General features: G+C 35.1%; 1 protein-coding gene and 1 pseudogene across 4 annotated transcripts; both read right to left on the bottom strand.

The window, feature by feature from the left end:
- Positions 1–25276: 25276 nt before the first annotated feature.
- On the bottom strand, positions 25277–28949 carry LOC149529333 (ricin B-like lectin R40G2). Of its 3 annotated transcripts, none has more exons than XR_016358919.1 (7): positions 28542–28949; positions 28345–28461; positions 27999–28227; positions 27763–27875; positions 27555–27677; positions 25793–25960; positions 25277–25469 (listed from the first exon to the last, which is right to left on the bottom strand). XR_016358919.1 is itself a non-coding variant. In XM_089810707.1 (7 exons), coding segments are annotated over exons 1-7 (1155 nt in total). In that variant the 5' UTR covers positions 28881–28949; the 3' UTR covers positions 25277–25467. The 3 variants fall into 3 exon arrangements, 2 of the variants coding, with proteins under 2 accessions (XP_089666833.1, XP_089666832.1); XM_089810707.1 differs by having other exon boundaries at positions 25793–26024; XM_089810706.1 differs by lacking the exon at positions 25277–25469 and having other exon boundaries at positions 25785–26024.
- Positions 28950–46225: 17276 nt separating this feature from the next.
- Positions 46226–49668, bottom strand: LOC149529332 (pentatricopeptide repeat-containing protein At1g11290, chloroplastic pseudogene; annotated as a pseudogene). Its single transcript, XR_016358984.1, has one exon. The product of XR_016358984.1 is annotated as a pentatricopeptide repeat-containing protein At1g11290, chloroplastic pseudogene (transcript).
- Positions 49669–51267: the final 1599 nt, after the last annotated feature.

Genomic DNA, 51267 nt, shown 5'->3' with positions numbered 1-51267 from the left:
TAAAAATTTTAGAAAATTTTACCCAATTTCAAAAAAGATTGCACCTAATTTGGAATTTGGATGTGCGAGTTATGGCCTCTTGAAGTCGGACTGCAAAAACCAAAATCAATTTGGTGAGGGGTTGCACCATCAAAAGATGGGGTTCAATTTGACAGTCATACGGTTGTTGCAGCTATTTAGATTTGGCCAGTTTTGACATCTAGATGGCCATCAAATTTATGCCAATCAAATGATAATGTCAGCAAATATTTCGGCCATTGATGATGTGGAAGTCGACGTGGCATTCTATACTGTACAGAATTGTACAAATGCAATCACATGGATGCCACTATGCAGCTTGCGTGTCAGACAACTATATGCTGATGTGTCATCTGCATGGATGATGATTCACCACTGACAGGGATTAGCGATCCAGCGGACGTGGTTGCGGAGGCAAATAAAAGTTCACCACTTGCAAATTAGGTGGGGTCTGCGTTGCTATTTGCTGCGGACACCGAAAATTGCCGTAGAGCTGTCGGTGATTGAGTTTGGCAGGAAATTGCAGTGTTAGTCCCACATTCGTGGGATCAGCGCTTTGAGCGCTGTATATAATGAAACTACCGTGGAAGGTTTACTAAAGCATGTGATGTCGGCAAGTTAGAAAGCTACTAGATCTCTTGCGCTTGGTGGATGGTTGGGCAAGGTACGTCGAATAGTTTGCTACTGTTATTTATGGATTCAGCGGATCTTGCAGAGAATCTAATTGTACAGACACGGGTTGTATGCCCGAAATTTAAATAAAGAACCCTGCAAAAATGATAAAAATTCCACCAAATTTGCAGGTCGGGGGTTGATAGCCCGGTTTTGCCAAAAAAATTCTCCGACCAGGCAAGTAAATTCGAAAAATAATTTCAAAAATCAGGGAATTAATTCTGAAAAAATATCTGATACAAAAATAAATGTAGAGATTAAATTAATCAGATCTAAAAATTAATGATTAGATCAAATAAACAATCATACCCAAATGCAAATCGGTGCTTTCAGGTGCCGGTTTGCAAATTGTTTTTGCCTCACGATCAACTTTCACCCAAGATAGGCAAATTTATAGTCGATCTTCACCGAATCGATGCTTCAGACGCAACAGTGAGGTCAGATTTGGCTCTAGACGCTCCTAATTTTTGCGGATCCTCCGGATTGAATCGACGTGCTGAAGCTTGAACGGTATTGAATGGCTATGTGATGAGAATCTTCCTCAGCTCTGATACCATGTAAGAATTTGGCTTAGGCCAGAATTCACCCAAGAACTAAAGAACTCAACACAAGCACACAATAGACCAAAATAGATAGAGTATGATCAGAATGACGATATTCATTCAATATTTTGATTCAAGAGTACACTAGGAGTGCCTGAATATAAAGGCCTTAGGAGAGCTTCTAGAATGCATAGAAGTCAGCATCATGATATGTCATACAACCAGGCACATGTCCACTAGATATGGATTATCCTCCATTAAGTACGAGATTAAGTGCGATGATGTGGGGATAAGCCTACAATGGTGTAGCATGCAATTCAGTGGAGTAGACAACATGTACTAAATGAGGAGTGCAGATAACTGTGTTGTCATCATGACAACTCAATGAATGATGCATACTCTTGTGTTGTAGACACCATGTGCATAATTAGAGTTGCATAACTCAATGAGAGTACACAAACTCCTAAGTCTCTCACCTAAAATAATAATAAAATAATGCAAAATAATTAAATAATGCATTAACCTAAGTAAAACTTAAGTAAGTATAATTAGTAAATACTTATTTACACCAACAAAAAGTATAGCTTATAGATGTTATAATTAGAGAATTAAGACTATTTTTGAGAGCACAAATGTTAGAGTTGATGAGAAGTTTGGAATTCAAGATATAATACTTGACTATGATTTTGATAAGGAAACTGAACCAAAGGCTAACCAAGAGAATGTTGATTTTTTTTATGAAATTGGCAGAGATTTTTAGAATGATATATAGATTGTGGAATAGAGAGAAGAACAAAGGAGTGAACCTAGAGCTAAAGAAATAATTGAAGAAGTGACACCTAATAAGAACTTGATAAAGAATGATCCTACTGATTAGAATATTTGTAGCAATGATAAAGATGTGATGACAAGGAATAAGGTACAAAGAGAAGAACTATGTTTGATTTCTGAAGTAGATCCTAAAAGTGTAGATGAAGCTAGTAAAGATAACTTTTTGATTTAAGCTATGAGAGAGGAATTAGATCATATTGAGAAGAATGATACACGAGAAGTAGTTCCTAGACCCAAGGATAAGAATGTTATAGGAACTAGGTGGGTTTTTAGAAATAAGATGAATGAACAAGGTGAGCTTGTGAGAAATAAAAAAAAGATTGGTTTGTAAAGGTTATTCACAACAAGAAGGCATTAATTATGAAGAAATATTTGCAGCAATTTCTGGAGTAGAAGAAAACAAAATATTGTTGGCTTATGCAGCTAACAAGAAATTCAAAGTGTATCAGATGGATGTATAGTCAACATTTTTGAATGGAGAACTTGAAGAAGAAGTTTACATTAAGAAGCATGAAGGATTTCCTTTGACAAAAGAATTAGATATGGTCTAAAAATTTAAGAATGCATTGTATGGTTTGAAGCAAGCACCTAGATCTTGGTACACAAGGTTTGACAAATATTTGGCAAAAGTCGGATTATCTATAAGAACTATAGATAGTAACTTGTATTTGATGGAAATTATGAATGGTTTGCTAAATATTGAAGTATTTGTGGATGATATAAACTTTGGAGGAGATGACAAAGCAAGTGAAGCATTTTCTAGTGAAATGAAGGAGTTTGAGATAAGCATGATTGGTGAGATGAAGTATTTCCATGGTTTGAAAATTGTGCAGAGCAGTGAAGGTATTTTCTTATCATAGACTAAGTACTTGAAGAACTTATTGAAAAGACCTGGTTTAGAAATTTGTAAATCTGTTGGTACACCTATGGTAACTAGTAATAATTTATCTAGTGAAGATGAGCCACCTACTAATGAGAAGAAGAAGTAAAGATCCATGATTGGGGGCTTGCCATACTTGACACATACAAGCTTAGATATAGCTAATGTAGTTAGAATTGTTATGAGATTTCAAGATGATCCTAAAGAAGAACATCATGCAATATTAAAGAGGATTTTTAGATATTTGAAGGGTACACTTGATTTTGGGTTATGGAATGACAGATTAAATGACTTTACCTATGTGTATATAATAATGTAGATTGGGAAGGCAATATGGATGACATAAAGAGTACAAGTGGTAGAGCATTTTTCTTAGGAGGAAGACTAGTTTCTTGGCTAAGCAAGAAACAAGATTACATTTTACAAAGCACAATAGGAGCAAAGTATGTAGCAACAAAAAATAATTGCAATTAGATTATATGGATGAAGCATATGTTGAAGGATATTGGAGTTGAGTTTACAGATCCTGTTGTCATACATTGTGAAAATACAAGTACATTGACTATGTCTAATAATCATGTCTTACATTCTAAGACAGAGCACATATCTATTAAGTATCATGTTTTGAGTGAGAAAGTTGTAGAGAAATAAATTAGACTAGAGTATATTAGTATAAAGAAGTAGATAACAGACATATTTAATAAGCCTTTTTTGAAGGATACATTTGAGTATTTGAGAGATATACTTGGGGTTATGCCCCTACCTACTTCGAAGTAGATGATTTAAAGATTGCATTAGTCTAGTGTTATAGAGAACTATTGTTTATTTGGATCTTGATGCTTCCTCTATGGGGGAGTCTCTGTGTTTTAGTTGAATCATAAAGGACTCTTGGTAGCTAGTATTTAATAGTGTCTTTGGACACTTGAGCTTGATAAAGACATTTTTACACTAGATTGACACAATGATGCCTTTGTCATTGATTTCAATGGGGGGGGGAGAAGTACATGAATAAAATCTTCTAGATATAAGGGAGAAGTTGTTTCTATTATTGAAGATAATTGTACTTAAAGATTGATGAATATTGATCGAAGTATATCAATGGGGGAGAGATATTTCTATGAGATTCAAATTTGATTGATGAAGAGGATTTGAAAAGAAGATGACTACACAAGTGAATATGTTGCAGCATAGTGGTATGTTTGGTATTCTTGGAACTTATATGTTTTTAATCTATATTGCCATGAATGCCAAAGGGGGAGATTGTTAGTGTGAATGCTAGTGATATTCCTATGGGGGAGTATCCTAGCATTTTTAGAGCATGTGGGAGATTCTTATCATGATCATATGATACATTCATGGCAGTATTTGGCATTGATGTCAACATAATGGTTACTTTATAAAGACTAATAGAGAAGCAAATAGTGTTTGAGGTCATATGATTAATAGAGTGAAGATGAGGTCAAGAAAATTTGAGGACATGTTCCAAAAAGTGTCCTAATTTCATGGTTAAGAAAGTTGAAGATTTTTTACAGTTATTCGAGATTTATAGAAGACAGTATACAAATAGAGTTCCTGAGAAGTGGTTTCTGGTAATAATATCATATCTCCTAACAGGGATAGAAATTGGTTGAGTTTAGTTAGACATAGGTAGAAGACATGATGATGATGATGTTAGTGTGTATGCAAAGTTCGAGGTTGCATGTGTGAAGATTTTTGAAGCTTGTGAGCCAACGATGTTATGTAATTATGGAAAGATAAAATGTAATATGTATTGTTTTATCTAAATGAGGTCTTATTGAAATTTAAATTGGGAAATCCTCAAGGAAAACTTAGTGAATTAATTTAAGAACTTGGTATAAAGGAAAAAAGATTACCTTGTAAAAGTAAGAATTAAAAAAAAGGTCAGAAAGAAAATTATAAGTGTGAATTACATGTGAGTAAGCAATCTAAGGGATTTGTGTGATGCAAGTTTGCAGATCTAATATGGAGATCAAAGAATTATTTAGTGCAATAGAGACACAATGAATGAGCATAATGAATTTATTTAGCAAAGAGTATTAATGGATAGTTGGTCATTTTGGTATTGTTTTGAAAGGAATAATTCGAGGCTAGTTGGACAGTGAGTTTGGTGGTCTTTCCCTTGAAGTTGTTTGGATAGTGGGTCCTTCTACCTTCCACAACTCCTAATAGGGTTAGAATCTCTTGACAAAGATTCAAAGTCTCCTAATAAGGATTGATTTGTACTTAATGTATTTCATTTACTCCTAATAGGGTCTATCCTCTTTCAAGAAATTTATATATTAGTACATTATTTTGTGGTTACCATCCCCACCGGGGTTTTCTCTATGATCAAGGGTTTCCCTAGTTAACAAATATGGTGTTATTGTGTATGGTTATCTTCTTGTGGTTATTTCTCTTGATGATTACATGTTTCAGATTTAATAATGATAAAAAAGTTGTTTTGATTGCATAACTGATTCACCCCCCCACCCCCTCAGTTATCTTGGTGGACTTTATGTTCTAATAGGTTGGTGCTTGGTAGCTCTATGTTGTTGCTCAGGCACTATAGTAGGTGCATCTTTGTATACATAGATAATTTATTTGTAATCATCAAGTTCCTTTTTTCTTTCCTCATTATTCTTGTCTACAAACTCATCAATTCTCACATTTTCACTTTAATTCATTGTGTTAGCATCCTTGTTCAAGCATTTATAGGCTTTTCTCTTAGAAAAATAACCCAAGAAAATAACTTCATCACCTATGTGATCAAATTTATCATTTCTTGCACTTTTATGAATGTAACATCTACTTCCTATTATCTTGAAATAAATCACAATAAGCATATGGCCATACTAGATTTTGTAAGGTTTTTTGCTTGTTCCTTTCTCTAGTTGAACTTGGTTGAGAGTGTAGACTACAATTCTAATGATTTCTCTCCAAAATATTTGAGAAATTCCTTTTTCAATTAGTAATGTTCTTGCACAATTCAAAATTGATCTATTCCTTCTCCTAGTAATTCCATTTCATTGTGGTGTCCTCGGTACTGATAATTATCTCTTAATTACATGTTCAACACAAAAGTTAGTGAATTCAATAGACATAAAGTCACCACCTCTTTCAAATTTTAAACATTTTTAACTGTTTATTGGTTTCTTTTTCAACTCTAACTTTGTACCATTTAAATATATCATAAACATGTGAATTTAACTTCATAAACATGACTGTCATCATCAAAGGATAATCATCAACAAATAGTATGAAATATCTTTCACCATAATAACTTTCTTCTATCATTGGTCCACATAAATATGTATGCACTAGTTCCAAAATATCATTAGAAGTATGTGTTTTTCTTGAAAAACTTGACTTGGTCATCTTACCTAGCTGACATTATTTGCATATAGTATTATCATGTTTATACAAATTTGGTAAGCCTCTAACTCTTTTCTTTCAACTGAGCTTGATCGTATTCTCAAAATTGACATGGCATAGCCTCTTATGCCACAACCATACATATTCAACTTTTGCAAACAAACATGTATCAATTGTAGTATCAAGATAAACTATATTACCTTTTGTTTTCTCTCCAATGTCGATTGAATTTCCATCATCATCATAGATCTTGACTTTCTTGTTCAAAAACTCTAGCTTGTGAATTGTATTATTCAACTAAGAAACACTCAACAAATTATATTTTATTCCTTGCACCCAATATGCATCATCACATCTAATTTTACCATTAAACATCAATGAACCTCTACCTTTCACTAGACATGGAACATCATTCCCTAATTTAACATATACACCATCATACTCCTTAAGTTTATCAAAATTACTAATGTCTCTAGTCATGTGATGTGAACATCCACTATCAATGATCTATGTATCATTCTTACTAACATGATAAATAAGATATTTTTCATCCTTATACGTTTTCTCATTAGGGTCTTCTTTCACAAAAACATACACCACTTCTACTTCTTTTTCATTTTTAGTATCTGACTCAATGTGTTCCTCTTCACCAATATAGCATGATTTCTTTCTTTTTTCCGTGTAGTCTTTGTTCTTTCTATATTTTTGATCCTTCTTATCATTTCTATCATGCCTTCTCTAGTTAGGAAATCTTGAAGCAATATGACCTACTTCGTTGCATTTGAAACATATCAGAGGTAATTTACCCTTACCTCTTAGTAAACTCCTTACAAGAAATGCTTTAGTTTCAATTATATCATCTTCTGATTGTGATTCACTTTCATCTTTACTACTCATTTCTTTATTTTAAGTAACAATAACTAGTGAAGTCTTGAAATCATTCCCTATTGTATGCACACCATTATCAAATTTAGTTAATTCAAATGTAGTCAAATGACTGACATAACTATCAAGAGTAAAATCCTTACAAAGCATAGCTCTGACTTCCTTAATTGTAAATACTTTTATAGCATATGTAGGTAATAGAATTAGTATAGCTTTTCTTAAAACTTTAGTATCACTAATGACTCCTAAAACTTTGATAGCACTCACAACTTCCTTGATTCGGTTCACATAATGCACAACATTTTCATCTTCTTACATCCTCATGTCATCATAGTTGCCTCTGTGACTTTCTGCTCTTTCTCTCTATAAATTCTCATCTCCACCATGTATAAGTGCCGACTTGTCTCACATTTCTTTAGCATTATTACAATTCTTGGCATTGTCAAAATTAACATTATTTAGGGAAGATGCAATCTCAATCATTAGGCTATTATGTTCTCTCTTCTGACTAATCACTTCCACAGTCATAAGAGGGATGTGAGAAACATACTAATGGTCTATCCAATGTGTAAAATTGTCTCTGATACTAGATAAAAGTAGCACTATCCTATTTTTCCATGAGGATAAATTCTCATTATTCAGATTTGGTAGTTTTCTCTTATACGTATTTGGTTCTTTAGCTCAAGTCCTTTTAGACTTCTTCCTTTGAGCACTCAACTTTGATACTAATTGTTAGATAACTAGTGAGTCAATTATAACCATCTATCCTACAAGTCTTAAAACACTTAATTATGAATTCGACCTTCATAAAATTTCAAAGCAATAACTTGGTAATCATGTTCAACATTTCAAATTAGACTTATAACATCTTTACTTCAAACTATTATCTCATTGTTTCTTACTTACACTAAGTATCAAATAAATCACTTGGCATATGACAAGCTACAACATTATCTAATTAATCATGAAAGTAAAATTGTAACACAATAGTAATTACACATTTGACATAGATATATAATATGGAAACCCTGTAAAGGAAAAAAAAAACACCTGGGAACTAGCAACCCAAATAATTCCACTCTTTTGAAGTAATCTATGTTAGGATTTAACCTTGTGAAAGGTTATATGCACATTTTTAGTGTGACCTAGTTAAAGGATTTTAGCCAAAAATCATCTAGACCTTATCACTCCTTGACATTTCTAAAGAGTAGTCTTCTTTAAAGGACTTACAAATATCACTAATGGATGCTATCATATAGGATGATAAAGACTTGTTAGGTCCACTCCATTAAGAGATTTTATCTACTACAACGGTAAGAAAGTAATAATGAAGTGATCTATTAGGTTTAGCACTACCTTTCTTTTTCAAATCTCTAGTTTTCTCTATATCTTCCTTTTGATCTCTTACTGGCTAATTTACACGCTCACACTTTAACCTAGCACTTCCTCTACTTGATCTTCTCAATTATGTTATGCTTTGTTCACTTTTTTTCTTCCTTTACATTTAACAACTTGATCACAAACACCAATATCAAAAATAATCAGCAACAAAAACAATCTTGTTCCTCCCCTTAAATAGAAAAATTTGTTGTTCTAGAATCTTCTAGATTTTACCTCTTAATCATGATTGTAGATCTCAGATACAATGAGTCTAGATGCTTGACACATACATTCTCTCCTTGAAGTTTGTGCTCAAATTCATTCTATTAGATCTCATTCATCAAATCTTCATTATATTTCTCAAGTTGTATGTCTCATAACTAACTTTGACCTTATTATTCAAACTTATATATCACTCTCTATTTTCATCAAATTTTGGCCTTAGATTAATATTTTCTAAACTTTTTCTTCTTTTTCATTCTTTGATCAACATTATAACTTGACTTATGTAATACATCACTTGGTTAACACTAAACTTCATCTCTTCTTTGCTAGATGCTCAATGACAATTGTAGTAGCACGATTACTATTGTATTCCTTCATTCAATGATCAAATTGTCTTGCATATACATGATCCTCATCACTTAATCATAACATTACATGATTGTAAAACTGTCAAATCGAGATTATATTGTCATAGTCCAACTCATTCTAGTTCCAATTGAATACCATACACTTATCAAATCTTTCATCATCATACTTTCTTCAAGTCCTCTTCAATAATCAAATCCTCTTCATCGATCAAATGATACAGAACTATACTGAATTATCATTGTATTGACATCAATGACAAAAAAACAACTGATAAGACTCTCACAAGTATATTAACAACATTATTGGTTGGGGCTAATAGGGAATAGAATCCTTAAAAAATCTTCATACTCCTTTCAATGTCATAATTTATACCATGAATCATGGCTAAATATATAGTAGTCAATTTAATACTATCATCATCAAATAATTATTCATATTGTTAACCTTAAAGTTATATTCATACTAGGTATGACTCTACACATAAAAAACACATTCCATGGTGAAGTTTCAATCCATGTCCACTATGCCAATTTTGTAGAGCATGCAATATCTTTCTTCTTAGTTTTTCTTAGATCTCTTCAACCTACTTCTCTTATAAATGAGATGATGTAACTCATCCTCAACTGCTCAAATAATAACCTTTATTTTCTTATAATATTTTCCCTTAAATATATTAAAATTTTTACATGTGTAGAAGTTTGACTAAACTCTTTGAACTAATATTTTTTTATTTCCCCATATGGGAATCCTAAATGTTTTTGTTACTATTTTTTATATCCTCATTCATGTAGCTTAATATTACACTTTCTCATTTTAATGTGAATCTCTTTAACTATTGTAGATAACCATGGAAAACAAAGCACAACTCCAATAATTCTACTATGAAGTGTATCACATTCTCATTGTCATGTTGTGAAGTTCTTATCCAAGATTGATCACAACCATGTACTAAAAACAATGATTTTATCGCCCCTTTGCATCACTACTAAAATGTAGAGATTGATGATTAGATATTGTTACATTAAAATCTCCCATTAACATTTCTTCTCCTAAAGTCCTTAAAAAAGAGAGATTATTTCTTAAAGAGACATTTACTTTTTCACTGTCTACATTTATTCTCTTATAGAAGTTTCAAATTTTCGGAGTGAAGTAGGAAGTAGCCAACCTAAAAATTATCATATTCACTATTATAAATATTATTTATTTGGGTCCTCTTTTCATATTTTATGATTTTATACCACTTCTCATTTGTTAACATCATAAATCCACTATGTCCTTTATTTTTCACATTCTTTGTTCCAAAGTTGTAAAAATTTCTTGTAACCTTCAAATTTTAGTATTTTGGAGCCATTGTGTCTCACCAAGACCGATAATATGTTCTCCCATTATTGCGAGCCTTACTCAAGGAACTCTTTTGTATGGATATCCATTGCAATTTTAAATCATGCTATATTTCATTTATTTGAAGTCCATATATTCTATTCCCTATTTGAGGATATCTCATTAATTTGATCATTCTCATTCTTTAACCATGTCCAAAGAAAAAGTCAAGTGTTCATCTAGATAAAAGTGTGTACCTTGAATTATCCATCTACATACAAGGATACTAGTCTTGTCCTCTAAATGTTTCAAGGTAACTATTACATCACGATCTCTTCCTTCATCTATCATCTTACCAATCTCATTAGTTTGTCAAATAATGCTTGCCCACTTTAGCTCATCTCTAGGAAAATCCCTTGCTAAAATATTAGTTCTTTTTCACTAAAGTCTAAAAAACCTTTAAGAAGGTTATTATTTTTTCTATCCTTGCTTATAATTTCCTTCTCTTATTCTATTTTTGATTTTTGTTTTGTTTTGTTTGTTGATCCATTTACGACATTGACCATTATTTAGCTTCTTCTAGTTCTCTTAATTATTTTCCCTTAGATTCTATATTAGCTAATGATAATTAACTCTCGTTTATTTGTATTGAGTCCTTTTGTTTTAACATTTTTAATTTCTTATTCTTGATGACTCTTATTTGTTCTAATTCTTGTTTAATAGTAACCAATTCTTGTTGTCTTCTTTCCATGTTTATCTTCATATTTGAAATTTATTCTTTAAGAGTTTTAGCTTCTCTTTCTATGTACTCTGTGGCTTCATGTATTTTGTTGTCTTTATCCCTTTTCTTTGATTTTAAGATCTCAAGTCTCTCTTTTATGTTCATAAACTTCTCCACATATAAGTTAGATGACTATAATAATGGTGTTGATGTTAGGATAAAAACATATTTATTGTCATATTTATCTTTTATTTTTGGATTGTAATCCAAATAGAATAGAAGGATATTATAAATATAGAAAAGAAAATATCAACCTAGTAAAAAAATGGTGATGCTCTCATGGATGAGAAATGGGAGTGACTTTGGAATGAAGAGTATGACCCACTTGCTTCTTCTAAAGTCATCAATCGAATCCTGATGAAAGAAATAGAGAATAAGGTGAAGGAAAGACCATTAATCCCTCCACCAAAGAAATCTCGAGAAGTAAATATCAAATATATTTGGATTGGAGATTTCCATTCCTTTTATGTCAAATAGTCAACTATGAGAGAAACCCTCTCATTCAACAAATTAACCTTGAGTTGAGTGAAATAGGTTCAAGGTAGTGGAAATATAAGTTAGGCAAGGTTACTAAGAGGGGAGGGGTGAATCAGGAACCAATAAAACTTTATCTTACTTCACCAATTAATCCTTCATATAATATTCTGATCCAATTGCATGCATGAAAGAATGAAAGCATTAAAACATTCATAACACTTTAACACAAGATATGGTGACCCAAAAACCTTCCAATTAGAAAGTAAAACTAGGGTGGGTATGACACCCACAAGCTTTAGTCATGTAGTATAAAGTTAACCTATTAAGGCTTACAATTGACCACTTCTGATGATTTGCCCTATTAGGAGTAGTAAGGACTGTGAGGTCCACCTTGTTAAAGGATTTGCAAATATACAATGAAGTATGCACTCGGTTAAGAGGTTTAGAAAAAGAATGTTAAGTCTACCATGTTAAAGGACTTGACTGATGCACCTATTATGGTGAACCTGTGGATGATCTTTGATCTACAACTCTAATTTGTTGGTTGAGATTCTTTGTATTACAATGATCACCTGACTGTGATAGATAAATCTATGTTGTCCTTTATACTGCTTGTAGCCTTATTTAATTCGCATTTATGCACTTCATATTTGTCTTCAATTATATATTTGGATATGATACAATGCATTACATATATACCAATCCAATTAAAAACTTACTGAAGTCGGCTACAGTACCAAATTCATCATAATTCATAAAGTTGGCTCGACTCTTGTAACTCGGGTGTAGAAGACAAACTTGGTGATGTTCTGATACATGGAAAACATTGTCAATGCTCAAAAAACTTTGGCACTCGATTGAACTTGAATCTCGGTCCATACTAATCACTTCCAAGTAGCTTGAACTTGGTTAGCACTGTGTGACTCGGTGAACACTGAGAAACTCGATAGCTATTGAATCATTCGGTTGACACTGCATGACTCAGTCAACACTAGATTCAAATCATTAACACTGTGAGCTCAATGGATACAAGAGAACTTGGTTAACATACTAGAGATAGGTTACAACTACAATCTTCTTCACTCTTGCTAACTAGCTCAGTAGTCTCTACTACGCTCAATTTGCATTGTACATAGTCATTGAAGCTCAGTAACCACCGTGTACCTTGGAAAACATTGCAAATTGACTCAGGTGCTCAGTAGACACTACATTTTGACTACTTGGTTTGGGAGCAATTGAATCACTTGTTTAACAGTATAGGATGAATGATGATCTCAGTAGAAACTATAGAGCTTGGTAGCAATGTAACCATTTGACTAAGTGTTGAGTCACTAATAGACAAATTGACCTTAATGTCAACAATCTCCCCCTTTGGCATTAGTGACAAAAATACTTATCAAACAAAAAAATCTGAACATTCAAAACTATAAGTCAAAAAATAACTTCCTTTATCATCAATCTGAGTCTTCATCTTGGTTTTGACTTGTTGTTGTAGCTTGGTAGAATACTCTATTTTTTGGATTTTTCAAAATTGCTTTTTGTAAAGATATTTTCTTCTTATTAGTACAAGTATCTGCATTATACTATACTACTCCCCCATACATATATCTCTCCTATATACATACATATGGAGTATAGTATACTTCTCCTCCTTTTACAATATCTTCTCCCTCTTTATACAATAAAACAATATCTTATATCTTCTCCCCTTTTTTGGCATAAATGCCAAAGCTGTATAATATCTATATGTTAATACCAAAATGTGACAAGAATTCATAATGTACCTTTAGAATTAGTAGCATAGTATTTTCCCAATTCTCTTGTAATACCTTACTTGCATGCAAGGCAATATGAACCTCTATTGATAATATGGTCAGCTATGGATAAGTTGGCATGGATGAGAGATTTCACATGTGCAATGTGTTTCTACAATGCATCCATGTTTAGAAGAATCATGCCCTAAATTTCTACAAGTGTGGCCCTGATTTTGGCTTCTTCCTTCAATAATTATGCTTGGATATTTGTTAGATATCTAATCTTTGTGAAGTGTACAAAAATATAACTTGGTTCAAGTGACAGCATGTGTGCACTTACCTTCATATCTTCATCTATCTTGGGAAATTTATCCTTGATCTCCTTTGTGAAGATAGTTGTGTCACTCAACTTGACAAATAGTGAAATAACATTATGTACAAATGTTTCCAATGAAACAAGAGTAGTAGATAACTCTACTTGATCTATTGCAATTTTCTATGCAACTTGCTCCAATACTCTGTTGTCAAATTTTTCTTTCAACTTTTTGCAGCAGTTTTTCTCGTCCATTTAGATCTTCATTGAATTTTTGGACAATTTTAGTTAGAAGATCAAGAACAGATTGTGTACTATCAACCTCAATACTCAGAGAATCAACAAATATGCTCTTTATGTCCTTAAGGACTTGATTTTTCTTCTTATTTTCTTCTCCGAGCTTTTTTTGCTTAGCTCTCTTCTTTAACAATTCTCCCAGGGATGGGGAGAGAGATATCCCAATTTGGAATAACAATGTCCTCAGCTAGATCAATTTGTTCCTCTTCTTCACCCTTTTCTTTTAGAATGGTAGAAACAATTTATTTACCTTTAAGAACTTCAGCGCTTGCCTGAGATTGATTCTCAACTATTATTGCACTAGCTATGGATACACTTGGAATAGAAACAATTGTAGAAATAGATGGAATGGAAATAAATGTAGAAATGACACTAATAATAGGAATACCTTTTTGTTGCTCGATCAAGCCTGATGATGGAGGAATTTGGGCACTTCTGTCAATGTAACACTCATCAGAATAGATCCAGAGCTTGGTTGGGTGCTTGATGTAGTAGTGGTATCAACAACCAACACAGTAGAAGCTTTCTTTGAGCTTGATTGAACTAAGGTTGTGCTCAAAGAGTAAGGAAATGAAGCCATGATTGCTACTGCAATTTTCTTTGCATCTATTTCCTCAATGCTTTGTATATCTAGAAGGCTTCCTCCAGTAGCTTGTTATTCTTCCTCCCTATCATCAATATTGACATCATTTATCTTATCATCTTTTATTTCTACTACTTCTTTCTCATCTTCACCATATTTTTCATCAACATGTACAAAAAAGTCACTGGGTTTATGTAGCTGATAGATGTTTTTCCATGTAGTAGTAGTTGTCTTCACCACAGATTCAATATCCTTACGCAATATCATACATGTGTTTAACTTGAGAGTGAACTTCTTCTCATTTTTCTTCAAGGATTCCTTCACTTTCTTCTCACTGAGACTCGGCATGAATTGCTTCAAGGTCTGTTCAAATATGTCCTTTGTAGTCTTCTTTGCATTTTCCCATCTAGGTTTTACTACCTCCATAAGTTCTTTAGGAATTTGTTGTGAAAGTTCATCTGGTGAATACTTCCATTTTCCCAATTTTTTCATGAGTGTATCCTCTATCTAATTTCTCTCTTCTCCATTCATTGTCTCATACTTGAGAAACTTAAAACATGTCATGCCAATTCCTTCTTCCATTTTCTTCAATCTTTCTTGGAATGCAAGTGCACATCTTTTGAAGATAATTTGTTCAGCTTCATCTTCACCTAACTTCAACTTCCTTTTGGATTTGGCTTCCCTTCTAGTAAATACAATAGGGGGGATTTGGCAGGTTTGGTTATAATGACCTTCCCCTTCTTCTTGGGAGATTCTTCCTTCTCAGATTCATATTCCTTTGCTCCATACTCTTCATCATCATCTTCTACATGATTTCCTTTTCCTTCTATTAGCATGAGAGGAAAACTTTCTTTCTTGGTGTTTTTCATTAACTTTTCTATCCTCTTTCTTCCTTTGTTCACTTCTTGAGGTAGCCTAATGTCAAGCTCAATTCTTGCCTTTGGTTCATCATATGTTCTAGAATAGGTGGCTTTAGGATCCATAGGCTCATTCAAAAGAGCTTCAATGATATCCTTAGTGTCATCAATGTTAACCTCATACTCCAAAAGCTTAACCCATGCCACTCTAGGTCTAACTGCCTGAATGTATACTTTGTCATAGTCAACCATGAAATAGATATCTTGCTCATAGTCTTCCACAAGCTTCCTGGGTATCCTAAACCTATTTTGCATATTTCCTTTGAATGTTTCAAAATAATTATCCATGATGTTGTCAATATTCTCACTCATTTCTACTATATATTCATTGATTTGATATAAAGCTAGAACATCCTTCCTCCATACTATAAAACCTTTGGAAGGGAAAAACTATTGAAAAAAGAAGAATCGATATGTCAAAAGAGAACTAGACTTACATGGGTTGTTCTTTGACACTCTGATGCTCTCCATGTTCTTGTTGAATTGGTTCAATAGCAACTCGACAAGGTCGAAGGATAGATTATTCTTTACCACCATGTAAGCAAGATCAACAGCTTCACATGATACGTTGTTCAACCGACTAGAGTTATAAATTTTGTGAGAAATCACATGTATGTCGAATTTCAACTCCATGTCTATTACACCACTTACCTTCATGCCTCTTCCATCCCACTCAGCAAGAATTTTCTTACCGAGTTCAACTAGACCTAGGGTGGTTTTGGTCGTCTTTTCTTTGTTTAGCATTGGTAGTCTTGTGATTCTGTGAATCATTTTCTTTGTAATCTGAATGGGGTGATCTAACCATAATTGCCCATTATGAGCACAACTTAGGATAAGTCTAATCCATTTGACTAGAAAATTCCTTGGCATCTGTGAAATATGCGTCAAACCCTTGGTTTCCAAATATTGATGCTCAAGTTTCAATACACCATCCACACATAATTCATTGAATGCCTCATTCATTTCTAGGGTTCTGAATTCTTGGATAGAATAGTGGTAAAATGAATGGATGTTGTGCACAAGTAATACCTTGGGTGGAATTTGAAACAGAGCACCAGTTGGGTTGAGTGCCTTTGCAATTGTTGGACTCAACTTGAATATAGGTGCCTTGTAGTTGATTCCACAGACTAACATTTTAGAACCTTTCTTGACTTTGCTGCTTGATGATGCCATTGCTCGGCAGGGTTCTTGAAAACTCAAGTAATATTTAACAACAAATACTCAAATCACTCGGAGGATCTAAATTCACTCTTCACAAATAGATCTGGAAATTTGCAGTGAACTAATGCATTTGATATCTTCCTTTTAACAAATTTCCTCTTTTCAATCACCATTAATGCTTTGTACGTATACTCGCTTGGTGACAGACTGTCCTCCATTTGGCTTTTGATGCTCAGGAGACATTCATATCTTGGTAGAGTCACCAACAACTTAGCATATGCATCCAATGTTTTAGTGTATCTTGACCTCACTCGGTAAGGTCTTGCAACCTGACCTAGCTTGATAAGGTCTTTGATTTCCACCATCACTCGTTGATCCTTGTGCATCTTGAATGTTGATTGGATCATTTTGCTTGCTAGCTAGAATTGATGTTAGATGTCTTCTTCTGAATCATAGTTCAAGTAACCTCCATAGGGAAGTAAGTTAAAATGATTGTGCCACCCAACTCATTGACTTAGGTGTCATTCACTTCATGATTTTGGCTTGCATTCTCTGGAGATTTTGGTACCCATTGTTGTCTCATTTTTTTTTTGATATTGTTGGCTTTGGATTTCTTTTCATCTTTAATTCTTCCCATGTTCATATGGTTCTTGGCAAGACGTCCAATTTCTATACAAATAAGACATCTCTTTGTAGTATCATTTTTCCTCATATATGTTTCACACAATTTTCTCCAATGTGCCCAAATTCACCATAGTAGTGACATCTACACCATATGTTGTAATCCCATCCAAATATTGCTTTCACAATTTGTTCTACTAGGTTCCATTTCTTGGTTTTGCACTTTGAAGATTTGTGTCCTTGTTTCTTCCAATTGTGACACTTTCCTTCAAACTTAGGTTTATCTATGCATTTACTTCCTCTATGACCATGCTTATTACAATTGTAACACTTTCCATTGAATTTTTCTTTGTCATTCCTGCAACATTTGTTTGATGTAAGACCTATCTTACCACAACGATTGTAAGTAGGCCTTTTGTTCTTTTGAGCTCCTTGCTGAGATGATTCACCTTCTTCTATATATCCTAATCCAATTTTTCCTTTGTTTCTATACTTACTTTTCTCATTCAATTGGTTCATACTTTCCTAAGATTTTATTATTCTTTCATTGGTTTTCTTTTCAATGTCGATATCATTCTGCAGTTTTTCATTTTTTGATCTTAGATTCATGAGTTGTTCATGTGCACTAGTATGTTGATCAATAAAGTCTACTTACTGAAGGGATAGTTGTGAATTTCATTATCCTTCTCTTCTATCACTTCTTTGGCTTTGTCTTTTTCTTCCTTGACTTCACATAATCTGACTGATTCAATTTCTTACTCTCTTTTAAGCTTTTTTGACTTCTTGTTGAAGATTGGAATTCTTATCCAATAGGCCTTTAATTGTTGCATCAGCTTCATCTAAATTTTTTTCAGGACATAAGTCTTCAATTGTACTTTCACTATAGAGATTTTCATCCATTTGTACTATAAGATCTTTCCTTCTTTTTAATGATTGAGAGAGTTGCTCCTTTGCTTTCTTGAGTTGTCGAATGGCCAATTCAAGATCCAACTTTTCATTCTCAATAGCCTTATCTAGCTTGTATACCTCCATTCCTTCTGATCTTATCTCAAGCTGTTAAACTTTTGAAGTGAGAACCTATATCTCTGATACCAATTGTTAGAAATATAAGGCAAGCAAGGTTACTGAGAGGGGAGGGGTGAATTAGGAACCAATAAAACTTTATCTTACTTCACCAATTAATCCTTCATATAATATTCTGATCTAATTGCATGCATGAAAGAATGAAAACATTAAAACATTCATAACACTTCAACACAAGATATGGTGACCTAGAAACCTTCCAATTAGAAAGTAAAATTGGGGTGGGGATGATACCCATAAGCTTTAGTACTGCAGTATAAATTTAACCTGTTAAGGCTTACAATTGACCACTTCTGGTGATCTACCCTATTAGGAGCAATAAGGGTTGTGAGGTCCACCTTGTTAAAGGATTTACAAACATACAACGAAGTATGCACTCAGTTAAGAGATTTAGCAAAAGACTATTAAGTCTACCTTGTTAAAGGATTTAACTAGTGCACCTATTAGGATGAACCAATGGTTGATCTTTGATCTACAACTCTATTTTATTGGTTGAGATTCCTTGTATTGCAATGATCACTTGACTATGATAGATAAATCTTTGTTGTCCTTATACTTCTTGTAGCCTTTTTTGATTCACACTTATGCACTTCATAATATTCTTCAGTTATATATTTAGATATGATACAATGCATTACATATATACCAATCCAATTAACAACTTACTAAATTCGGCTACAATACCAAATTCATCATAATTCACAATGTTGGCCCAATTGTTGTAACTTAGGTTCAGAAGAAAAACTGAGTGATGTTCTGATACACAATAAATAGTGTCAATGCTCGAAAAAATTTGGCACTCAGTTGAACTTGAAGCTTTGTCCATACTAATTACTTCCAAGTAGCTTGAACTCGGTTAGCACTGTGTGACTCGGTGAACACTGAGAAACTCGGTAGTTATTGAATCACTCATGATTTGATCAACACTAGATTCACATCATTAACATTGTGAGCTCGATGGATACAGTAGATCTTGGTTAACATACCAGAGCTCGATGAACACTACGATCTTCTTCACTTTTGCTGAATAGCTTAGTAGCCTATACTACACTCAGTTTTCACTGTACATAGCCATTAAATCTCGGTAACCACTATGTAGCTTGGTAAACATTGCACACTGACTCAGGTGCTTAGTAGACAAAGCATTTTGACTACTTGGCGTGGGAGCAACTGAGTCACTTGGTTTACACTACAAGATGAATGATAAGCTCAGTAGCAACTGTAGAGTTCGGTAGCAATGCAACCATTTGACTAAGTGTTGAGTCACTGATAGCAAAATTGACCTTAATGTCAACACAAGGTCAATGCAAGATGTTATTCTATCAAATTCAAGGGTTAAGAAGAAGTTAAGATTGAACAAAGAAAAAGTAGAGAAAAAAGGAAAACTAGGTATAGAAGAGAAAATAGAAACCACACAATCTTAGATAAATGTAGTTCTAAATGTAAGTTTCTTGTTAGCTCTCCTCTCATACATATCTTCTTTCTATTCTCTATTGTTACCACCAATTTCTTCATTGACCTCTCTCTCCTCCACTCCATGGTCACCTCACCACTTTATAAATTATCTTAATATATTACCCTTTTCCATATCGATATTGATCATTCAACCTACCATTGTTGTGCAAATAAAGGTTGTTATCCAACAAGTGTAAATTCCTTATGGAGAACTACAAAAACTGCTTTTGTAGGGGGGTTTATTTGGTCTCCCATAGTTTTCCATTAGCAAATAGAATCAACATAGAAGACCAAAATGGAGCAGCTTGAGAATAAAATATAAAAATAAGCAAATGACATTTCCAAATATGGTCTATGTATGATCTAGCGCAAAATTTAATTGATTATTGAATATATAGGGTCAAATGTGATCAAATATCAGTAACAGATGTAATCAAAGGACTACTCCATCCATGTGGTTGGACCGAGCCTACGTCAAGCCACCTTTAAGACAAAGTTGAATCAATGGAGGAAACATAAAAACAAATTTGATAGATTTCCTTGTCGTTAGTAGATGAGTGGAAAAGAAAGAAAATGAGCCTTTTAGCATTAAGAGTACTATAAAGTAGTGAGTAGCGGATAATATAAATAAAGATGCATATTTTGAATAGCTCATAAAAAATCTTAAAGGAAGTGTCTCAAAGGAAGTACTCCAACTTGAGAAAATTGAGAATGAAGAGTTGGTTGACATGCAAGCTCAGTTTGATTGCTTGAAGGAGGAGAAGACCATAACTTTTTATTAAAATCAGAAACAAAAGTAAGCCTGTGGTAATCCTTAAAACAACCATAACTCATACACAAAAAATGAGATCAATAACACACTAACAAAAAAGGTGTTGGTGATTATAGGGAAATACAATAGATGAACAATTATTAGAAAAACTATTAGACCATCTCAAGAGTGCCTAGACAACTCACACAAAATGTGGTAAGGAGAATCAGAGGCTAAAGAACTATTTTTTCTATGTCATTAGAAAATTGTGTAGGTGATGCTATTATAGGGATCCCCACCACAAGGGAGAGAAAGTCATGAGACTCTAATAAAAAATTATCAACATTAGGGGAAAAGTGCTAAGAAATTTAATCATCGTCAGTCGAAGATTGGAGCATAGAAAAGAGGAGAAGATACATAATGGTCTACTTGGCCATAAGGTACCACACTTATAAGAGTAGTAGGGTCCATAAAGAATAAAAAGACAAGATTTATGGTAATAGCATCAACTATATTTCCAAATGAGATTCATCTAGAGGGGATTCACCATCAACTTGTGATGTATAGTTAGAGGAACAATCAGAAGATGAGATAGTCAAATGTACATCATTACCATCCTTTTATCAAGTACAAGGAGTCCATGACCTATTACTTACCATGAGAGCCACATTCCCCAAAAAGGTTATGGAGATATCTTGATGCCAAAAATAATGTGAGATGAGGTAGAGAGGTCCATAGTAGTTATAACATCATCCACCTTTAATAAATGACCAAATATCGTTTCCAATGGTCTTAAACTAAGAGTTACCCCAGAAGTGAAGGGGAAGACTAGGGAGACAAACCCTTACTGGATGCACACTACGTAGTTCAGTAAGAGGATTTAAAGAGACTATCCAGGGTGTGTGTGTGTGTGTGTGTGTGTGTGTGTGTGTGTGTGTGAGAGAGAGAGAGAGAGAGAGAGAGAGAGAGAGAGAGAGAGAGAGAGAGAGAGAGAGAGAGAGAGAGAAACTTTAAATGTTACTTGAGAGTAGAGATTTCCAAGAATTCATCACCCAACAATGAAGATCCACAAGAGAAGGCTAGATACTAGTGAATCTACAAACCAACACTCAAATGCTACAAAACCACCAAAGATGATATATTGGCATAGATAACGAGTTGATATTTCTCCATTTAGAGAACAAAAACAATAAATTTTTGGACTATGTAAGTAAAGATCCATCCAGAAATAGTACATAGAATCTTTGAGTGAACCCTCTCATCCATTATCTTTGTATATCTAGTACCAAGTTTCTAAGAAGAGTTCCTAGTGAGCACTTCTCCAACATAAATGCTTCCACCATCGACTCACCAAGAATGATTACAACTGAATCACCCAGATGTAGAGTGACACCCAACATTATACCCACATAAAGACTCAAACTATATAATCGTGAGCTAGAGTAATTTGAGAAGAGGCTAGAGATACTATTTTTTTTTAATTGGAGCATCATGTTGCAAACTAGACAAGTCCTCTAAAAATAACCTAAGTTGGTGGAACCTCAATTGTCAACTTTGTCTTGGTATCTACTATGGAGGACATAGCCAACAAAGTATGCATTTTGAACATTTTTATCATTGCAACCTTAGCGGAAGAGAAATTCTACTCAATTATAGGAATACAAAGAAGAACAAGCTATAGGTGGAGTTAGATGGTGCAATAGCTTTAGTTGAGAAATTAAAAATTAAGAAAGTGGCTAAAATATACACATTTTAAAAGAGAAATTTCCAAGCTAGCATAAGTTCAAAAAAGTATTAGAACTTTTTGAACTTTTAATGATAGCTATAACAAGAAATATAAAGAAAAGATCAACATATTCATAGGCTCAATGATGGGCTAAAGTATAGTGCATTGGTTGCTAGCATCTTTCCCATGATTCATGAAGTGTATATATCTCATTGGAAGTGAGTCAAGGAAGTAGCTCTACATTTAAAGGAAATACTCAAATTCATCTTCAACTCACAATATTTGATCATAGAGGTGAGCATTGTCATGGATCTAATCCTCTACTTTGTGTCTCCAAAGGTTGCAAATTCACAACTATTGATGCAAATGTTATGCAGTGCAACCCAATGAAACTCTTTAGGTAGTGAGTATCAACAACAAGAGAAATGCAAAAATCAAGGTACATGAATTCTTGAGATGCAACAAGGCCGCATCGAAATGTGAGGCATATTTGAATGTCTTAGAGCAAGTAGTTTGGAATATGAAAGGACACATTGACCAATTGATGTAGGTAGGAATACCATCCACATTTCTCATAGATAATACAGTTCTACTAGAAGACTAGAGTAAAGGGTTGCTTGAGAGCACATAAAAAGATTAGACTTCTTTTCTAGGTTTGATTCAAATGCCCAACATCTTCAAGGTAGGAATGATTCTATAGCCACTTGCCCAACTAGAGTACTGCATGTGGGTTGTCATGGAAGTTTTGAATAATTGATCTTTTGAAGAAATCATTGATCATGTCGAGTATTTGAGGTTCTCAAACAAAAGGAACAGCCTTTTGAAGACAAGTGGACAACTCTGCAATATGCCCTTTAGAGGTTGTAAATTTGAAGTGGTCTTTCCTATCTTTTTTCTTTTTATGTGCTTAACTAAGTTTTGGAGTTCCCACCTCTACAAGAAAAGGCCCATTGTGTGTTGCCATAATTGTCCATTAAATCTACATTTCAAATATTTTTGACAAAGCAGAATTGATACAAATGATGTTTGTATCACTTCCCTTCAACGAGTTCTCATTTTTCCTAAGTATCTTTCTTTTCGAATAGTCAAATTTTATTTTCCACCTAGTCTATCCCATTTGAGTAGATCACATGTTACTCTCTCACACACATTTTCTTAAATAGAAACCTTTCACTCCCCTAAAAAGAGTGTTAGTTTGGGATCCCATGCAAGGGGTATACCTAAAATATGGAGTGAGAGTTGCTTACTACTTTTTAGGAATATTTTAAAAGTAGTGGTCTCATGAATTTTGCAATAGTTCAATGTAAAAGTTTCAACATCGGCATTGAAGGAAGTCTACCTTTGTATTTCATACTTTGTGCATAAATAGTTTTTCTTTTTAAATCTCTTTGTTTTTTTAAAATAAAAATTTGGAATTAAATGTCAACAAATGCAAAAAATCATTCCTAAGTTGGTAGGGAAATTTCTCTCCCCGCCCCTTTTCACTTGCTTGCTCAACAGGAGGACCTCCTATTTTAAAGGAGAAGAATCAAATAATCCCATTGCAAAGCAAATTTTTTTTTTTCATGAAACCATCCCCTTCCTTACAAATAGAGCTTATGTCACCCTCATGCAACCCTCGCTTTAGTGCACCATGTGACGTCTCTCTATGCCACCATATAAAGCAAAAGACATAAGCAACTTGAAGTTGTCATAGATTAGTCATGGTAGAAAGTGATCGCATTAGGAAAAGTCACAACTACAAGGAGTAAGAACGACAAATTACGATAGGAGATATAATCGTCATGCAGTAAGGTGTTTGTAACAACTGTCATTATGGAGAAAATATAAAGCTTTCTAGAATTTGATTGTGTGCACTAAATTTTTTTTTGGCATCAACGTTTGGAATCACACTTTCAGATCCATCATCGAGATGATAAGAGCTAGAGGAAACAAAAAATTAATTGCTACAGACCGTTTGCAATAGTTCATTTACCTCGTCTACAATAGTTGATTTATTATTTCCTCTAGTTCTTCTCATCTTGATGATGGATCACACAGTGTGATTGGAAACTTTGATGCAAAAAAAATAGTGCCTACAATCAAATTCTAGAAAAATGTATATTATTGATGGATTGTGGAAATCTCTTCACATTATAGAGATACCATTTTTTAAGGTGGTGGCTTGCAACTCTATTCCCTTGGAATCGCCACAATAAAGGGTAGATTGTTCTCAACACAATAGAGGAGGTCCTAAATCAGTTTTTTAGGAGTAGATAGTTAGTAGTTCCAATAATGCAATGGTAGTAGCATTTCTCAATTTTCATTCAGGGACCCCTTGTGAGAAGGATTTGAATATCACAAATTGTGCTTGTAATGACCTTTGTAATTTGTTATCCCCATGAACAATGGAGTGGATGTGATATTTGTGCTCATTCCTTGGACTTATTTGTGTTTTTCTATTGTTTATATTCTTATGTAGTATTAGAATCATGTTGATTGACCAAGGTTTTGGATGATGCTTGTTGTCTCTCAAATCTATATAAATATTAGCAGGGTTAAGATTACTTTATGCATTTACGGTTATGAATCTTATTACATCTCAATGCATCATCCTAGAATAGATTGCAATTCCATTTATTTTAGCATTTCTCTTTCCCTTTCTCTTCACCAAGTTGAAGAGTCGACTTCTAAAATCTCACAAGTTGTTTCATAAACCACAATCAAAATGAAAGATGAACAATATCTATCAATTGAATTACTTAATTAATTATCATTTTTTCACCAAGTACACTAATAAAAATTGTATATTTTCCTATACCAAATACATAACAAAGCTAGCATTAGGTCAAACATTGGGTACTAAATATTTTGCAATTCAAAATTGGCTAGAATGAACTCATACTTAATTGTGCTTAGCAAAAATACAAACCTAAAATTATTCTTTGCCTTGAGCTTCCCATGAGTTTGAGTTGTTATTCAACATTTTCTATCACATACATTACATTAGTGGAATAAAAGTTAGTTTTCTTCCTCCATTGAGAACCACTTGTTGCTCATTCAACATCTGTATCGTCCTGTCAGACAGGAAGGATGTTAGACTTAATATATTTGATGGTCACTTCATGAATCGACCAATTTCCTAACCAATCCAATACAATTGTGACCATAATTTAATGGGATCATTTCATTATTTTTCTCATTTTGTTCAATCTAGATTGTAGATAAAACAAGATAGTTTCTAGCAACGAGGTGTTGCAGACAGAAATTGAAAAAAATCTCTTACCATCTTACAATTTAGAGGTATTAGAGAAAACAAGATATTTTCTAGCAACGAGGTATTACAGACAGAAGTTAAGCTCTTATCTTTGGTAACACATAAATTTTAGGGTTTACTTACAGTTTGCAGGTACCATCTTCCATTTTTGGTTGCTCTGTTTCTTCCAGCTGAAGAGAATGAGCTCATTTCCATCATATACAGTTCCACTCCTGCCATCTGCGCGCTTTGCATCCATGTTCAGATGAATATTATCTACAGGGCGAATGCATCGATAGCCGTTTCCAACGTCTGCACTTTCAGTCCACAGAATGGATACATCCAATGTAATCTCAGAATAGTCTGTGAGGAATAACTGATCAATACAAAAAGCATCAGATGGCTTGGAATTCTTATTAGAAGGCTCGCAGTGAACTGAAAGAATCTCATGGTCAGTAACTTCAGTTTGGTATGAGAAGTTTTGTGCCTCAAGATTGATGAGCAATCGAAATGGCATTATCGAAGGGTTTTAATGTTTTTGATTATGTAAGTAATGTTGATATATTGTCTGAATATTGGTAATCATAACACTGCCATTACTTAATCAATATACTATTAGATGGATCTCCAAAAGCTAAGCTCTATAATTTTAAATAACTGAAAGATTTATGAATAATTTTTTAATAAAGAACACTAAATCTTCAATTATATATAAAAAATCTTAATACATTTGTAAGAATGCTCTGAAAGAAACTATGGAAAAGTTTATAGCAATTTTACAAAATTATAGAAATTTGAGAAATCATAGAGAAATGATTTGTGGCAGCGAAATTATAAAGGTGAGAGGGCAAAACTTTCTCTAACTTAGACACCACTTTGAATCTAAAATTTAAAAGCCATATAGAAATGTACTATGAAAGATCAAAAATTATAACATAGAATTCTGAAGGGAGTGGATCTAATAATTGTGCACCCTAACTTTGCACTTCTCAAAATTCTAGGTGGAAATTTCAAGTCAGTCTCAGATGTTTTAGTCAACTATTGTGCCACATCAACATGTTTTTTTGATAAGGTGTGTGGGACCAGTACTTGTGCACTCAGTCATGTTTGTTGGTGCACCCATGTGGCCTCATATGATTTGTTAATTTCTAGTTCTAAGGAACACATTTCATCCAATTATGGGAAGTAATCATCAACACTAACAACTTTAAAGTCAGAACTATTGATACAAAATTACCAGCAGTATTAGGCTTTTCCATAAGAACTAGGGGAGAGGACCCATAGTTATGCACCCTAAGCTTGTGATTCTCAAACTCCTACACGGAAACTTCTAATCACTTCCTTGACAAGTACCCTGCATATACATTATTAAATGTGATGCCACTTCAGCATGGTTTTTGTCAAGGTATTTAAAACAGCCCCCAAAAAATGAGACAAATAATTGTGCAAAAGGAAAATCCATACTTTTTCAGTTGATGTGGCATCATATGACTGATTTCTTTTAGAACTAAAGGATGCATTTCATTCCATTATGAAGAGTCATCATCAACACTAACAACTGTAAAATCACATCTATTAGTACGATGCTGTCAAAAATGTTGACCATTATATCAACAGATAGTGTATTAAATCAACTGCTGCTATCAGAGCCATAAAAATGTGGCACTAGATCTTTTCCTCTAAATGCTTTATTCATTAAAATTTACCTCTTCACCAATCAGTAATATATAATACTAATATGCTTCTAATTATACAATAAAGAATTCAAATGGTGAAACAAATAATAGTTTCACTGTTTGCAGGTTATCATACTTTTACTGTTCACCATGAACCTAATTCAATTTTACCCAAAATAATAAAAATACAAACTTCTATAATATAACTTTTGAAGCAAAAGTATCTTTACCTGGTCCCATTCGCTATTGCCATGTTTCAGAGTCTTCAAAGTGGCTTTGTTTACCAATGCAAAGGCTGGGAAGCCAGCTTCATCCTTTACTCTTTCACCCCATGAAATAATTTTAATCCATTCCTGTACTAATTGCAAAAGATTACACATATTGCCTGTGTAAGCATCTTAACAAATAAAAAAACTTGAATGGGTCATTTGTTCCAACCTGGTTGGCATCAGATGAGCTTGCAATAGCAAGAACTGCAAAATCTCCTCTAGCAGCCAGGAAATAATCTGTATTTGCTTCTGAGTAGATATGGACGACTTCTCCAGGAGGCCCTTCAATTTCAAATGTGAAAAGAATAAGAACCCATGAAAAAAACATATAGATGATTGAGTACACACAAAAAGAGACTAAGAAGAGTTTGGACCTCATGATCTTATACCAAAACATTTTCTTACCTATGGGCATAATCTTCCATTTCTGATGAATCTCAGTGTCATTTCTTTTATATAGACTAACTTTGATTCCCCCATTTATACTCTTATTGTTTACAGGAACATCTGCTTGTAGAGCCATGTTAATGTTGTTAAGTGGAAGAACAGACTGGTAACTATCATCTTTAGGTTCACTCTGGGTCCACAAGTATTCCCTTTGAAAATTATCCTTAACATAACTAACCACAACTACCTAGAACCAAATGCACAAACAAAACATTTATAGATGTTCTCAGAAATTTGTATGTTGATAAACAAATCCACAAACAAGTCATTTGTATATGTTAATTAAAACTGCTAGTCAAATTACCTGGTTATGTTTAACATGGCTTAAGACATGGCCAGTTCCTTTGTTGACTATGGAGATTGAAGAAAACCCAGATTCATCCCTAACCATGCCCCCGAAGGTGCTATTAATTATCCATTGCTGCAAACATTTGCTTCATGAACATCAATATGAAGGATGAACTGAAAAAACATTAAAATATAACTAAAAAAATAGTTCACCTGATAGGGATCTGAATCATTTGCTAATGTTAATACCACATCCCCATTTCTTTCAGCCAGGTTATAATTAGGGTTTCCTTGGCAGCAGATTTTTGACAGTGTCTCACTGTGGACAATAGTGTAGAGCATACACATGCAAATGACTAGAAAGATGATCCTCAACATTGACATGGTGGTCTGCAAGTGCTTCTCATCTATGAATCCTTCCTCTGATGAAGTAAATAGTGCAGAACACTTAACTGTTTCAACTGGCAAGTACACTTTACTCTCCCAAAAGCTAGAGATGGGATAAGTAGTAGTTAAATGAGATTTAAAATAAAATAAAACGATGTGCTCCATTAACTACATTCTTTATATGGAAGCACTAAAGATTAAACACATTGATTTTGACACACGACTATTGGTTCTCATTTAATATGTTGTATTCTCTTTTCGACTTTTATACAATGCTTTTGATGATTTATTTCAGTACAAACTATTATAGATTGCATTGTTGTGGATAAAGTTGTTGCATAGTGGCGAAATCACTTTCATCTTTTCTTGACATTATTTTAATTAATGCCAAAAGGCTGCATTCTAGTTTGTTCTTTAAGATAAGATTAAGGATTAGTTTGAAAACTTCCACAGGATTCTGTAAAATTGGATTCCAATATGCGCAGTTCCATGACAGTTAAATAACCAATAATTGAGTTGGGTATTTTCTTTTAATGTAAATTAAGCTTAAGTGGAAACCATTGTGCTGGTGAACTTTTTTTTTTGTTATTCTCCTTTAGTCAGTTGTAAGCCTTAGTTTCTTTGAATTGAAAAAGTTGTCGCTGTTTTTCTGTTGTTTCTGTCATTATTTCCTTCTTTCCCCAAGCACAATATCCCATGTGGCTTGGAAAGAAAGTCAGTGGTACTTTTTAGTCTCACCCTTCACATCCTTTAGAAAGTAACTCAAATTAGAAACATTGAGATCATAGAAATAAAACAAATTCTCTAATACAACTTTTAATAAAAATATTAAATTAACTTTAAATTAAAAAGTCTTACACGACATTGGTCATTCAATTTTCTTATAAGTTTTTACCAGTCTCACTTCTCACATTCCTTGAGGAGAAACTGAAATCATAAATATTGAAGTCATAGAACATAAAATAAATTCTATTAGACAACTTTCCATTAAAATATTAGGTTGACTTCAAATTCCAATATCTTACAATATTGATCCCTCAATTTTCTTGTAAATTTTGCACGACAATGTATTAATCAATTGATTTTCTTTAAAATTGTACACAATGGTACATTATCACTTAATTTCCTCACAAAATTTACACTTAGAAATTTTAATAGAGAAAAAGTACATATTTATTTGTGTAAATTTATTTGTTAATTTTCATTTTTTAGATGAAAATTCAAAGTATTATATTGAAACGATTTAAATATAATTTTAAATTTAATGATATCCTTAAGAGAATTGCTATTCTTATATATTCATTTTATTCAGATATTTTTAATTGAATTAAAAAAATTAAAACATAAATAATTATTATGTATTAAATTGCCTTTGAATTGAAATGATATTATCATGTCATTATATTTTTCTCTATAAAGATCTAGGAGTAGGCATTAGGAACCCAAAAGAATAAAGCTTGCCACAGGCCAAACAACATAGAGGACAAACAAGCGGCTACAATGACTACAAATGCAACTCAAACCACCAAAGTCAAGGATCGCCACACACCATAAAATGAAACAAGAATCTAATCCACTATTGGCCAAATGCCAAGTGGGGGGCAATGAGACATAATGCCATCTTGCATCAAATTCATCGCCCCATACATAAAATCCACCCACCAAGTGTTGTCCTTCACCCATACTAGTTACCAATCCCACACATTTGTTAGCAAAACCAACTTGCCACTTGATTACCTGATCTTATAACATGAGAGGTACTAGTATCATCAAAATATTGCTTGAAAGAGTAGCCCCCCTCCATAGGATCACCCCAAAAATATCAGGTCCTCAACTTATTATCTAGTTATTGTGTGAGTTTCTTGTCTCTAGAGGTGGATCTGGACGTGTCCAATTGTCGATCCAAAGGTGGATGCCTATGGGTGTCGTTTGGATGTGGTCTCCTAGCATTCAGATGTGTTTGGATGTCTTTGGGAGAGAGGCATCCAAACACTTCCCCAAATGCACCCAAACGCTTTCGAATGCCTAGAGGCTACATCTGAATGGCATCGACAACATCCAGGTGCTTCCAAAATCTTTTGTGGGCCTAAATGGCCAGAAACAGCTAAAAAGTCACTTTTTGCCACCTAAAAATGAATTTGACATGTGCAAATATGATTTTTAAATTCTATTTTTTCTCCTAAACCCTAAATGGCCCCAAAAGGGCCATTCAACTATTGTTCATGTCATTTTGTTTGCAGCTAGTCTTTGTTCTCAAACCAAAATGTTTAAATTTCTTTCATTTCTTTGCATATATTGTTATGCATTACACGCACATGCACACATCCAAACACATCTGCATCCCCCAAAATAATTTTGTGCATTTGTGCACCTAATTCTCAGATACGCATCCAGACATTTGATTCTTGCATCTGCATCCGCATTCGCATCCAAATTGGTAGCTAAGCTTATTAACTAGTATAGCATCAGTCGCAAGTTTTGAATCACCTTTGACCTAAAGCCACTTCCACCCCTAGTTGTTTTCCAATTCACAACTCCAAAGCAAGGTCCAAGCTTCAATCATATTAATTGAATCTACATGACAATCAAAAGAAAAAAGACTAACCAACTGACCTTCCATATCTCTAAATACTCCACATCCTGCTTTCCTAACATCACCTTTAGAAGCTATCAAAATTGAATTTGATCTATCCAACATTCAAGGGCCTTCTATATCACTCTCTACTTATCCTTACCTAAAGATCTACCCATTCATAACCACCTAAACCAAGGCTAGGCATTCGTTTAATGAGCCTCCTCTACTACATTGTGAAACTTGTCACTAAGAACCAACCCCAACTCTACCATAGAACTTTCTATCATGTCCCATATTCTTTCCACCCCTTCCTCCTTTACTAATTTATATAATCCAATTACATATTTGCACAACAAATTTCATAGATTAAAAACAAGATTTATGTTTTTTTTGTGTAGCAATAGATACTATAAGTTAATCAACAAAAGTGAACAACATAAGAAAATTCACATGTATCAATAACAAAATGATAGATATATCCAAGAAACTGCAATGCAGAAAAAACCTTCAAACACACCCCCCTCAAGATGCTTGTAACCTTCTCATCTATGGGAATGCATAACAACTCCACTTTCCTTCTTAGTACACTCTCTAATGTAGTGGTACTTATCTTAATGTGCTTTGACTTGTCATGAAATATTGGATTCTCAAAGAATTTGATACAACTCTAATTATCATAGTAAATGATTGTTGGATCCGGCTCCTAGTGATCAAAAAGCCTGACTAGAAGTCTTCAAAGCTAGATAGCCTCACATGTAGCCATATTAGCTACCATATACTCGTCCTTTGTAGAGCTTAGTGCAACTAGCTTCTATTGCTTGATGTACTGAGAGACTGCTCTTGACCCCAAACTAAATCAACACTCTAAATTGCTTTTCCTACTAGTTGTATTGCTTGCCCAATCCACATCGACGAATACCTCAAGCTTCCTTACCTCCTACTAAATATAACAAGCATCCCATAATCAATTGTGCCATGAAGATACCTCACAACATGCTTCACAACTAGCTAATGCACTCGCTTATGTTCTACAATAAAATGTTCGAGTTAGTACATTGTGAGACAAATATATGGTTTGGCATTGAATAGATTAATAAGAGAGACTGTCAATTGCCTATATAAAGTCAGGTCCATTGCCTCTAATCCAAAAGAATCAATCTTCTAGTTGCTCACAAGTGGTGTAGACATGGGCCTACAATCCTCCATGATAAATCACTTAAGATCTCAATTGTGTATTCTTCTTCCCTAAGGAAGATCTGTCCCTCTCTCTTCCACGGCTCCAATCCTAAAAAGTATTACATCAACCCCAAGTCCTTGATCTCGAACTATCTTGCAAGATCTTTCTTGTAATGTGCTATGAGCCCCTCTAATCTTATGATAAAAAGGTCATCAACATACAATACCAATATGAAAGTCTCACCCTTCACCTGAACATAGTATAGGTAAGATCAATCTCACTCTTGTTAAAGATCGCACTATGCAAGTAATTGTCAATACAAGCATATGATGCCCTTGAAGCTTACTTGAGCCCATATAGAGATCTTCTTAATGTGCATACATGGAAATCCCTCCCAAGAACATCAAATACTTTGGCTTCTCTATGTAGATCTCTTCTACAATTACTCCATTGAGGAAAGGGGTCTTCACATCCATCTGGTGAATCCTCTAACCCATTCAAACCGTTGCAAAAATGCTAGTCTCAATGGATGAGTACCTAGCAATTGGAGTGAAAGTCTTATTATAATTGATCCCTTCCTTGTGTGAAACCCCTTAGACACAAACTAAACTTTAAACTTTCCACACCACCATGTGCAACATGCCTTATCTTATACAACCAACTCAAGCCCAACACTATCTTGCCTTTGGGCCACAGTACTACTATCACATGTTATTCTTCATAATGGAAGAATATGATTCCACCACAACATCCCTCTATAGTTAGTGCTTCAATGTCTCCTAAAAGTTGAAAAGATCCACCTCAATCAATTCACTCATAAGAGCCATACACTCTAAATAGTACTTAGGATCCCTTCTTGATTTGACTATATCTTATGGAGTACCAACATACTCCTAGGCCTCTCTTCGTCTTTTGATTAGCTTCCATGTTCCCACCCCCCTGTCTCTATGATAGGGGATTGAGGCTACATTCCTTCTCTTGATCCACTTGCTATGCCTTCTGATTGAACTCTAAGGAATCTAATATGCATCATCCTTGGACGCTTGCTCCTCCAGAGCCTCCATCAAATTGCCAAACTTCCAAAGAGCCCTCTCCTTGTTGAAGTTCACATCTTTGCGTACAATTTTGTTCCTCAAAGCATGAATGTAAACTTGTTAAACCTTGAAATTTTTACTGTACCCAACGAGGACACCCTTCTCTATAGTTGGTTCTAACTTGGGTCTCTTTTCCATAAGAACATGACATACATAAGGTATCCAAAGATGCACATGTGCTCCGAATTTGACTTCTTCTTAGTGAATGCCTCCTTTGGTATCAACTTGTCTAACACCTTGTGTGGGCTCCTATTCTACAAGTATACAATAGTATTAAAACTTCTTCCTACAAAAACCAAGGCAAATCTAGATCATGGAGCATGGTCTTAGCAGCTACAACTATAGCCCCATTTTTCTCTTTCAAAAAACCCATTGTGTTGAGGGTTATATGGAGCTGACAATTCTTTCTTGATACCTTCCTAAGTACAAAGTCCTTGAGTGAATTTTAGGTATGCTTCCTTTGATTATTCGACATTAGTGTCTTGATATTCCTCCTTCTTTGGTTCTCCAAAAGAACCTTGACCTCTTTAAACGTATTAAAGATCTCATCTTTATTGTTCAAAAAACATATCTGTCTTCTTGGAGAAATCATCAAAGAAGGTAACATAATAATCATAAGATGGGCCCACACACATCTGCATGTACTATGTCCAAAATCCCTTCAGACCTTGTGTCATGGCATGGTTCCCTAGTGTGTGACCCTTGCACACCTCATACATCTTGACCTCCATCTCATGTGGCCTTGTAACTATTTCCTTGAGAACTCTAAGTGGGTCATGCTCATGTGCCACAATTCTCCTAGCCTTCCATTGGCGGTTACTAATACATGAATTGACTCAACTTGTAACCAAAACAAGTTGTTATGCCTAACACCAACCATTTTTGCTATTTTCGGAATCCTTGAGATGAGCATAGACTTTGACCCTCTCGAAGATCATTGTAGCGCCTCTCCCATTTTAGCTTTGTGAGTCATCTTGATGGATGCAACTTTGATGTTCTTTCTTTTTGAGTGATCTTGTTAGGAATCGTGAGTGGTCTACACCCTTAAGGTGGTCTGGTTGTGTTATTGTATTAGCAAGATTAATTATGCTTATGCTTGGTTTATGAGATTATGATGTATTTGATGGTTTTTCTAAGGTTTGTGTCAGTGGTTACCTTGATTCATATGGTATCATGATGTTGTTATGTGAGTACCCCTGAGATGTGAAAAATGGTTTCATTGTGTATTATTGGTCCATTGTAGCTGATGGGGTTCTTGCAACAATGTTGCCTCATGTGTTTGACCATGTTGACTCATGGTATTTTGGTCATATATGTATTTGATGTATTTTGTGTTGAGATTTCTTGGTGTAGTTGCATGTTGATTGTTTGAGATTTTATGTTGTAATGTGCCCTATATGTTGTTAGCTAATTAGTTATCATTTTCATTATTAAATGCTTAAAATAATTAGAAAATGATTTATCCATATATGACACATAGATTATTGTGCTACACATATCTATCTTGTGTTTTTAAGTAATTTCTGCAAAATAGGCTATAAAAATAATTTTAAAAAATGGAATTAGTTAGATGCCTTATTTACATGATTTACATACTTGTTGCTTTGGCTATGATACATTGTACATCTACACTTGATTGTGTTTGTTTACTATGCAGGATTTATATCTCTAACAGTGACACATGAGGTCAATGATTTTGACCTTTCATGTTGAACCAATATCGTCCCCATATGGGCAATGTATCCTTATATTGATTATTTTAACCCTTCGGTAATTGGAAAATCCAAATTCATTATGCATGTGTCTAGACCCATGATTGTGTCTGTGCATTTAGGAATTAGTAGTTGTTGCAGAAAATATTAATTAAATACTAATTTATTGGGTTAGAGGGATTTTATTTAATTGATTTATTTTATTTTATTTGTCGACTAATTTGTCATAGTCGAATTCGAATTACTTGATTTAATTTGGGACAAGGGGTCAATTAGTTATTAAGTTATTTTAATAACATAATTTATAGGTCACTTACTTGAAAATTAGAAATCAAGAAGAATATTTTTCATTCTTGTATTCACATAAAACTGTATAGGTACATATATAGTTGTGTGCCATATGCATAAAGCTACAGGAAAGGAAACAACTACATGAAAGGAAAGAATCAATTTAGGAAAGAATAGTTAAGGAAAGAATCAATCCAATATTGCAAAACTCCCCCTCAAGTTGGTGCATAGATATCCCACATGCCCAACTTGCCCAAAAACTTTGAGAACACTTGACTTGAAACTGCTTTGATAAGAATATTGGCTAGTTGATATTCTAATCGAATCTGAGGCAACTCCACAATCTTCTCATCCAACTTCTCCTTAATAAAGAATCTGTCTACCTTCACATGCTTTGTATGATCATGTTGAACTAGATTATGAGCAATATCACATACTGCTTTATTGTCACAATATAGTTGAATTGGCCGCCTAGGTGAACAACCCAAATCTCTTAGGAGAAGTCTTAGCCACAACGCTTCACATACTCCAAGTGCCATACCTCTAAATTTTGCCTCCGCACTTGATCGTGCAACAACATTTTGTTTTTTACTTCTCCATGTAACAAGATTACCTCCTACAAAGGCAAAATACCCTGAAGTAGAATGCCTATCATCTACTACTCCAGCCTAGTCAACATCAGTATATGCATCCACACTTTGATAATCCTCATTTTGAGGGAATAAAATTCCTTTTCCAGGAGCAGACTTCAGATACCTCAAAATGTGCATAACTACATTCATATGTTGTTCTCCTAGATTATGCATAAATTGGCTATCAATACTTAATGCATAGGCAAGGTTTGGCCTTGTGTGTGCTAAGTACATCAATCTTCCTATGAGTCTCTAGTATCTTCATTTATCAACTAGTACCTGATTGTACTCAATACATAACGTCAATCCTTCTTCCACTTGTGTTTCAGCGGGTTGACATGTTGATATACCAGTTTCCCGTAACAAGTCTAAGGCATACTTTCTTTGAGACAAAAAGATCCCTTTATTAGATTGAGACACTTCGATCCCAAGGAAATATTTCAAGGGACCGAGGTCTTTCATTTTGAATTCTCTAAGCAAGTAATCTTGTAGAGCCCTCCTTTCTTTAGGATCATTTCTTGTAACTATCATGTCATCCACACACACAATAAGTGTAGGGATCTTACCCTACTGATTCTTTATGAATAAAGTATGGTTTGAATTGCTCTGATGGTAACCAAAGGGTTTCATTGACTTTGTGAATCTTCCGAACCATGCCCTCAGAGATTGTTTTAACCCATATAGTGACTTCTTTAATATGCACACCTTCAGACTATGTATTTCTGGTATCATGCAGTCGGGTGGGAGTTCCATGTAGACTTCTTCGGACAACTCTCCATGTAGAAAGACATTCTTCACATCAAACTATTGTAATGGTCAACCCAAGTTTGCAGCTACAGACAACAAGACTTGTGCTGTATTGATTTTAGCTACAGGTGAAAATGTCTTTGTATAATTGATCCCATAGGTTTGGGTGTACCCTTTTGCCACCAGTCTTGCCTTAAAGTATTCAATTGTACCATCTACTTTGTACTTAACAGTATAAACCCACTGACATCCAACTACTTTCTTTCTTGGTGGATGGTCAACAAGTTCCCATGTATTATTTTCCTGTAATGATTTCATCTTCTCATTCATAGTAGCTTTCCACCTTGAATCAACCAAGGCTTCTTGCACATTGTTAGGAATAGATACAGTAGATAATTGATTTACAAATGACTGATTTGATTCTGAAAAACAATGGTTAGACACATAATGACTCATAGGATATTCAACTTTACTAGAAATTTTGGGTTCATATGTGGATTTAGGGATACCTCTGGTGAGATGCTAAGGTAGTTGTTTTCTAGATGGTTCAGGAACATCCTTGGTAAGTGATTGGTGTGGTGTGAGAGACTTAGATGGAGGTGGACCCACAACTTCAGTTTCTAGGTGTTCATTACTACTTTGATCCCCAAAATTTCACCTACTTCTTGATTAATAGTTTTAGAAAGTTCCTTGTCTTCAAAGAAGTCCAAGCTACCCACATCTTCAGGGATGTGAACATCCACATCTTCAGAGGTGTTATCCACATCTTCAGAGATGTCCAAGCTACCTACATCTTCAAAGATGTGAACAACATCCACATCTTTAGAGATGTGATCATCATAGTAAAGAGTTTGAATTTCCTTCTGGTACTCCCCCTGAAGTTCAAGCTTAGAGGAAAAATACATCGAATCTTTGTGAAAAACTACATCCAATGTAATAAACATTCATTGGGTTGGAGGATGATAGCATCGATACCCCTTTTGATAAGTAGCATATACTAGAAAGACACATCGCAGTGCTTGAGGAGATAACTTGTTGTGTTGATGCTTATGGAGATGTACGAAAGCTACACAACCAAAGACATGAGGAGGTAAATTTGGGACAGCTGGAGCAACAATAGCCTCAGCAAAAGCCTGGGATGGTGTCTGGAAATCAATAGTGTTGGAGGGTACTCAAATGATCAAATATGCTACAGAGGTAAGTGGTTCACCCCAATAGGATAATGTCATATGGGCTTCTATCAAAGAAGCACAAACAAACTCCAACAAGTGACAAAATTTTTCAATTGGCTACCCCATTCTACTAAGATGTATTGGAACAAGTAGTTTTATGAATAGTTCTGTGTGCTTCCAAATAATGTTGAAGTTCAGAACTCAAATATTCGCCTCCATTGTCACTACGAAGAACTTGAACTTGTGCATTGTACTGAGTACGAATCATGTTATAAATTTTTTGAAATAACAAGTTCACATCACTTTTAGACTTCACTAAGCATACCCAAGTCATCCTAGTACAATCATCAATAAAAGTAACAAACCAACGTGATCCACCCAAGGTAGTGACTTTGGACGAACCCCAAACATCAGAATGTATGATCATAAATGGAACTGGACTTTTATTCAAAGTTAATGGAAAAGAAGCACGATGGCTTTTTGCAAGTTCACAAACTTCACACCGGAAGCTAGAAACATCAAATTTTGCAAATAAACTAGGAAATAATTTCTTCAGGTAACCAAAGGAAGCATGTCCCAGATGTCGATGCCATAACCAGATTTTGGATTTTTTCTTGTCCCCCTCAGAGTCATCCATCGCTAGAGCTTGGTGCATCTTGTTCAAACTCTTTGACACAAAGTCCAAGTAATACAACTTCCCTCGCCTCGCACCACAACCAATCATTTGCCTTGTTTGGATGTCCTTAAACACATAGAAATCAGGCCAAAAAATTACAACACAAAGTAAAATAGTGGTGATTTGGGAAATTGACAACAAATTGTAATCCAAAGACGAAACCACTAAAACATAATCTAGATTCAAAGTAACAGTGAGAGTTAAGGATCCTTCTCCAATAACTGGGGCTGGAGAGCCATTGGTAGTGGAAACATTTTTTTGTGAGGATAGTTTAAGGGATGAGACTTGTCTAGAATCAAATGTCATATGATTCATAGCATTGAAATCAATTATCCATGCACTATTAGAAACAAGTGTAGACATATTTAAAGACTTACCACCATTACCTGCCGCTTCTGCTAATTCCGAGATCTGTCCAGCAACATTATCCTCTGTCTTTGTTTCAACAAACGTTGCACTAGAGGTCTTCTTGGAATTCTTCTTTCGTGAATCACGACTATGATCCCACCATTCTGGATACCCAACAAGTTCAAAGTAGTGACTTTTGGTATGATCAGTTTGATTGCAATGGGTGCATTTGTAGGTGGATTTATCAACACCATTAGTGATCTCAGGTGGGTTTTGAGGAGGCCCATTTTGATTAGATTGGTTTTGAGTCACCATGGTTGAAGCTTCATTCTTTTCTGGTTCTCCAATCACTATTGTGCGTTGAACAAATTCATGGCGAACCAATGCATAACATGCTTCTAATTAGAGAATAGGATCCTTTCTCAAAATTTCACCACGAATTTGTTCGAAGTCACCATCTAATCTAGCAAGAAAAATATGCACCCTTTGTCACTGAACTGATTTTCGGTAAGATTCAACATCGTTCTCACTTTCCATGATCACTTTATCACAATGATCCAACTCACCAAAAATGTTGGTTACTTCTCCATAATACACAAAGAGTGTTCTGCCATTCTATTTAGCAGAGGAAGCCCTCTGATTCATGACAAACACTTGCAATTCATCTGCTCCATCATAAAAAGTGTTAGAAAGAGCTTTGCAAATATCTCGAATGGTGGGTAAGCGAATGTATCGCTTCATAATGTCTAGGGACATAGATATCAACAACTATCTTTTGACCTTTTGATTGTCTGCATACCACTTCTCATATCCATCATCCTTCTCGGTAGGTGGCTGTGAGTTACCACGAATGAAAGAGAGTTTCTCCTTCTTAGCAATATGCATCTCCATGATTTGAAACCACAAATCATAGTTTGTTTCATCGAGTGTAATCCCTACCTTGAACGATGAACCTTCGGATTGAATAATAATGGGAGCAGATTTTCTCTCAAATACTTTCGAATCTAAATTAGCCATGGTTCAATGAAGGGATATAAATGATTCAAGCTTCAAAGCTCTGATACCAACTTCAAAATCAGAAATCAAGAAGAATATTTTCCATTCTTGTATTCACATAAAACTATATAGGTACATATATAGTTGTGTGCCATATGCATAAAGCTGCAGGAAAAGAAACAACTATAGGAAAGGAAAGAATCAATTTAGGAAAGAATAGTTTAGGAAAGAATCAATCCAATATTCGAAACAATCCAATATTGCAACACACTTTGAAAAAGTGCTTATATTGGCAAAAAGAAACTTTATCAGACACTTTCATTTTGTTAATTCATGTTTTGGAATTTTTTTTTGTCAAACCCTCTTCTTGGCATTTTCTTGATTTGTTCGTTAGGTGAGATTGTCTTGGTGAATCATTGCGAGGTTGGTCTCATTGGATTTGTAGTGGGAAAATCTTACTATGTTGAGCATTTCAACACATTCAACACCCTCATTATTTTCTGCTTGCAATTCTTGTTACTGCCCTTTTGACTGTGAGGTAGGACTCATTTTTATAGCTTTGATCTGTTTAAGCTCTAGTTTTTGATTCCTAAATGTTAGGAGTGAAGAAATAGTGTTCCCCTCCATAATGTATGCAATTCCATCACCTGGTTGGACGAGTCCACATTTTACACTTTTAGCATGTCGGTTTGTGAGTTTTCCTACTGTTATGTTGCCGGATTTTCGTGAAGTGTCCGGGTCCAAGATTTTAATTGAAAAGTGTGATGTTGGGTGGATTTAGACCAATGGGTTTTAATTTCATTGATTTATTTGATGTTTGATTTTTGAGTGTTTTTTGCTTCATCTCATTTTGTGTGCTATCTGGTTTTTGCCTGCTTCTTTGTTTAGCTTAATTAGAGGTTAGATCTTGTAACGCTTGCCTCAACAATTATGATCATGAAATTTGAATGGTTGTAGGACATTTCAAGATATTTTATTTCCCAATTTGAAGTCATGTCTTCATATTGATTTTTGTGGACTTGGCATTTTGTTGGATTCATCGGATTGTGAATTTGAACCTATTTTGTGAATTTTGTTGGACCCTTGGTCTTGTGACCATATTCTAGAGTTGGGGTTTTAGTTTCACTTTTATCTTAAAAGTTTGAATTTTGAGCTTTTATTCTTGCCTCATTTTGCATGCCGCCCATATTTTGTTGGGGTTTTGGCAGTGACTTCTTCGACTATGGAAATGGAATCTATTCAATGTTTCCTTTCATGTTATGCTTCTACTTCATGGACATTAGGATTTGTGTAGAATCCATACTCTTGTATTTAGGTTGGTTGAGCGGATTCATGATACTTGGTAATTTATTGCATTATTCAATTTCATGTCAAATCCACACTCCTGGATAGAGGCTAGTTGAGTGAGGTTGCACATTTCATTTCCAACACTTGCATTGGTATTACTTGATTATATTCGTGAACTTGGTTGTGCCCACACATGAGCATGTGTGCGTGTGTATGACGGGATCTTGCAAAACCCAAACTCTCGGATATAGGACGGTTGAGAGATTGTTCATTTGGGGGTTGGGTTGGGAATTTGCATTGCCTACAAACATTCATTGTGTGATGAGCATGGGTATGTAGGGTAGGTGATGGAGTGTCTTCTCTCGTGTACTTGGGCCAAAAGGACTGACAAGGTAACATGAAGAGGTTCTAATAAGTGATAATCATAATTAACTAATGGGTACTAAACTTAATAAGAGATAAGTGTGATGCATGTAGGGTTTGCTGGTCTTCTACAGAAGCGATCTGAGGGCATGGTGCGAGGAGTTATCGTACCAAACTAGCTTCGGCTTTTTGATGCCAAGCGACCTACACTCTACTTGAGTCTCTACATAGTTATCCCATAGTGTCTAACTAGGACCTATTGTAATGCATTGTCTTCATGATCATATAGTATTATTTTCATACTTGATTAGTGTGGGTGTTAGCCATGGGTGATTGTCTTATGTGATTGTGGTCGGGTCATTATCTCCATCAACACGATAGGAGTGGGCTTGTGGGTACCACGTGGTTGGGAGGCGTAGCTACCTATACCAAATTGCTGGAAACCGGTGTACAAAAATGGTCTACTTGTCTTGAGGCCAGAGTAGATGTTCACTTGGTGCTTCGGTATATTATGTTTCCTTGTGATTTATGTTTTACCTTGGATGCATTGATATCATGTTTTAGATGATGCTTAGTATGCTCACTTGTTGCATTCCTTTGTCATAATGTTGGATCTTATTGATTGGTTGATGTTACTTATCATTGCTATGGATTAGCGATGCGATTGATAGATTAGCATGTCAGATATTTCAAGTTTCATTGATGGCATTTATAATTGTTATTGGTAAGGTAGAACATATAAGGCAACACCAACCATCTTGTTGGCAAATTGAGATTCATGCTCAAGCCTATGGTTAGGATCCTTGAGGTCTCATGATGCCATTATGGTTGGGAGGAAATGAGCAAGGCTAAGTTTTTTCGGTTGCATGTTATGCTTGTGCTTCCCTTCATTGTGATGTTGCTTATGTACATGTTCATATGAGGATGTTGTTTATCATGGATTAGAATAGTAGGATATTATGTGTGGTTTTTCGATCCACTTTATGCTTTTGGTGTTCTCAAGTGTTTGTTCCTCAACTTTGATAGTTCAGGTACTCCTCGGTGTGGAGGTTCTAACCCTTTTCATCTCCTTAGCTTTTAAATGCTGGTTTTTAGCCCGAGCGACCTAAAGATAGAAAAATTGAATGATACTGATAAAGTACCATCCCACAGTATTGATAAGTATCGCTTGACAGTATTATGAAATATCACCTGATTGAGAAGTGTGTCCTAGCAGTACTAAGGTATGTCGCCTGAAATTTCTTGTGAGACCTATAAGTCCAAACAACAAGCACTTCCCCACTTGTCCAGTGAATGACAATAGGTGATTTGGATACCCTTTTGGGAGTTTTTGATCCTTGGACCTTGGCACTTCGTCTGTGCGATGCGTAGGATTTGAATGTTGGTTTTGGACATCCTCTTAATGTTGTTAATGGTAAATTGAACTTGTATGGATTAATCACTTAGGAGCTTTGGTTTTGGGCTTTAAAATGAACCTCAATCATAATTTTAGATTATATCTCGAGATGAACCTTGTATGATTAATTCATGTAGGAGGATATGACTGCATTTATAAGAGATGAATGCTTGGAGATCTTTGGTGAATCTCTTTTATGTTTGAGGTTGCTTGTATCTTTGCCATATTAAAAAAAAAATTGTTTGTCTTTGTTTATCCTTGTTTCCAAGGATCTCCGAGTGGAGCATTACAATCACAATGTAACCCTTGCCCTTCAAAGTGAAGACTGATGTCAAATTCTTTTGTCATGTTGGAGACATGCAACATATCCTCCACCAGTAGAGGTTTGTCGGACTCCCTGTAAAACTTGACCATGCCAACACTAGCTACATGGTACTTGCCATTGTCACCAATCTCGATATGGAAATCAAAATCCTACCCCAACTTGGTGAACACTCATTTGACTCCTATCATGTGACAAGAAAACCCACTATCAATATACCACACATTGTTGGCAACTGAACCTGAGAGACAAGCAACGAGTGAAAACTTATTCTTAAAGTATGCTACAAACTCATCCACCTCTGCAATAGCTGAAACCTGCTTCTTCAACTTTCCCTTGTTTTCCTTATTTAGGTACTAGCAGGCATAGTGACCCAAGAACAGTTTATGTGGATCTTTCTTGGTCCCACTCTTGGAAGAAGTCCCTTTACTTGGCCCTTTCTTGGCCTTATGTTTACCCTCACTTACAAGAGCAAGACTCTCAACCTTCTTTGTTTGATTTCGTCAATGAGCACCTTCTCATATCTCGTATAAAAAATCATCCCAAAGCCTCACCTTGTCAGGTAGGCACTCTTGGCTGACGATACACCTAACAAACACATCCCATTGTTTTCAAAAACCATTTCAAGGCTATACACATCAGCTCATCTTCAACAATCATCTCACCAACAACTGCCAACTCATCCCATACACGTGTCAGCATGGACAAGTAAGATGTCACGCTCTCGCATTTGGACATCTTGGTGTTATACAATTTGTATTTGAGCATCATCTTAGTGTTATACAGTTTGTCTTTGAGCATCATCTTACAACAATAGATGCTTTGATATAGTGTTGTGAGCAGATCCCACATCTTCTCAGTAGTTTCTTTCCCTAACAGATGTGGAATTAAGTGATCTCTTACTCCATCAAGGCTAATCCTTTGCACCTTGGCCACCTTGACTTCATGTGCATCTAGAGCAATGGGATTATTCATCACTACCAAACTAGCATAGGCCCACTACCTATTCTCCTTAACTGATGTAGCCCAAAACTTCCACTGCAAGTAGTTCGAGGCACCCTCAAGCCTATCCTCATATTGAACACTAGCTGTCGTTGAAGAATGGAACTCTTAAAGAAATTTAAATCTAAAATCTGCAATATAAACTTGGCTTCACATTCAGAAAAAAAGAGCTCTAATACCAAACTAATTTCTATAACCCAGTTAGAGATAAACTGCTCAGCAAATTTCATAGCATAGAAATAAGGATAATGTTTATCTATCTGATTAGTACCAGCCAATAGTCTGGCTTAATTAACAGCAATGAACAAAAGAAGCATAGATACATGAAACCAATAACAAAATATCATAGATATACTCTGGAAACCCCAGTGTTGGGGTAACCTGCAAAGACATGTTTATTCAGTTCAGGAGAAAGAATTCATACAGCAGATTAAAAGACTACCACAACAATTAAGCAGGTTATTTCAGCCTCACAACCCTCTCTTTGCATGGATTCTTGCTCTCATTGATCTCCAACTTCTGCTAATCAGAATTGTACTTTAGCCTCAACTCATGGGCTCAATTTATAAGTTTATTGCACTCAACTCCTATATTTGGCCATCAGTTTTGTATTTAGACAGCAGTTCTATATTTAGACATCTTGCATGAATTATGCCCACTACAAAGAAACTATGATTTCTACCTAAACTCAGGCTGTGATTACAACTGGATAACTACAACATGCTTCATTTACCGGGAAAAGTAAACTTAAGTTTGAACTTCCTCGTGCATACTTCAAAATACTCGACATGTCAAAACCCCTCAAGCTAAAGAAATCAACATCCTTATCATGAAAAACTCTTCTGTTTTGATCAAGCCAAATATTCCAGGCAACGAGAGCAGGGGCAACCATCCAAACAAACTGCAAACTGGGACTCCTGATTTTCAACCACCATCCAGAATAAGAAGGATTTCTTAGGCAGAACCCACGTCATCCCCAACCAATGCAGAAAGAATGACCATAACGGATGAGCATAGAAACATTGAATAAACAAATGATCATTGCTCTTGACCTCACACCCATGCAAATGGCATACCTAGAAGACCAAACACAACACTAACCTCTGAGCCTCCCTTATTAAAAATTTAACAGAAATATCATGAGGGAGTTGTAAATCAAATATTGGTGAATTGGTAATTTCTTCATAGCAGTGGTTCTCCAAGTTTTTGGTATGAGGAGATGCCCCTACATGGGATGGCAAAAGTTTTCTCAAGTTTAAAAAACAGCAGCAGGAATGATTATAAAAACCACCTAAACAGAAATAATGTAGCTGAACTTCTAAAAGAAATAGAATGTGCTTAATTTGCATTCACAAATTTCACTCTTTTAAGTTTTAAGGGCTTTAAAAAAAATTCCTTATATCTATTCGTTTAAGGGCCAAATGGATTAGGCTGTGCTGTGTTGGATAAGGAGGATGCACTCTCCAAATCCTCAAATCTCTGGGAAGTTAGGGGTATCAATTCAACTATACTTCTGTTATCTTTTTTTCAAATCATTAATTAAAAAATTAGAGTATACTGTGCACTCATTGTCCAACAACTATTGATTCTGGGTTACCCCTTTTCCTACCAATCAATAAACTATTGAAGACTAAATTAAGTAACAGGTAAAATGCTTTGATCATATGGGACTGAAGTTTCCTTTACTACTATGATATATCGTTACCATTGGTGTGGGATGCTGTGGCAATAAAAATTGTCATTTGTTATTTCTCTGAGATATCCCTTATTGGATACATAAACAGTGTCAGTACAGTCACGCTGCCATGAAGAATGAGAAATCCCGTTTGCCCGATCTCTGCGAACTGTTTTAAAAATCAGATGCCATACAGGATGATGTCTAATGTAAAGTAATTTTTTTCCCCTCATTTTCAGAATTTTCTTCTAGCATTCCACCAGTTTTTTCTTAACATGCTGAATAGCATACTTCATTTGGTAATATGTTTTATATATCAAATCATATCCACAACTAATAATACATGTTCCAATGAAAAATATATTGCACATTGGACAACCGAACAACTTTCTCTGCTTGGAACCTTAGACCAAGTTGTGCCCTGACTCTGGCCATGGAAGCTGGCAAAATTTTAAGCTTGTAATGCAAGCATATGGTCGTTAAAATTGACCTCTCTACGATTAGATAGAGTAATCACATAAGTGCAAGCCCTTTTGCCAAGTATCCGGAGTGAGGCCACCAACTTTAACTGTTTTCATGTAGGGTGCCTCTTCTGAGTAGGTTTAGAGGCCAGGTCGCCAGAAGCCTGGACTTCGGATACCTGAGTGCTCTTCTTGAAAAAATTTCTTTAGCCGAACTCCAAATTTGGGTGTCAAAATATGGAGAAACTGGAAATTGAGATCCACACCTTGGTAGCTCGAAGTATGGATTACTGTCACATATAATCAATACAAGAACGTTGTTGGTGCAAGTGAGTAAAGTATATTGCGTGTTTCAATCTCTTTTGGTTTAATGTTACTAAGGTAAAATTTTTGTCTCCATGGCCACTACTGCTAATCCATATAGGATTCACCAACACGGCTTGCGAAATATGAAGCAATTGACAATTCTTTACTGTTATGCACTGAGGATGTATTCCTGCTCTTCATCCACATCACGGAGCAGGTCATTGTGGTTTGGCACGTACCCTGCCACTTTCAATTGACCGTGCAAGGTCTCCAACATTGTGCATATTTCTTTCCAATCCGGATGAGATTTATCTCCATGGACAAACGAATGAACTCTGTTCTTGACTTCAATCCAGCTGCATCCTGGATTCTTTCTCAACCCTTTATCCCGCATCATTGTTCTCATCTTTGCTACACCATCCCATCGGCCAGCTTCGGCATAGATGTGTGACATAAGTACATAATAACTAGCCTTTCCAGGGTCTAATTGAAAAAGCTTTTCTACTGCATATTCTCCCATGTTAACATTACAATGCATTCTGCATGCACCAAGCAAAGCTCCCCATACACCAACACTGGGTTCTATGGGCATTTTCTTAATAACATTGTATGCCTCATCCAGGTGTCCAGAACGGCCGAAAAGGTCAACCATGCATGCATAGTGCTCCGCTCTGGGTATGATTTGATAATCTCTACTCATGCTATCAAAAAATTTGCGGCCTTCATCTAGTAAACCCGCATGGCCACAAGTAGACAGAACAGCTATGAAAGTGACATCATCAGGCTTCACACCTGATTGTTCCATTTGATGGAACATAGTCAGGGCATCTTTTGCATTGCCATGCATGCCATATCCCAAAATGATGGCGTTCCACGACACTGCATCTCTTAGAAACATTTTGTCAAAAACTCGGCGTGCAATATCAATGCTCCCACATTTAGAATACATGCTTATGAGTGAACTTTCCACAAAATCGTCTATCATGAAGTCACTTTTGATTAGATACCCATGAATCTCTTTGCCTTGTTGCAGAGCTGCCAAGTGGGCGCATGATGAAAGAATGCTAGCAAAGGAGACGGAGTTAGGTTTGACACCTGAAAATTTCATCTCACGAAAGAGTGCCAAAGCAGTATCACCATATCCTCCTTGAGTATATCCCAAAATCAATGCACTCCAAGAAACCACGTCTCTGTCTCTAACAGGTATATTCTCGAAAACTTTGTGTGCACATTTCGTATGCCCACACTTGACATACATATCTAAAAGCGCACTGCAGACATACAAATTGGACTCTAATCCTCTTTTGACGACATAATCATGAATTACCTGGCCTCCTCTCAAAACTTTTAAATGGCCGAATGCGGGCAAAACACTTGAGATGGTAATGGAATTCGGTTTCATTCCATCGCACTGCATCTGGTAGAAAAATTTCAACGCTTCATTAAAATTTCCATTCTGGGCACACCCTGCAATAATAGAAGTCCACAAGACTACATCTCTTTGAGACCTGTTATCAAACACCTGGCATGCATCCTCCAAATCACCACATTTTGCATACATGTCTATCAGAGAACACGATACATAATTATCAGCTTCATATCCGCATTTGATTACAAAGCTATGGATTTCCTTGCCCTGGTCAAGGGCTTCCAACCGCGTGCACGCAGGCAGAACGCTGGACACAGTGACGACACAAGGCTTTACATCTGCAGTCTGCTTCATTTTACCAAATAGTTCCAAAGCCTCTTTCGGGAAACCATTCTGTACACACCCAACAATCATGGCGCTCCAGGAGACGACATTTCTCTGAGGCATTTTGTCAAACACTTGACGTGCAACCTGAACATTCCCACATTTAAGATACATGTCGACGATTGCAGTCCCTACAAATACATTATCTTCAAGTCCAAATCTCACAACCTCGTCATGAATATCCTTACCCTGTTGCAGAGCTCCTAGGCCAGCACACGCCTTAAGAACAATCGGGAATGTCATGGTATCCGGCACCATACCAGCAGTTTGCATTTGGTTATACATCTCTAAAGCTCCCTCCAAATTCCCATTTTCAACACATGCTCTGATCATGGCATTCCAAGAAACAGCATTTCTTTTGGAAATTTTTTTGAACACCAGCATTGTATCCGCAAGGCTTCCACAACTAGCATAAGAATTCAAAAGCTTACTTCCCCAGAAATAATTCTGTTCAACTCCAGTGATGAGCATGTGGGCATGAAGCTGCTTGCATTCTATCAGGCTTTTAGTATTCATACAGGTTTGCAGCATATTCCTGTAGGTAGTGATAGGAGTAGACTCCTTTTTGGGACACTGAAGAATAAGTCTGTCCACCCACTTCATCTTGTTGGCCGCCATGGTGTTTCAGTAAAACAGCAAGATCATCCATGAGGAACCCTACACTCAACTGTCTATGTGTTCTTCAATCTTTTTCGAAACTTCAGGTTTACAGTAAGTCGAATTAGTGTAATCCCAAATAGCTGTTTTTCATGTTTCTTTCTTCTATTCAAATTATCATCTTCCATGAGCATTCGGCGACGGAACATGGGAAGCCTCAAAGGTCACATCAATAGTATTTCAGCTTGAGTTTCATCTCTGTGCATTCGTTTAGGCTATAGCCCACCGAGAGTAACACTTATGAGTATTGAGTATGACCATCGACCGCGCAGTCTCTCGTAGGAAAAATCAATCGCTACCTGCACGTTCCTTTGGAAACGTAAATCTACAAGCAAATAAAGCAAGTTTTTAAAGTTTTTTCTTATAGTAGAAAGGTTAGAATGCCTATTTTTTAACAAATAAAATTCATGTACAAGAGGTGGAAATGTAAATTTTAAAATTCATGTATAAAAGGTGGAAATGTAAAATTCACAAATCTTTAGTATTCATTAAAAATAAATCAGAAATAATTATATTTTTAATAATACAAAATATTATTATACGATAATGTTTGTTTTAATAACATAGTCTAAGTTTAATTGTATGATGAATATAATATATTTAAGCTTCTTCAATATTTATAGTTGTTATAGTATTTTTTAATTTAATGTTCGATATTTTTGACAACTTATTATACAAATAGTTGTGACTTTACTTTTTTTAGTGTTGATGGTGACTACTCATAATTTAACGAAATATATTCTTATCATCTACGATTTAATGAAATATATCCTTATATCTAAAAAATATTAAATCCATATCAAAACACCAATAAATCACGACTTAGTGAACAAGTACTAGTCTCGCTTTTTTGAGGCTTTTAGGGACACCTTGGGAAGAAGAGCACGTTGATGCGACATTGTATTCGATGGCATGACCTTGAAGCCTTACTTATAAACAAGGATTTACCAAGTAAATCATAAAAAAATGGGAGTGATTTAAATTTCACATAGGATTTTGAGAAGGAGGAAGTTAGGGTGCTCAACTAGGATCATCCCCCATATTAACCATTAGTTGTTTGAGTATAACTCAAGCTCATAACCAAATTTCTTGTGTTGCGAAAGTTTTGGTGATGTTTGGTGTTTGATCTCATCTCATGAAAAGTAGTTATTTTGCATAAGAAGAAAGGGTTGTACTTATGAGTTAGTTCCATTATTTTAGTATACACTTCAAATAGGTCTCCAATCCTATTGAATACATTCAACCTTAGCCTATTCATATTAACTTAGCCTACAAAAAAGCGTATGCAAATGTCAAAATGATAAGTATCTGTTGATATGATTATGGAGGAGATGCAATTTTGCATTGATTCAACAACACAATGTAGCCTATGAAAAGATCCATAAAATAAGAGAAGAAAACTCAATTTATATGATTTTTTATGAGAAAAATCATTGACCAAGATTCAATGTCAAATAGATGGTAAGGATTTTGGTCCAAAACTAGAGGTTTAGCCTTGTGACAAGTGTCACAAGGAGAAGTGGTGTGTAAGGGATAAATGTGCTCACACATCTATAAGCACACATGAAGAAGCTCATGAAAGAGACATACCAATGGCATGCACAAGAGTTAAGTTGACTTGTGTGACAAGGGTGATGTGTAAGGGATATGTATGCTCACACATCTGTAAGTACACACAAAGAAGCTAATGTGTCGACAACATGTTTAAGAGTTAAATTGACTTATGAATTGCATTGTAAATGGTGGAAGGCTCATGATAGTGACATATTTATGATGTGCATAAGAGATGGGTGGGTGTGGTGTAAATTTTCATGGTCACACATGTTTGAGAAAGAGACGGGTAGGAACACTAGTCACATGATGATAATTTTAGATTTAATCCATGTAGATGGATTCGTTAGCTAATAATTAGT

The sequence above is a fragment of the Cupressus sempervirens genome, chromosome 11 (genome assembly GCF_028749045.1).
Source record: "Cupressus sempervirens isolate cs-2001-9-10 chromosome 11, ASM2874904v1, whole genome shotgun sequence".
Lineage (NCBI taxonomy): Eukaryota > Viridiplantae > Streptophyta > Pinopsida > Cupressales > Cupressaceae > Cupressus > Cupressus sempervirens.
The sequence above is the reverse complement of the archived record's forward strand: the minus strand, read 5'-3'. Positions and strand labels throughout refer to the sequence as shown.

Excerpts from the sequence above, each read along its gene's own strand:
- LOC149529333 (XM_089810706.1), bottom strand. The coding sequence starts at position 28,880 with ATGGAGCACATCGTTTTATTTTATTTTAAATCTCATTTAACTACTACT. Across the intron at positions 28,228-28,344 it reads GCCATGTTAAACATAACCAG|GTAGTTGTGGTTAGTTATGT; the intron begins GTAATTTGACTA and ends ATTTGGTTCTAG. Across the intron at positions 27,876-27,998 it reads ATGGAAGATTATGCCCATAG|GGCCTCCTGGAGAAGTCGTC; the intron begins GTAAGAAAATGT and ends TTGAAATTGAAG.